The 72089-nt window shown below is 32.8% G+C and overlaps 6 protein-coding genes, 1 long non-coding RNA gene and 1 other non-coding gene across 15 annotated transcripts; 3 read left to right on the top strand and 5 right to left on the bottom strand.

Annotated features, from left to right (window-relative positions):
* Positions 1-8926: 8926 nt before the first annotated feature.
* Positions 8927-9033, top strand: LOC123196054. The gene has a single exon (XR_006497584.1). It is a non-coding gene; the product is annotated as a small nucleolar RNA R71 (small nucleolar RNA).
* Positions 9034-28361: 19328 nt separating this feature from the next.
* LOC123217271 (short-chain dehydrogenase RED1-like) lies at positions 28362-31084 on the top strand. Its single transcript, XM_044638186.1, has 3 exons — positions 28362-28789; positions 30154-30313; positions 30628-31084. Exons 1-3 carry the CDS (start codon positions 28447-28449, stop codon positions 30962-30964), a joined length of 840 nt encoding a protein of 279 aa, XP_044494121.1. The 5' UTR covers positions 28362-28446; the 3' UTR covers positions 30965-31084.
* Positions 31085-34579: 3495 nt separating this feature from the next.
* LOC123209332 (short-chain dehydrogenase RED1-like) lies at positions 34580-35696 on the top strand. Its single transcript, XM_044627324.1, has 3 exons — positions 34580-34811; positions 35083-35245; positions 35363-35696. The coding sequence occupies exons 1-3, from the start codon at positions 34607-34609 to the stop codon at positions 35694-35696; spliced, it is 702 nt and encodes a 233-aa protein (XP_044483259.1). The 5' UTR covers positions 34580-34606.
* Positions 35697-35743: 47 nt separating this feature from the next.
* On the bottom strand, positions 35744-40213 carry LOC123209327 (regulation of nuclear pre-mRNA domain-containing protein 1B-like). Its single transcript, XM_044627316.1, has 7 exons — positions 39607-40213; positions 38687-38934; positions 38089-38253; positions 37823-37979; positions 37547-37689; positions 37392-37427; positions 35744-36794 (listed from the first exon to the last, which is right to left on the bottom strand). The coding sequence occupies exons 1-7, from the start codon at positions 39680-39682 to the stop codon at positions 36039-36041; spliced, it is 1581 nt and encodes a 526-aa protein (XP_044483251.1). The 5' UTR covers positions 39683-40213; the 3' UTR covers positions 35744-36038.
* A 6282-nt stretch (positions 40214-46495) lies between these two features.
* Positions 46496-50148, bottom strand: LOC123211322 (vesicle transport protein GOT1-like). 2 transcript variants are annotated; one of them, XM_044629965.1, is made up of 7 exons: positions 49960-50148; positions 49745-49828; positions 48997-49088; positions 48804-48884; positions 48591-48688; positions 48428-48509; positions 46496-47001 (listed from the first exon to the last, which is right to left on the bottom strand). In XM_044629965.1, exons 2-7 carry the CDS (start codon positions 49794-49796, stop codon positions 46963-46965), a joined length of 444 nt encoding a protein of 147 aa, XP_044485900.1. In that variant the 5' UTR covers positions 49797-49828; positions 49960-50148; the 3' UTR covers positions 46496-46962. The 2 variants fall into 2 exon arrangements, with proteins under 2 accessions (XP_044485900.1, XP_044485909.1); XM_044629974.1 differs by having other exon boundaries at positions 49766-49828; positions 49960-50145.
* A 5360-nt stretch (positions 50149-55508) lies between these two features.
* Positions 55509-60307, bottom strand: LOC123222496 (apoptotic chromatin condensation inducer in the nucleus-like). Of its 7 annotated transcripts, XM_044645335.1 has the most exons (8): positions 60172-60258; positions 59824-59934; positions 59685-59729; positions 57465-58763; positions 56777-56974; positions 56533-56684; positions 55958-56403; positions 55509-55871 (listed from the first exon to the last, which is right to left on the bottom strand). In XM_044645335.1, exons 4-8 carry the CDS (start codon positions 58741-58743, stop codon positions 55544-55546), a joined length of 2403 nt encoding a protein of 800 aa, XP_044501270.1. In that variant the 5' UTR covers positions 58744-58763; positions 59685-59729; positions 59824-59934; positions 60172-60258; the 3' UTR covers positions 55509-55543. The 7 variants fall into 7 exon arrangements, with proteins under 7 accessions (XP_044501270.1, XP_044501244.1, XP_044501278.1 ...); XM_044645309.1 differs by lacking the exon at positions 59685-59729 and having other exon boundaries at positions 57465-58752; positions 59755-59934; positions 60172-60307; XM_044645343.1 differs by lacking the exon at positions 59824-59934 and having other exon boundaries at positions 60172-60272.
* A 4066-nt stretch (positions 60308-64373) lies between these two features.
* On the bottom strand, positions 64374-66349 carry LOC123212946 (cullin-associated NEDD8-dissociated protein 1-like). The gene is made up of 6 exons (XM_044632242.1): positions 66321-66349; positions 66050-66056; positions 65711-65851; positions 64883-64975; positions 64681-64802; positions 64374-64581 (listed from the first exon to the last, which is right to left on the bottom strand). The coding sequence occupies exons 1-6, from the start codon at positions 66347-66349 to the stop codon at positions 64389-64391; spliced, it is 585 nt and encodes a 194-aa protein (XP_044488177.1). The 3' UTR covers positions 64374-64388.
* A 515-nt stretch (positions 66350-66864) lies between these two features.
* On the bottom strand, positions 66865-67667 carry LOC123212005. The gene is made up of 3 exons (XR_006501493.1): positions 67577-67667; positions 67411-67493; positions 66865-66949 (listed from the first exon to the last, which is right to left on the bottom strand). It is a non-coding gene; the product is annotated as an uncharacterized LOC123212005 (long non-coding RNA).
* Between the last annotated feature and the right edge of the window lie 4422 nt (positions 67668-72089).

The following is a 72089-nucleotide window of genomic DNA, read 5'->3' as shown; positions in this document are numbered from 1 at the left end:
TATCAGCTTTCGTGCTCAGGAGTGAAGAATCCTTTGTTGATCTACCATGGCTTTCGTACAGATCTTGATATGGTCAATCACAACCTTTCTAGTAATCTTCTAACCATACTACGTTGGGTTAGTATTAAACTATACCAATCTTTGCACAAGATAATCTATTGACCTCAAATCTAAAGATCACATGTACCTCCGTTCACTAAGAGAAAATATTCTATAGCCACTGAAACAACCATCTATATAGAATTCTCTTGGTAGGTTAGTCCGGTGATCACGTCTATAATGTGCACCCATATGTTGCACCAAGTTGTCAGCAAACAAATTTGACACATGAAAATTGTAATCATCTTTCGATGAGATTGTTTAACAGTATGATAACTCTATCATTATTACCTATACCATTGGTCACGGTAATATCAAAGTTATAGACATTTTAAGAATAGTCATCCAATGTGCATATAAGGTTCTCACGATTAGGTGTCGAACACTAATCCCCTATCACAGTTCAACCATTATTAAAATATTTGTCTGAGCATATATTAATATGTTTTATAGACAAAAAATGTAACAATAAATTACAAATATGACCTTTATCAAAAACCTTGTATCATCGCGGAGATTGATTTTAGAACACTAACCCCAACACAAACATATCTTTATGCAAACACCTTTGGGCAGAATGCATAACATACAATTTAGACTCCTCATAAAATGGTTTAAAGAATTTCTTCCAATCGAAGCAAATCTACTACCTTCGGGTGAATAGACCACTTAGATAAGTCAATTCACAATCATATGTTTTTTGTGCATTCTCTTCACTAAATCACAATAAACACCTTTGGGTAGAATGACTTTATATTTACTTAGGGACATTTCTAAAACATGTGAAAACAAAAATTTATAAATTTAGTAGATTAACCACTTTCATGGCAATAATCCAACCAAAATTATAAAATTCTCTTACATTAGGATACACCTTTATGTTATCCTTGAATTGAAAAATAATTTATGGTGTGTTAACCTTATAGACAGGGGGCTTTAATGTCCTTAAAAAAAAATACTTTGCTTTGTGACATGAAATTTTATGAGAGAAAATAACTCTAATTATAGCTCTCGTCATGCCATTAAATTACATTGTAAAATGGTAACGTGACAAAACAAAGTTTATCACATCGTATTGTTACCATCATCTCTCTTATTGTTATTTACTTATTTATGACTTTCTCAAATTTTATAAAAAATTATAAATTAACAATATATACACACGACAAATCTAGATAAGACTATATTATTGCGAATAATTAAACAATATACATGTACTATATTCTATCACTATTACAATTCAATGATAAATTAAAAGAGTTTACAAATTCACAAATATAGCCGGTAACCCAAGGACAATTATGCAACACATAAGACAAAAAGACCTTCATGTACACGCAACAATAAATTATATAATTTCATTAAATTATATAACAAAAAATATTTATTAAAATAAAAACAAATCCTTTGAATTTAAATTTGATTAACTCAAAAGATAAATTAAATAAATTTGAAATTATTTTAGGGTTCTAAAAAAATTTAACATAATACAACTTAATTAAGTTTAACATAACACAGATTGAATAGGATTACATATATGATTACTTACAACACCAAATTAAAAAAGTTTATAGACAAACTTGTCTTCGGAACGGAATAATAGAGAAAATAATTTGGTCTAAGAATTTGTTCATTTTTAAATGACAACTTTGCCAAATTGAGATAAAAGAAAAGACCTAACCACTTTTATAAAATGTCAATTAGTCTTTCAATCATAGCTTAATTGGCCTCCGTGACCTACGTTAATAATTTGGTCTAGAATATAGAACTTAAAATATCAACCCAATTTATTTTGATCGATTTTTTATGAGTCACTAGATATATCATAACAGACCACTTCACATTAACTTAGTTTTAATTTGAAACAAAACACGCAACTACTGTAAACCCAATATGTGAAATTTTTTGACAAACTAAGCACTTCTGTAACTTCAATTAAATGTCTAACTTGAACCCCCCTTCAATCTCTATAACAAAACACTGACGTGGAGGCTTTGTGGGTTCTGTTAATTACACGAGAGAGCCACTCCAAATGCAAAACCACTATTCATTATAATCTAAATCATTAATATCTCCACTTGGCCAAGTCTTTGAATGTATATTTCAAATATGTTATTTATGTATGAATTCATCACTTTAATTAAACATGAATTTATGTCAAAAACATATAGGATTACATAATTTATAAGAGACCCTGATATTCACTGGTAAACCGCGGTTAAAAGCCTAGAAAGTGCAATAGTTTAAAGTAATTGCCGATTTTCAATTTTGGGTTTTCATCATATTTTAAAATTAAATAGTTATATATACATATATAAATAACGTATATAATTTTATATAAAAAGAATAACGTATTATTATATTATTAAATAGTTTAAAATTAAAAATAAATTAATATCTAATTATATAATAATATATTATTATTTATACGTATTATTTATATATATAAAATTTTACATTTTAAAATTTGTATCTTCTCCGATAAGATTCTGGGAAAAAAAAATCCCAAAAGTGATACCTATCTCACCAAAAGTGATGGTACTTATCCACCTCCCCATTTAAAATAGTTTTTTGTTTTTGTTGTAACATTAATTAATTAACATATTAAACACAAAAATTATTCAGCTGCTTTACCCAACAATTAAAAGTTGGTGACTCCTACCTCACCAGTAGCTTCTTTCAACTCCTATAAATTATCTCCTGCAGTACACAATTTCCGTATATAATTAAGGGTTTCTTTATTAATGTCGACCTCCATTGGAGCAAGTTATGCGGCAGTATATGTTATGAAGAAGAAACAAAAGGAGAAGTTGAACAGAATGGAACAAGAAAGAGCCGCGAAAAGTTCATCAGGTGATCAAGAAGCTAATTCTTCAAGTGGATCGAAGACAGCTAAAAGTAAGGTTCATCCAGGGAATTTTAATCCTGAAAAATCTGTTAAAAGATCTCAAGGAGAATTTAAGGGTTTGATTAAGTGATTAATGTGGAAATCTTAGTTATAAGATAATGTTTTATTCGGTTGTAATTTGGATGCATATACTTGAAAAATAATGTTTTTCTGCGGCTTGTTTTTTTCTTTGTTTTTATGTGAAGATTCTGTACAGTTCGATTAAGTCAGTAACTCTTCTGTAGTTTGGTTTGTTACAAGAAAATAAATGGTCTTTACAAAGAGTGATTGTGGTTGTAAATTCCTTGTAAAAATGATGTTTTATAGTTTTCTTGTTTGGATCCTTTTGTTGACTTTCTGCTTTTGTGTCTTTAAACAAGCGATTAATGGTATTGATCAACTGAATTATATATAAATCTTGGTCTCTAATTATGAAGAAAATAGACAAGAGTGTTCTTAATTAACTAACATATGTAAATATATAATAATTTTATAATTTAATTTGTTGGTGTTTTAAAAGTTGAGTTATATATCTATCAAGTACAAAGGTAAGTAATCTTACCTTGATGTGAAAAAGCTTGAAATATTTTTGTCCTTTTTAATAATAGCTTGCTGTTTTGTAAACATATTGAAGTGATGCCTTTTGGGTTAAATATAACTGCCTGAGTTTGTAAAGAATAAGGAAATGCCCAGGTGAGGAGACGACATTAATATTAGAACTGTTAGGAAGTCAACAAACGCGTACGATATGTTTCTTATTAACAAGAAGATTAAATGGTGCTACAGTTGGATGAATAAAAATAGAGGAAGAGTCTTTGTTCTCTTAATAGAGAGATCTCGTTTATTGTAAAATCGAACTGTCTTCGGATTATTATGACATGGATTGCCAGGCTAGATAGTTAGATAATATAAAAAGGTTGTAATCTGACATTCTCAAGTATTAATCAAAATTGTTGAGGTTTTTTTTGTTTTTTTATAACGATTTTGTTTTGTTTCTTTGATTACTTGCCTTCTCATTGTATCAGATCCATTGTGACTAGCATCAATGGTTAACTTTTCTTCAGTTTCTAGTTCTTTTGGAATGCCTGAACATGGTAATTCATCTAGCTATATGCATAGTCTGAGAACTTCATTGTTTGAAATTTTTCTTTTGTGTCAACCTTGCAAGCAATTAGTTTGAAGCTCCCTTAAGGTAGCTATGGATTTTGGAGAGCTCAAGTATTGTACACGACTAATGCTCATGATTTAGAGGATTATCCCATAGTTTGATCACTTGCCCCTCACCATTTGTGTTAGGTAAGAATAATTCTAAAAAGGTGAAACAATCAAACCCAGTCTATCATAGTTAGTAGCATGATGATAAATTGTTGATAAGATTATCTTCCCCTGTAATGTTCAACTCGCTAATCTTTGCTATTGAGGCATTAAGAGACACAACAAAGCTTCCCAACATGATTTGAGTCGGGGTGCATTTGATCACCTTCCCTTGAGAGGTTCAAAGAGCATTCATGTGGTCACATGTTTGGCTTGCATGTCCTATGACTTGTTCCAACCTGTAACTCAAGGTCAGTTATAACACTAGTGTCCTTCGACATTGAGCATATTCGTACACATTGGAGGCTTGCTCTATATGCCCGTAGGTGTTATCCACTAAATGTCATATGTTGGCTTTGGTTGAATCTTGTAGCCAAATAACGAGCTTGTTCAAAATTTAGCTTGATAAGCACTTCTAGCTAGAAGAAAAGCTTGTCCTATGAGTTAGGAAGTAATGAATGTTGTGGCATATTTGACCACCTTCTTTTGAGAGGCCCAAAGGGCATTCAAGTGGTCGTGCGGTAGTAGCCTTGGGGTTAAGCAGCCTTGGCTGCTTATCAATAGGTAAGGTCAAAGCATTTCTAGGTTTGTGTGACTTAGGGATTGCAAGTGTTTGAAATGACATGATGCTAAATGTTTCAAAGTGTTTTTTATTTTTTACTGGAGTGGGGGGGATTTGTTGGAAGTCAACAAGTTTTGGGCAAAAGTGCACTAAGGAGGATTTAGGATCCTCTATTTATTAATTTGTCCCTCTTGTTAGTACTAAAAGCAAGTAATCTTTAAGTGTAGTGTAGATATTTTTGTGACCATTTCTCCTTTGGAAAATTCCTTTTTGGCAAAGTGTATTGTTGGGCTAGAATTATGCATTCATGGAGCAACTTTAGGATCATTGCTTATAGTTGGGTAAGGAGTCGTGTCGCTAAGGAGTCGTGTCGCTAAGGAGTCGTGTCTATCTTAGGCAATGGTATGTTAACCTTATAGGTAGGTTGATTACAGTCTGCAAAATAAAGGCTTTGGGCTATTATTTGAGTCTTTGAATTAATTGTTGTCTAAGGCTTTTCCACTCCATTTGTCATAAGTCATTGTTAGAATTTGCAAAGATTATCGAGGGTGGTTACAACAGAGGTTTATATTAGAATAGTGTCTTAAAGCCAATTGTCATCGATGTAATTTTATGATCATTATTATTTTAATTAATAAAATATAGAATTTCATTTCTAATATTGTATGCAATTAAGATAATTGTCCTATTCTGTGATGAAAAGCTTAGTGCATGATAACTTATCGTGAGAATGCTATATGCACATTAGGTAGTCATTCTTAACACATCCACAATTCTTATATTATCGTGACCAAGGATATAAGTAATAGTGATAGTAATATTATACTTTTGAACGATCCCATCAAAAGACGGTGATAGATCTCATGTATCAAAATCGTTTGTTGATAGTTTGGTGTAACATATAGGTGTATGTTGTAAACATATCTACTGGACAGACCCACAATGAGGATTTCATGTGGATAGTTGCTCTAGTTTTTATGGAATATATCATCTTAGTGAATAAAAGTACATATGATTCTTAGACTTGAGGTCACTGAACTGTCATGTACAAGAATCAATATAAGACACCAACCCAATGTAGTCTTTATAAAGAATTTCCATAAAAATAGTGATTGTCCATATTGAGATATGTACAACGGTTATAGTGAATCAATAAAAGATTCGTTGCTCTCGAATGCAAGAGCTAATATCTCATATAGGGCCACTAACGGATGACAACGACTAATCAAATCTGTGACCATTATGGGATTGAGTTAGTATTGAGTTCGATATCATTCCTGTAACACCCCAACCCTAAAAGTTTTATCTTTCAAGGTAATGTTCTACTAAATCATTATCATGCATGTTTAAAATCTTAATATACATCCAAGTATTCAATAATCAACATGCTAGCAAATAGTCTAAAATAAATCAAGTCTCTTATTAATCATAATAAAAGCAAAATCTCATAATTATCCCCAAGCATTATAAACTAAAACCAAAATCATCCATGGGTACTAAATAGAATCAAAATCTTTCAAATCAAATAATAATCATGTCTATATCAAAATCATAACATTAGGACACCCTAATAAGTCCATCAATTGCATGTCGCTCCATCACTGACCAGTCATCACGCCGTCATCGCCTTTATATTTGTCACTTACAAAATAAAAATGGAAGGGAGTGCGTGAAAACACTTAGTAAGTAGGATTGATCTATCTTACACTTAATCAATCAAAATCTATCTCTTTCTTTTTCTAACCCAGGTTGTTTCTATTATAGTTTAAGGTTTTTAGACGTCAACTGAATAAAGAGAATCTGTGTACCCACTTGAGTGACAAATCCCTAAGGCTTTCTAGTAGTGGTTGTCATATCTCTTTACAAATCGACAGACTTGCAATCCTGGTATATCAATCTATGGATTCCAATAGTCAAACTTTTTATGTCTTCGTAAAACCTAGCCAATTAATAAACATATGGTGCTAGCAATTTCTTTATTTGTCTAAGATCATCAATCGATGAACTACACCATATTTACGGGTGTTCATAGGTTATAAGTACTCCCTTAGGTCAACCTATGATCTTATCCTCTATGTCTCGTAGGTATCAACTCATCTCAAATCTGTTAGGGTACTTGAATTCCTATCGATACCTAATCATTCAAAACTCGCTGGGACATCAATCGAGTCAAATCTATCTTTAACCAAGTTTCTTAATCAATTTCTAAGTGTCTATCTTAATCTCTATCTCTAGGACACATCTTGGCACTCAACGAACCTTAATTCTCAATCAAAAATCAATCAAACTAAATTAAAAGGCATTTCCCATCTTTTGTCACACATTCATGTATAATTTATTTTGCAATAGGGTCTTCTGAATATTGGTTGGTAAACATATCCTTTATGCACTCGTCTGTAACATCGAGCTTATAACATGATTTCACAATTGAAGGCAATTCAGTTAACTGGAAAACATTAAATTCTACCTTCTCGTTACCTATCTCAAAGGTGAGTTTTTCACTCTTGACATCTATGAATGTTTCGACCATACTTAGGAAAGGTCTTCCTAGAATTATCATGATTTGAAAGTCCTAATCTCTTTCAAACACTATAAAGTCCACTAGAACATAAAATTTGCCAACTTGAATTGGCACATTTTCAAGCAATCTTATGGGGTATCCAATCAACCTATCTACCAATTGCAATGCCATTGTAGTTGGTTTGAATTCTCTAATGTGTAATCTCTTGCAAATCAAACAAGGCATTAGACTTATATTGGCTTCTAGATCATATAAAACTTTATCAAATGATTCTTTACCAACTACACAAGGAATAGAAAAACTCCCTAGATCTTTTAGTTTTGGTGGCAACTTATTTTGCAAGATAACATTAAATTCTTCAAAAAGTGCTATAGTTTCAAATTCTTCCAACATCCTCTTGTTAGACTGAATGTCCTTAAGGAATTTTTTGTATGTTGGCTTATATGTAATAGCCTTCGTGAAGGGTCCATTCAACTAAATCCATTTGAAAACTTCTAAAAAATTACAAATTTTAATCTAACTTGACCTTCTGAAACCTTTATGTAAAAGGTTATGGAATGGTGTATTTCTTCAATGGGGCTGATTTTTCTAACTTTTTCTTTGATTTTAGCATCTCTTAAAAAATCTTTTTTCCTGTCCAGTGTCTTTCTCTTATAATATTGTTTATGCTCTAGAATTTAATATGCTTGTTTTAGAATTCATATTCTCTATATATTCTTTTTATTATTTCCCACTTTTGGTTGTTATTGTCATGCACTATTCTCTTGAATTATGCAGCTGACTTGGTAATTTCCTTATATCTCTTAAGCTCGATGCACTAGCTTGTTTACTCAATTGAACTTCTAACATTTGGTTATGAATAGCCAATTGATCGACTTTTATAGTTAATTGTCTAATTATCTCGTCTTGTGTATTAGCCTTCTATTTTTGTGCTAAAATAAAGTTTTCCATCGTTGACTTTAGGTTAGACTTTTATTCTTGAGGTGTTATATGTAGTAGCTTCTAGTTCGGGTTTCTTGGTTGGAATTTTAAAGGTGTTGGTCTAAAGTTATATATCAAATTAGAGGTTATAGCTTGCTTATTCTATGAAAAGGTTGGGTGATTTCTCCAACCAGGATTAGAAGTGTTAAAGTGTGGATTCCCTTTTACCCATGGGTTGTAATTCAAGAGACGTACTTGTTCAATGGTGAGATCTTGAGGGTATTGACTGATTTGGTAAATTCTAACTCTTGTACCTTTGTCCACACATCTCACAATTGTGTACACTTATTACCTTCATGTCTAATTTCTCTAATCTTTTTTTCAAAGCATCCAACTTTGTATTTACCATTGTAATTTCATCTACCTCATAAATCACATAGTGCTTCTTTGATGTTATTCCTTTACTAAACCACTAAAAGCTACTTGAGGTCATTCTTTCTATCAATTGTAAAGCTTCTTCTATATTCTTTCCCATTGGTGAACCACCGGCAGCAAAATCTAATTACTTTTGATTTGCCCTCACAATCTATTGTAAAAAGTCTACACAAGTAACCAATATGGTAAACCATAATGTGAACACTGTTTTTGCATACCCTTTAATCTCTCTCAAGCTTCATATCATGTCTCATCATCCCATTAAGCAAAGGTAATAATGTCATTCCTAAGCTTCGTTGTTTTGTCTAGTAGAAAGTACTTTATTAAAAAGGCTTAGGACAAAGTTTATCATGTTATGAAATTAATTATGTTAGAGCTCTCAAATCCAACCATGTTGTTGCTCTGTCTCGAAGTGATAACAGAAATGACCTCAACTTAATAACAATATCTGATACTCCATTCATCTTAAAGGCATCGCAAATCTATAAAATCTTGATAGATATGTATGTGGATCTTCAATTGCTAACCCTTTAAACTAATTTTATTGGATCATATAGATTATTAATGGTTTTAGCTCAAAGTTATTTATAGGTATAACAAGTTTGGTAATTGTAACATCCTTCTATAAAAGTACTATCCTCTTGAGGAAAAATGTTACTAATTAATATATGGAGCGTCTATTTACAAAACTTTAAAATAAACTCATTTTAGTGTTCAGAAATTGTTCTATGAAAATTGAAACTTTAGAAGCGAACAAAAGATGTATATATCAAGTATAAAAACTCATTTGAAAACATCTGAGATCATGAAGTAATCATGTATAGACCCCTAGATACAACTATACAATTATTTGAAAACTATATATGAAAAAGGCCATAAGTCAACATACACATGTAACATAAAACATAGATAGACTACTCTAGCCCAACTTTATCCTCTCTGACCCATCCCTGCCTTACAGCGCCCTCGATCACATGTACCTGCAATCATGAAAAGAAAGGAAGTGAGGGATAAGAAAACTTAGTAAAAGGGAAAGAAATAAGTAAATTCTCCCTTTCCATTCTTAATCACTCACGGATCTCAATCTTACGCAATAACCTCCCTAGGGAATCTAGGGAATAATCTGTCTCATCTTTTACTATTTGGGTCACATTTTGTCCCATCTTGTGTCCATTTAGTACTTTTTGGAAGTTGATTATAGGGATTCGACACTTTTTTAGGCTTAAGCTCTCTTTCTTTTTTTCACTACATTATCTTGAAATCTAAACTGTGCTCTACTACGAGCGAACCTTACTGTGGGTCTATGTCCTACTACGGATATGTGCTATTGTGAACGTGCCCTACTATAGGCAGTGTAGCATAAAGTGTCCCCTCATATTTCTTAGCATGCATGTATTATCTCTTACTGGTTTTGCTTCTATGTAAAACTGAAACTCATGCTTGGGCCTTTTCTTTCTCTTTAAGCACATGGGTACTATTGAGTATCCATAATCTACCAGACCATACTATCAGGATGACCCTTGAATTCTAAACCCCAAATTTTCTAATAATCCCACAAACCTATTAGTGCATATAGTTTGTTCCTTAATGAATTTGATAAGTTTGATGGTTAATCATCTTATTTTACCTATTTTCTCTCTCGAAGTTAATTAAACATGTAAATATTAAACGAATACCTACTCAAATGATATGCAATTAATATAAACCTATTGAGATTTGTGTCAATCAATGAATCAACAAGGACTTCAATTTATCTTTAAATTAAATTGTATAGAAAATATGTCTAGCCGCTCATAGTAATTACAAGAACACAAATAAAAGAAATAGAATAATCCATAACATATAAAAGAAGACAAGGTTTAGAAATCTTGGTAAGATGTTCAGTCTTGATCTCCTTAAAATCTTGATGTTGCTACAATTCTTAATCTTTAAACTTGTGTTTTTGTGTTAAATTTTTTATCCTCAATGTGTCCTAAGTTGTTGGGAAGGTGAAAAAGCCGAAAAGAATGAAAACATGTCTTGAGATATGTGAAACACTCCTTAAATACTTAGGGTTTGATTGTTATGCAAAAATCAAATTTCCAGGATTTCTTGGATTCTATCTTAATATAGTTGTATTATGTATTTGTATTAAATCTCTAGAATTTTTGCATAGGAATGTAATTTATTCATCCCAAATTTCCAATTTTGCTTCAATTTGATTTTGATTAACTTCAAACTTAACCAAAATACTTACAAACATAAATTAAAACACAAAATAAGAAAATATCATAAAATAAACCTATAATCAAACGAAACTTAATAAAACTACATAAAAATCTTCCTAAAAACCTAATATCTGCACTATAAATATGTGTAATTTATGCATACATCACTTCATCTTCAGCAACTAAAAAGAAAGCTTATCTGTAACAATCATGCATAGTAGAGCCTTTATTAATGATAGTTGATTGAGTTTCCAATTACCAATTTTACCACCTACACTATCTTCTTCCCAAACAACATCATAACCCATTAGTGTCTACTTGGAATCCACTTAACTAACACCACTAAAAGGATATTTCTTACACCTTGACAAATGGTTCTTCAATGTACTTGTACCTAGGATTCTTGGGAAACATGTGTACATGTGACATATAATAATTGTGTTTACATTTAATTTCTCCATCAGTTTCAAAACTCAGTGAAATACTTACACACAACAAATCTTTCTTTCATAACTTTCCATTTCATTGTTGAAGTGTTCATGTTGTCTTTCAACTTGTGATAAAGAAGACGAACTTCCCCTTTTTCTGATTAAGAGTTCATCATTTATGTCTACCATATACAAAAATAGAAATGAATGAATTAACAAATAATCAACCTATAAGATACGCTTGAATGACAATAAAAGATACCGTATAATGTCCATCGTTCACTCTATATTTTAAAATACTATGATACCCATCATATCTCATTAATTTTAGCTTCTTCAATACAAATATTTCATAGAATGTCAATTTTTTATATAAATGTGCAAATGAATCGATAATGTAATAAAATAAGAATAGTGTTATATGCATAAAGAATGTACATAACTTTATGCACAATCAATTAAATGTGACATCATGTATCAAGTAGTTTTAAATTATAGACTCAATTATATAATAACAAGTCATTGTTTGTATACACAGATTTATCATATATATGGGGTATTAATCATCTTAATTATTTCAAAATAAAATTAGAGTTCATGATGTAAAAAAGGAAATAAAAGAATCTAAATTAGTAGCAAAATCTAACAAATTCTTTGAATTTTTAATAAAAATGTTAAAATGTTCAATGTTTATGGTAGAAAAGAAAAGGATTTAAAATTTTTGCTTTTTTACGAGTCGCTTAAATATTCATAAGTTAGGTCCCACAAAGAAAAGAGTTGGTTCAAGTATATCAACAAATTGTGATATTATTAAATACACAAATTTGAATTTCTGAAATTGTATATCATAATTCATGACTCTTATATTAAAAATTTGGTTTTCAAAATCTTTTATTTCAATTATAGTCTAGTCCTTCTGCCTAATGCAAAATAAAGATTATGGAAAGAAACAAATAATGTATAACTAAATTCAAACTTACTATAATTTTTAGACATCCAAATCCAAGATATTCCATAGGCGCCTTTCTTTTGCAAGAACCCATCCAACAATACCTCAAAGACACAATCACAAATAATTTAGTAAACATTTTCTTCCCACTCAAATATAACTAATAAAAAACTAAACTAAATTTTACATAAAAACTGAGAATAGCATAATTTTGGTTTATAAGGTTGATGTAGTTTTTATTTTTTTAGTAACTAAGTTAAAAGAGAACAATAGCCTTTTTTAAGTGGACTTAATTTTTGGTATTGTCTTACAATTGTCTTGTGTTCCAGTTAGTTCTATATAACATGTTGCTGGCTGCCAACCACACACAGTTATGTATCCTTTTCAGCTTTGTCTATAATTTGTGCAAAATAGTAGCCAAGCTGGAAGCATGTTGAGTTATTCTAAAGCATGTCTTAGTGTATAAGAGTAAAATGTGTAAAACTCATCAACCAAAAAAAGCAAGCATGTCTATTGCATATGTATCCAAAAAACACAAGCCCCCCAATTTTATCAGATAGGTGGTTTGTTATGAAAAATTATGAATTAGCTTATAAATTGAATAATTATTATTAACAAAATGTTGTATAACTTATAGTATTACAGTGTAATCTGAAAATGAATCATAATCCTATAAAATAGAAAAAAATAATATACACTAAACAGAATCAAATCAAATTAGAATCAAATCATATTAGAATCAATTAGAATTGGATCAAACTAGAATCAGACTAAATGAAAAAAATATATTTTATTTTACACTTCCTCGCAAGTGGAAACTCATGGAGTTGTAATTGAAAACACAAGGAGAAAAAGCGCTCACAAGATAAGTCATTGGTAAATATATCTACAAGCTAAGAGATTGTAGGAACATATCAAAGTCGAACAACCCCACAAGCAACCAACTCAAGAATGAAATGCAAATCAATGTTGATATGCCAAGTGCAAGCATGTTTATATGCCAAATGCGAGCATGAAACATAGGATTGGCAATCATATGCAAAGCAAACTGATTGTCACAAAGCAAAAGTAAAGATGAGTGTAATGGAATGTCGAGCTCTCGTAAAAGATTACAAGACCACCAAACATCAGCAATCACATGTGCGAAGGCATGGTACTTAGGCTTTGCACTATAATAGGACATAATGACCTGTTTCTTAGAAGTCCAACAAATAAGGTTGCGCCAAAGAAAAATACAACTGCCAGTAACAGATCATCATGTGGAAACATAAGCAACAAAAACAACATCTAAATAGGCAAGAAGATAAAGGGTTGAGTCACGATGAAATGTGAAGTCATGAAACAAGATGCCCTTAATAAACTGAAAAATATGTTTGATTACACGTATGTCTGTGTAAATTACTGTAGATAGTCATTGAGTGACCTAATTAATAGTAAATGTGATATCAAGCCAAGTGAGAGTAAGACATTGAAGATCTTCAACCATGCTATGATAGAGTGTAGCATCTAGAAATAGGACATTATTAGCAGATGGTGATGTCTTAGAACTAACAAAAGAGGTAGTACAAAAAGTGCATAAGTCAAGTTGGAAGCGTCGAAGCAAATCTACCATGTAACAATGCTATGACAGATGCAAAGTGGTGGATTGTCGAACAACTTTCATACTAAGGAAGAAACTAAGTGTACTCAAGTCCCAACAAGCAAAGGCAGAGCATAGAGTAGTGACGTAATCTGTAACGATTGATGTATACCAAATAAACAGTGAGAGATCAAATCAATTATTCACAAACTCATAATCAAGTAAAAATTAGTACAACTGATAATACAATGCTCGAAATGCCTATTTAAGGCCATAAATAACCTTAATAAGATGACAAACATGAGATGGTTGGCTAGGATTGATAAAACTAATAGGTTACTCCATGAACACTTCTTCAGTAAGATATCCCTAAAGATAGACATTTTTTACACCAAGTTATACAGTGGCTAGTCATACATTGTTACGAGAGCAAGAATGGTATAAATAATAGTTAGCTTGACAACAAGTTTGATTGTATCTACAAAGTCCACACAAGTCTACTAGTGAAAACCCTTGGCAACTAAACGAGTCTTATACCACTTAACAAACCCATCAACATAACATTTGACCTTGTTGCTAAAGAGACGATGAAACAAGTACCTTAGCAACAAAAACTCAAATAAGCATAAAAGGAGAGGAAGCCATGATCTCATTGATGCTTTAAAACTTGGGCCTAATAGGTGGCATCTTAAATTTATCAGACATAAAGGTCTCAAAGAAGGAAACCATTATGGATAAATTAGAAGAACTAACAAACTCTAGTGGTGGTTAAGAACTATTGTTAGATTGTACAGGGTCAAATGGCATAACAAATGGACTAGATAATTGCAAGCCCATCACATTAGAGATTTCAACAGTTGCAGAAGGAACTGATAGCAAATGAAACCTTGAAGAAGGCTTCAATAAAGAAGGAGCTACAACATATCCAAGAAAAATAGTCTTATGAAACAACGCATGGTATGAGATGTAGACATAACTAGTGGGTACATGGAAACAACAATACCCATAATAGGCAACATTATACGCCAAGAATAAACAAAGAGTAGACCAAGGCGCCAATTTATGCAAAGCAGTCAGGGTGAGAAGTGGATAACAAGCATAACCAAAAATTTGCAAAAATCCATAATAAAAAAGATGTTAAAGAATAACTTCAAAGGAAGTCTTATTCTTAAGGCGCCAATTTATGAAAATGTCTCAACTCAAAAGGTGGGGGCAAGTTAGCCTAAAATAAAAAATAATGTCATTTTTCCATTATGTCACAGTATTTCCTTTCAACAACTCTATTTTGGGCAAGAATGTAAAAACAAGACATTTGATGCGTAATACTGTATGACTCAAGAAAAGAATGATATATTTTATTATCAAATTCACCACCACCATTAGATTAGATAATTTGAATAGAACATGAAAAATTTTTTCTATCATTAATTTAAATTTAGTAAAGACAGTAGTAATGTCAGATTTCCTAAACATAGGGTATAACCATATAAACAGACTGAAATCATTAACAATGAAAAAATAATATTTAAAAGAGACAATGGTAGGATAGGAGAGGTGCTCTTTGCGAAGGAAAAGATCATACAGTTCATCAAAAATAGTAGATAGACAAAAATGAAGGAAAGTGATGAAAGATTGGTACTCAAGACCAAAACCATCAACAACGTACTCCACAAAATCAGCATTTGGAATAGGAAACCCAGCTAGAGCAAGTGAGTCAAAGATGGACTTGGTATCAATAAGATAATCAGCCATTGTTTGATTAGAAGCTTTCTGGAGATGACGTAACTTGTCATGGATGAATTGAAGATGAACCCCAGAAATTAGATTTAGTTGTCGATCAAACAGAACCCATGTTTTGGCAATAATAACACAAGGCAATAGTATCGCTTGAACAATTATGGGTGACACCATAGACTTAATCCAAGTCAAAACTAATACATCAGCTCACAACTAGTGAGAATGAGTTAAACTAGAAGTCTTATTGTGAAGGAAAGGTGGTGGAGTTTGTGCATCACCAATAACTAAATTTTCCAAATCGTGAATGGCAAGAATATCAAGAAATTAAGATTTCCACTCGTGGTACATATCGCACACCATGAGTGAAGAAAAGAAACTGCCAATGTTCATTCTTGTAGGGATTGGGGGCAGCAAAGAAGGAGAGCCCGTAGCACCTAAACTAGCAGTGGCAAGTGGAAATTAATCGTTCTGATACCATGAAGAATTATGAATTGAGTTATAAATTGAATTAATATCATTGACATAATGTTATACAATTTATAGTATTATAATACAATCTGAAAAAGAACCATAATCCTACAAAATAGAAAAAATAATATATACTAAATCAAAATCATATTAAATTAGAATTAGATCAAATCAAATTAATTAAAATTGGATAAAATCAGAATCAAACCTAACAAGTTAGTCAAATAAGCAGAAGGTCTCAATTTTAGTTGCATAATTAAAAGTAGTGTTATGAACACAATATTGTGCACAAATAGTAACATATCACCATATGGTATGATAATTTTAAATTAGAGATAAAACAACATACAATTACGTGATAACATGCAATTATTCATATATAAAATTATGTAAATTATTTATACACATAATTTTGTCGTATAATTAAATAATTAAATACTATGCGCAACTTGAGTCACCATAAATTACCAACCTATCGTATCTCCAACAAGTAAGGCCCTCTCTTTCGTCAAAAACAAATCATAAAATTCACCCATTATATATAATGGTTACATATTAAGGTCGACCAAATTTAAGTTTCAGTTGTTTCACATAAGTAATATTGATCATTATAACTCAACTCATGATTCAATTTTCTAACAATTTTTTATATTGGAAAACATAATTTAAAATTTTATTTAATAAAAAAATTATTTTATTAATAATATTAATGAGTTGACTTGCTAAAATTCTATAGACCAGCTTGTTCAAGACTTGACATAACATAAGCTGTTATATAGTGTCAGTCTTGTTGTAAACTTTAGTATTTTTGGAAACTGGCCCAATATACAAGGTTGGCTATTATATAGACCTAATTTTGGTTCAATATGACTTGTATGTATGGTGAACTGAGTCGAAGTCACCCCGACGTAATTCTAAGCTATCTCTCAAACTAGATTTGATCAAAAAAATAAAAAAATAATTAGAGAAAATTATTTACCTTTTTTTTTTGGGGCATTTGCGAAATTATATTTTCTCACCTAGGATATATAAAAGTATAAATAAATAAATGACATATAGATCCAGTTCCAAATCTATTATAATATTAAAGACATAATCGCCAACCCCCCATGATAAAAGCAAGGGAAATTATTAAAAATAGGCAAAATTAAGGGGGTCTAAGCGAAATTGACCAAAAAATTCAGGTTTAAGCAAAAATGTCCTGGTTTTGTGAAATGACGAAACTGCCCCCATATATAAACACAGCAAATTTCATCACTTCCCACAGTCATTTTACTGTGCAAATTCAAAGAAAATTCAAACTTTCCCCTTTCCCACGGCCGTCCCACGGTTGAACCTCATTTCCGTCGATTTTCTTTCTTTTCGACAACCGCAAATGGCAAAGAAGGTTAGTATATCTCCCGTAATCTTGTTTGAATCAAGTTATTGCTCATATTATTGAGATTTGATTGAGATTTTTCAGTTTGAAATTTTAGGGTTTACGGTTTGAACAATGCTTAAAATGTTTTGATTCTTGGTTGTTTTCGTTGAATTGATTAAGGGGTTTTGTGTTATACAACGTGTAGATTTGATTTATGTGAAAATCGGAGGCCGAAACAACCAAAATTTGATCGAAATGGCTATTGAAAGGATAGACAGTCCGATCGTGGGAACAGTGTTTCCCACGGTCAACAGACATTGACAGTGGGTTAGGGGGGTAAAGTGGTTTTTTTTAAATATTGGGGTGTCGGGGAAAGTCCTTAGCCAATGTCGGGTTTTTCTGAAATTTCCCACGTGATCGTGGGTTTGGCAAAATTACGAAACTGCCCTTCTATATAAACAAAGCAAAATTTCATTTCTTCCCACGGTAATATTTGCGATTTTCACTGTGCAATTCAAAGAAAATTCCAAAGCTTCCCACTCTCCCACGGTGAACCTCATTTCCGTCGATTTTCTTACTTTCCGACAACCGCAAATGGCAAAGAAGGTTAGTATATCTCCCGTAATCTTGTTTGGATCAAGTTATTGCTCATATTATTAAGATTTGATTGAGATTTTTCGATTTCAAATTTTAGGGTTTACGGTTTGAACAATGCTTAAAATGTTTTGATTCTTGGTTGTTTTCGTTGAATTGATTGAGGGGTTTTGTGTTATACAACGTGTAGATTTGATTTATATCAAAATCGGAGGCCAAAACGACCAAAATTTGGCCGAAATGGCTGCCGAAAGGATCGGCAGTCCGACCGTGGGAACAGTGTTTCCCACGGTCAAACGATTTATCCCACGGTCAGTAGCATTGACCATGGGTTAGAGGGGTAAAATGGCTTTTTTAAAATATTGGGGAGCCGGAGGAGATTCGTTAGAACACAGCGGGTTTTTTTGAAATTTGTCATATAACAGTGGACATTTTCAATTAAGGAATTTTCATGAGGGGGTAAATTGAGAATTTTCTTATCTAGGGTTTCTGATCATGTAGTTTCAAATATTATATCCGTTTTTTCTGTTTTAGGGTTTTTCCATATGTAATTTTCAAATTTGAGATTCGATTTTTCGAATTTTGGTGCTTTTTGACACATTTTACGATGTAATGACGTAATTTCAACTTAATATTTCGATTTTTTCGTTTATAGAATATATTGACTCGTGTTTTTGAATTTCAATTACGTTTTTCCGTATTTTGTCTTTTTATGATATATCGATTCGTTTTTTTCAAATTTTCAAATGATTTTTCGGTTAGTGACATTTATAGGTATTTCAACTAATAGAGTTCGAATTTCAAATTCGTTTTTTCGATTTTCCCCGTGTTAGGATAAATCGAGTCTTCTTTTCAAATTATCCAACGATTTTTTGATTATTCATATTCTATGGTACTTTATCGTATAGATTTCGAATTTTATTTTCGTTTTTTCAAATTTCCCCATTTCAACTTCTAAAATTCGACCTTCAGTTCCGTTTTTTCTAATTTTACTATTTCAGAATATATCAACTCGTATTGATTCATTTCTGATCAATTTTTTGATTATTAACATTAAAAGGTATTTCAATGTATAGAATTCAAATTTCAGTTTCGTTTTTTCGAATTTCACCATTTCAGGATATATCAACTCGAATTTTCAAGATTTCTGAATGATTTTTTGATTATCGTCACTTTAAAGTATTTCAAAGTATAGAATTTGAATTTCAATTCTATTTTAATGAATTTTACCATTTCAGGATATATCGATTCGTATTTTCAAGATTTTCGAACGATTTTTTTATTATTGTCATTTTAAGGTATTTCAAAGTATAGAATTCGAATTTCAGTTTTGTTTTTTTAATTTTGTCCTTTCAGGATATCTTGATTCATATTATGTTATTTTCGATCGATTTTTCAATTGTTAACATTCCAAGGTATTTGAACGTATAGAACTTGAATTTCAGTTCTTATTTGTTAAGTTTTGTCATTTCCTTTTGCATTATTTGGTATTTTTCATCTTTTTATGTTTTTTTTCCACTAATACATTTGTTTACATATTTATTTTTATGAATGTCTAACAAATTTTTAAAATTGTTACAGGATATTTCTCGCAAAAGAAAACGGGTTGACAGCGAGCTGCGAATCCCCAACGAGTCCAGACACTTCCAGGCAAATGCGATATGTCGTGCACAGCGTGCCGTATTATCTCAGATTTCTTCTACATTGACCCCGGGACAGCTGCGACTATTTGAGAGGACATGTTTCGGGTCTCTCCATCGTTTACCCGAAACCAAATTCTCTGGGATATTAGTTCATGCATTTCTACTACGACAGCTACATCCATCTTTTGCCAAAGACGAGTTTTGGTTTAGGGTTAGCGGGGTTGATATGAGATTTAGCCCGTTTGAGTTTGCATTGGTGACAGGGCTTTCGTTTAGCCGACAGACTGATGTTTCTTCATATATTCCTCGCTCCTTCGGACATAGGATCAGGGATACGTACTTTCGCGGTTGTCCGAAGGTGTAGTATCACGACATAAAGCATGTTTTATTGTTGAGGCCATGGGGGGATGATGATATTGATGCTGTCAAGATGGCCTTGTTGTATATTTTTCACATAGTTTTGTTGGGGAATGATCGACGAAAGAAGGTGTCTACGGATTACTTACAGTTAGTTGATCATTTGGACGGGTTTAATTCCTACCCCTAGGGCATTGCTGTGTGGAAAATGACATATGAGTTTATGTCACAGGCGAATGAGAGAGTCTATTCCAGACGGATGCTTAAAATCTGTAAATATGACCTTTACGGATTTCCTTTCGCATTTCAGGTAATTTTTATATTATTATTTATATATATTAATTAACAAAAATATAAATTGATTTATTTATATCGTAAATGATTATATTGCAGTATTGGATATATGAGACTCTGGACACGTTATACGATTAGATTGACCTTGTTGATCCTTATGCGTCCCCACGGATGTTAAGGTGGCGTACGCGAGACGTCCCTAGTTGAACTCATATAGGTCGTATTTTCACTAGTAGTCCGGTATGTACTCGTTAATTAATAAGTTGATTAATTCATATGATGTTGCTATTATTTTGACTTATATATCTTCATCATTAGGAGGATGTCACATTTCCCCTTCGTCCATCATCGATTGAGGAGGGTGCACCATGGTATTCTGAGATTCGTGAGTACACTGGTTTACCCGATGCTGATTCCTCCTCATCTTCTTCGATTCCTCCACCAACCAGAGATGGGGCTTCTCTAGACTCTGGACCTTCAAATGTACCCGTCGACACTTCTGAGACACAGGAGGAGCCTATTCAGCCTCTTATTATGGAGCAGCCTATTCAGCCTCTTATTATGGAGCAGCCTTTATGTTCTCCTATAGTTCAGAGCCCACGGACGACACACCATCTTGGAGTGAAGGACCGTACTACCCATCATGCCACCGAGCAGTGTCCCCCATCCGTAGCACCCAATATTTCTACATTAGATGCTACATTAGCACACTAGGGTGCTACAATTTTATATGAGTTATCGAGTTTTTGCGACGATGTCTCTTCCCAGATGACTCGATTACACGACGATGTCTCTTTCCAGCTAACTCGATTACGCAATGATATGACTGGATTACAGGATTGTATGACTCGTTTGGAGGACATCGTCACGCGTACATATCCAACCCCTGTCGCTCAGGTTATAAAACCACTTCTAATTTATTACTTATTAAAAATGTCTATACTGTTATTATTCTGACAACTATTATTACATTCGTATAGGAGAGGGACGATGATATCCGACCGACATGCCCCATTGATACTGCAATACCATCCCATCAGTCACACGAGGTCCATATGACATTTCAAATTTATATTTAATGTCGTTATTATATTATATTATTGTTATATATGAAATGTCACTGATTAAGTTATTATTACTATTATCTTAGGGTAGTCACCATGAGGAGGCACCGGTTAGCCCTTCTGTTGCATCAGATCCTCCACTTGAGGTATGCTAATTATTAACGATATTATATTTTATATGAAATATCACTTACCATTTTGCCCTTTTCATGCATATAGGGAACCGGCATTGATATATTATCGATAGAGGGTTTTCCCCGAACACCTTCCCCGGAAGTTAAGGTTAACTTTCTTAAAACAATGTCATTGATCGATTTGTCTTTTCAATTATATTGTTCATTTAATGATGTTTTGACTCTTTTTCAGGACGAGCGATTATGGTTACTTGCTGATATCCCGAGCTCAACCAAAAAGATAGTGGATATTGGTTCACAGGAGGAGGATTTCCAGGAGGACGACTTCCAGGGGGACATTTCTGAGGCCATCCATATTGAGGTATATATTTATATACTTAGTATATAAATATTCGTATATATTGGTCACTGAGATGTTCAAAATTACAATTTTCTAGTCCACCGAGGGAGCACGCGTGTTGGACTTGATTGCGATTTAGGATTCTCTAGCTAAACCTCCTCCCGCATACATGAAAAAGGTAAAATAAATCGATTAATGCTAATTGTTACATAGGATGAATGATGAATTAATTATTTTTTGGGATCATGCAGATGATTCGTACAACACGTGGTCGGATCATCCGGAAGGGTCCGCTGGTTTACACCCCGTATACAAATCCACTCAAAGGGAGGGTGAAACGGTAACTTAGGACCATTTCATCCTCTACCTCAGAGCATGAGGAATCTTTCCTCACATGGTATACCAGAGCTGCGGCTTCCGACTTACATAATGTCTACTTCATCGGGACAAAGTTAAAGGACAGTTTTTGGCGGCTTGTGGTAGAGTTGCGTCAGTGGCTGATCGACGATGTAAGTTGTCTATACTATATCATTTGGGAAAAAGTTTGTTATATTTATCAATAACTAACACATGTGAACTTGTTTAAACCATTTTAGCATGTGGATTCTTTTTAGCTTTATTACGTCGGCACCAGGACGAGCACCGTGCGACTGTTTCCCAACGTTGGATGACTACCCATACATTCTTCAGAGGCCATATTGAGATGGCTTGAAAGAGTTGGTAGACCACACCGATTAACGAGTTTGAGTTTTCGGGGCTCTTCACGAGGATGGTTAAGGCAGCGTACACCACGAGATTGTTGTATAAACCATGGGGGATGATCAATCAGGTATAGTATATATATATTTCTATTACACTGAATTGGTTGATGACAACGATAATTAACTAAAATTTGTCTCTGTTTATAGGTTTACATCCCTATAAACTTCAACAATGCACATTAGGTCGCCAGAGTTATAGATCTCTGTGAGTGGTCGATTACGGTATACGATTCAGAGGTATCATATTCAGATAATATAGGGACTCTTGAGCAGCGCATGCGACCGTATTTGACATTCATTTCCGTGTTATTAGATGCAACAAGTTTTTGGTTAGCTTCTAGGAGGACTTTACGACGTGATTCCCTTACTTTGCATCAAGTGACGGATGTCCCTCAGCAGGGATTGGGCTTCGGTGACTATGGCGTGTTTATGTTACGATTTTTTGAGTGTTTGGCATTGTCACGGAGATATGGATTTCCCCGAGAGTCGTCTACCTCTATGCATCGATGTTTAGCGACGGAGTTATATTTTCACTGTATCGAGTAGCTTACGGATGTATAGTTAGTTGACTCATTATTTATTTATCGTTCTTCCTATGTTTAGATGTATATATTTATTGTATAAGTATATGTGTATGATATACTTTATTTGTTGTTATATATGGATATGTATCGTATTTGATTTTATTTTTTAAATAATCTTGTCACGGAAATACAATGAAAACATAGGATTACTCAAACAATTACACATTTGAAACAATTAGATGAAATAAAGAAATACTGAAACAACTTATTGTTTACACTAAAGTTATTACATCAAATGACAATACAATTACACATTTGAAACAATAATTAAAATACATCGGTTACATAAAACTAAAGTACAACAATGAAGAATCATATAAGAAACAAAACTAAGAATAAGCATGTCAAGATCTTGTTTCTTTGCCCTTTTTAGATGAATGTTACGGGGCTGAGCTCGGGACTGGTGCTGGGGATTGACATTGGGTTCATGTATGCCTCGGTTGATGGCAACGACTGCAAATCCTCGGTGTAACATTTTCTCCTTATAATGGACGTCGATTTCTGTTGGATGGATGACCTGGATGACGACTATCGAGGACAGGCGGCAATATAACTCTTTCTTCTGGCGAGTGCAACTAATCACATTGATTTCCAAGAGGATTGATCGGTTCCTAATATATTGCATGGTAGACGTTGGTGTGGAAGAATGGATGAACCCATGCATTAACATTCGTCTGCCTCATATATCGTGCAACAGCAATGGCATGTTTGCACGGAATAAGCGAAAGCTGAAACTTTCTACACGTACATGACATTTCACCAAAGTTCACAATACCCATGAATCCACCAAATCCGACAACCTGATATCGAGTAGGTGTAATCGGTCGAACCTCTAGGCTTACAGACTTTGATAGATGATTACTGATCTTCTCCTCCACCTAAGGGGTGATAAAGTTAGGACATTCGTCTGTAATTTGAAAAAATATTAACAACACATTTGGTAATATTCAAAACTAAGGGAAAAAAGAACACGAGAAAAAAACATTTAATCAATAATGAGTAGATACTTACTTGTATGGTTTCTTCTCTCGTAAAACCATCGCTGCATGGTACCACGAATGAACTCCAGGAGCATTGTGATAGGTAGGCCTCGTGCATGTCTAATAAAGGCATTAAATGACTCAGCAATGTTAGTGGTCATGATGTTGTAACGATACCCCAAAAAGTACGCTCTACTCCAACGCTCAAATCCGATATCACGTAGATAGGCTCCAGCTTGAGGGTTCATTGAGTCAAGAGATTACATCATCGCCCCAAATTCTGATTCTGTGTATGATTTTGTGGCTTTCCAATATGCCCTCGCAACCTATTAGATGTCAAAAATTATGATAACTGATTATAATTAAAATGTATGAAAAGGATAAACTGTTACAATTTTAATTACTTGTTTAAAACATTATACCTTTGAGTCTCGTTTATACTTTGCTCATATGTTACACAGAAGATGATGACAACAACATCCATAGTGGACATCTGAAAAGACTTCAGCCATTGCCGAGTATATAGCATGATGTCGATATGAGATTATTGCCAAATCAGATAGGTCATGGATACATTCTTTAATCCGCTGGAGAAACCAAGACCACGTTTCATGATCTTCTTTTTTATCGACACCAAAACCAATAGGATATATCTGGTTATTACCATCAAGAGCCACCGCAACGAATAAATGCCCCAGATATCGACCTTTAAGGAATGCAGTGTCAATGCAAATAACCGGTCGGAGATAATCTCTGAATGCACTAATGGAACATCCTAATGCCATGAAAAAATTCTTAAATCGATGGTCATCATCCGTTTCAATAACAGTAACGGTGCCCGGATTAGTACGTTGTAGATTGTAGCAATAATCTGACAAAAGCATAAATGATTTCTCCGGTGAACCCCTCAATGAATTTATAGCCCAATTTCTTGCCCGCCAAGCCTGTGAGTATGAAATATCAATTTTATGTCGGTCGACGATGTCTACAATTATTTCCTTAGGCCAATAAATTTGATCAACCATCACAAACTTTGATCTCATTAATTGACCTAAAGCTCGAGCCCCAGTTTATCTGTGATGTGGCATGATTTGATCAACTGAACATGTGTGGGTAGGATTCATAGAGTTGATCCCCCACACTTCACCGACTGTGGACTTGGTTGCATGTATATACCACTCACAATTTTCAGCCTTGCACTTTATTTCCTACCGTTTCTTGTCAGACTTTTTTACACCAAATTGAAATCCTTTAAGTAAGAGAATTGCTTCACGGCATCTTTCAATTGGACTTTATTATGAAAAATATCACCTACCTTTACACCATTCTCCTCTCAGATCGATCTAGAACCACCTGATGATACTGATGGTTATGGAGGAAAATCAGGAAGCCACCTAAATGGATCAGTGGGGACGTTGTCAAAAAATGGCCCAGAATAATTTTCACCACCTAAAATAGGATCTTCAAGCTGTAAACTATCCATACCCTCGGTAACTAATGTCATATAATCAGGCTCTACATCTTCTGAAGGAATATCGAGCATATCATTTCCATCAAAGTCACCCCAATCGGGAACTATATCTTTTTCTCCATGAGCCTATGAGTTTGCAATGTACAACGAGTCATTATTGAAATCAATCAACTTTTCCAAATCGTATTCTTTTTTTACCCCATTACTTTCTTCTTCATCTTCATCTTCATCTTCATCTTCTTCCTTCTACCCTTCAATTGGGGTACATGTAACAAAAATCGGAATACATTTCTGTAAGTATTGGGACATATCAATAAGACCCTGGACATCTTCATCGTTTTGGATCTGTATGGGACAGTCGAGCTCAATTTTTCTTGGCTTCATTGATAGTTGAAGGAAGTTTGTCATTGGATCAATACTGCAAGACTCCGTCAAAAGCTCAATAAATCCCTTGAATGTTGTTCCATAAGGGATTTTAATCAATTGTTTGGCTCCTCCAACATATTTCATTGTGTTGTTGCCACCTTGAATCCATTCTCCCTAGTAACGAATCGATGCATAACCATCCATTTTAATTATCAATCCTGCAATTACAAGTTTTTGAAGATAATTATTCATTTATAATAAAAAAATCTATAATAACTATGTAAAACAGTCGTACAATTATTAATATAAAAAAAAAACTCTTCATATTTTTCTAATATTTTATTTATCCCCCTATAATTATTTAACAATTTATACAACACTTTCGTATGTTATCTTATAACAAAATGCATCTATCTGTTTTTAACGTTCCATTTAAAATGTTTTTATAATATCTATACTTTGAAATAGATATTCAAATTCTATAATTTGAAATACTTTAAAATGTCAATAATCGAAAATTTCTTCAGAAATCTGAAAAATATAAGTCGATATATCCTAAAACGGTGAAATTCAGAAAAACAGAACTGAAATTCGAATTCTAATTTTTTAAATACCCTAGAATGACAATAATCGAAAAATTCTTCGAAAATCTGAAAAATACGAGTCAATATATCTTAAAACGGTAAAATTCAAAAAAAGGGAACTAAAATTCGAATTCTAAAAGTTGAAAACCCTAGAATGGCAAGAATCAAAAAATTCTTCGAAAATTTGAAAAATACTAGTCGATATATCCTGAAAAGGTAAAATTCGAAAAAACGAAACTGAAATTCGAATTCTTAGAGTTTAAATACCCTAGAATGGCAACAATTTAAAATTTCTTCAGAAATCTGAAAAATACTAGTCGATATATCCTAAAACGTTGAAATTTGAAAAAACGAAACTGAAATTCGAATTCTAAAAGTTGAAAACCCTAGAATGGCAACAATCAAAAAATTCTTCAGAAATATGGATAATACGAGTCGATATATCCTAAAACGGTGAAACTCGAAAAAACCTAAAATTTCAATTATAATGCGCCTACAATGTTTAATATCAAAATGCCCCCCTAATTTTAATAACATTTCATTTGACCCTTCAATTATCTCTTTCTTTATTTAACATCCTTGTATGTTGTCTTGTATCAAAGCAATACCTATCTATTCTTAACATGTTATATAAATCCTTTATATATTGTAAAATATCCAAAAACCCCCCATATTTATCTAAAATTACATTTAACCCCCATATTTGTCAAACATTTATTTAACCCCTATATTACGACATAAAAACTAGACTTAACAAATAAAATTAAGTTTTAGGCTAAGATTGGTATAAATACCTTTTTTTGATGAATAGTCTTTTTTCGAGTCGAATTCAGAAATATGAACTTCTTCCGTCTGAACGAATCCCTACTAATTGATCTTGAATAAAAATGAAAGTGAGAGTGATATGAGAAGTGTGTGTAATAAAAGTGAGTGAGAAGGGTTTATATAGATGAGGGGAAGGGTAATTTTGACATTTTAGAAAAAGTTATGAAATAAAGAAATATCAAAATGCCTTTGCAATGTAAAATATCCAAAAACCCCCATATTTATCAAAAATTTCATTTAACCCCCATATTTGTGAAACATTGCATTTAACCCTTATATTACGACATAAAAACTAGACTTAACAAATAAAATTAAGTTTTAGGCTAAGATTGGTATAAATACCTTTTTTTGATGAAAAGTCTTTTTTCGAGTCGAATTTAGAAATACGAACTTCTTCCATCCGAACGAATCTCCACTAATTGATCTTGAATAAAAATAAAAGTGAAAGTGAGTGTTTGAGTGATATGAGAAGTGTGTGTAATAAAAGTAAGCGAGGAGGGTTTATATAGATGAGGGGAAGGGTAATTTTGACATTTTAGAAAAAGTTATGAAATAAAGAAATATCAAAATGCCTTTGCAATGTAAAATATCCAAAAGCCTCCATATTTATCTAAAATTTATTTAACCCCCCATATTTGTGAAACATTGATTTAATCCTTATATTACGACATAAAAACTAAACTTAACAATTTTAATAAAAAAAATTTTAACCCCTCATAGTGAGTGAGGAGGGTTTATATAAATAAGGGGAAGGGTAATTTTGGTATTTTGAAAAAAGTTATGGGCATTTTTGCTTGAAATAGTGAATTTGGGCATTTTTGTTTGAAAATAGTGATTTTGGGCATTTTTACTTAGTGGGAGGGTATTTTGGTAATTTTTGATAATTTCCCTAAAGGCAATATCTTGTTGGAAAGTTGAAATGTCAACTCTCGTCTGCTTAAATCTACGCCAAACCCTGTAACTTCTCTCACACGCCATTTCAATGGAGCCTCAAGAGCAGCAGCTGCCAGTGGTGTTAATCATCGGCTGTTCTCAGGGCGGGATAGGCCACGCGCTGGCACGTGAGTTTGCTGCAAAAGGGTGCATGGTGGTGGCCACCAGCAGATCCAAAACGGCCATGGCTGACCTCGAACATGACCCCAGGTTCTTCCTTCAAGAACTTGATGTTGTTTCTGATGAAAGTGTGAAGAATGTTGTGTCAAATGTTGTTGAAAAATGTGGAAAGATTGATGTTTTGGTTAATAATGCTGGAGTTCAATGTGTTGGCCCTCTTGCTGAGCTTCCTTTATCAGCTATGGAGCACACTTTCAATACCAATGTTTATGGTAATTTTAATTTAATTTATTTGGATATGGGGTTGTAATGATTGTAACTTTATGAGAGTTTTCATTGCCTTTTTTGGGTTTTTTCTTTTATCCGGTGGTGATTATATGTCTAAACTGCCGCTAAAAAGATTTTCACTTGAATAGCTATTAAGGTAATTAAAAGATTAAAGAGTGATTTTGAATTTGGTGCTCATTATAATATATATTTTTTTTATTATGTTTCTGATTATAATTTGGATTTTGAAAATGACGACTACCCGGATGAGTTGTGTGCTTCGATTTGTTGTTTGTATGTTTAGATTATTACTGAGTAGATACAGCATTGAATGGCTATGATGAGTTATTGGAGGATTAAGCAGTGACTTGGCAGAATTGTGAATCCCTTTGAGGTGTTGTGTGAGATATTATATCCATTACTCTTCTAGCCACCAAGGTCATAGGTTCTACTAGTGCATAAGTTTAGAAATAGTTGATCTGGTGAGAGAGATTGGATGGTTTTCATGTACCAAAATGAAGAAAAAATTACGTAGTTGGAGTGGTTGCTTTAAGTTGTGATAAGAGTGTAAGGAGTGGAACTGACTATGGAGAGTCATTGCATATAATACCATGGAGTGATTATGAAGAAATAAAGAAGTTATGATAAATGCAACTATAATGAGAAAAATGTGGAAGTAATTGAAAATGGAAATTAACATTATTTTATCAGCAGACTCTGTCAATGAAAAAACAGAACTTTTACACCTTTTTCTTTTATGTATTTCATTTTTGTCATACTTGAACTAATTTTTTCCATGCCTTATTTGTACTACCACTACCAATTATTTGGTACACTTGAGCTTCTAGAGCCTTTTTTCACCAGTTGTTTTTTGGAAATCCTGTGTCTTTCATTTCATGTCCAGTTGAAAACCAATTGCAAAAGCAGCATGGGGGTTTAAAAAAAAAGGTTTTGAGTGGGTTTCAACCACCTTTCCACCAAGTTTGTCATTTTGAACTTGTAGAAACTAGTTCTCTGAGATTTGCATGACGATAAAAAAAATTTCTTAACAAAAAATGCTTGCTGCAATCTCCGCATCTGGTGAATTACATATAGAAACTCCTATTTTTCTGAACTTGGCTAGATAATCAACTGAGAATGGTTTTATTGGAGTTAACAAAATTCTTCCAATGGTTTTGAGGCAATTCCTACTATTCAAACTTGAACTGGGTAGGATAAATAATTGAAAATAGTTTTACTCAGTTGTAAAAAAGCAGCTGATGTTAGAGGGTCATGTTATCTATGTACCTAGAACTTGGGCATTTTTGAAGTTCCATTTGTAGGTTAATACATCGATTTCTTGAAGCTGCATTATTTTACTGTTCTGTAGGTCCCATGAGGATGGTTCAAGCAGTTGTTCCTCACATGGCATCCAGGAAGAAGGGAAAGATTGTAAATGTCGGAAGTGTTAGTGCATACCTTCCTGCACCATGGGCTGGCGTCTACACATCAACTAAATGTGCTCTTCATTCACTGACTGATACTTTGAGGTTTGTATTTCGCAGATTCCTATTCTGATTACACTATTCTTGTAGCACTATATCACAAATGCCATGAAAATCATCAGAAAATTATAGCATAACCTTTCTTTTCTTATGCATAGATGTTTCCACATGCTATCTGGCCATTGTTGAAAGAATACTACTCTTAGAAGAGGCTGTATAAACCTATTGATGCAGCAGTCATCTTGAGCATTTAGATTGTGTCATTTTATGATATACGTATATCCCATGTAAATATGATCATTCCATGACCAAAGGCTTTTCTCATGAAATTATCTTCACAAGTCTGGTGTCTATTGCAGATTGGAACTAAGACATTTTGGAATTGATGTCATCAACATCGTCCCTGGGGCTATAACATCCAATATAGGAAAGACTGCTCTTTCCAACTACAACCGGATGCCTGAATGGAAGCTGTACAAGCCATTTGAAGAATATATCCGAGAGAGAGCTTATTTTTCGCAGACATCAAAGTCAACCCCTGCAGAAGTGTTTGCAAAGAACACTGTAGCGGCAGTGATGAAGAACAACCCCCCTGCTTGGTTCTCCTCCGGTCAACTCTCCACCATAATGGCGATTCTATACCATATGCCCATTTTTGTTAAAGATTTTATTGTCAGAAAAGCAGTGAAATGCTGAGTTCTGCATTGTCTGGACTAATCAACAAACACTGTCATCTGAAATATCTGGGTATTACTGTATTGATCAAACACTCAGCACCAATAAGGTTATTGATAATTAAAATATAATTGCTACATATCATTTATGCGTCCGGTCATTAAGGTTTTAGTTTTAACTATTTACGATCATGATGGTTATTGATAAAGGACACCAGCTGAAAATTCGAGCAGCTGAAATTTTGATCAGGTTGATAAGCCGGAATGCCCGACAACAAAAACACAAATGAAAGCTGAATTACGTGATGAAAATTTAAGGGTGTACATAAAATAGTTCAAACCATAAAATTGAATTGAGTCATTCTAAATTTACGATTTGATTTAATTTTCTTTGGGTTAAAAAATTATTTAATTTGGGTTGAAAAATTAAAAGAAAAATAATTTAATTTGACTAATGGTTTGAAACATTGGTTTGGTTTGGATTAATAACTATAATAACATTTATAATAATCGATAATATTGGAATATTCAGTAGTATCTTTATCATAATATTTGCATTAAATGCCATTAAAAATAATGGAATCCAAAAATCTTTGTCCAATCAAGGCTTGAACAATTTGCACCATCTTTCTCCATTTTTTTATCAGGTGGGTATAATTTTTCCCTTTGCCGGCAGTGCATTTGTATTGAGAAGTACGTAAAGAGTTGTGTGAAACAATGAGATATGATGCCAGTTTTATTCTTTTCTATGTAAAGGACATGGATTTGTAATTTTGTATTAGTTTTGTTAGGTGTTTGATGGAAGTTGGCTTAGAAAGAAGACATAGAGAATGTATGATCCTTATGAGAAACAAAATATCTCAAACCTTAGGTCATATTTTGTTTAGTAGGAGTTGCAAGAGAGATCTATTACTCTCAGAACATAACAACATATGCAACCTTTCCAAAATCAGGTTTAAAATAATTAGATTGACATTGTATGTGCTGTAAAGATCTGTCAAAAATGTTTGAGCAAGTTGATCTCGATTTGTATATCACAATGAGATAGAGATTGAAGTGGATGATGGTTAACTGGAGATGGGTGGCTAATTTTTTTTATAAGTGTTATATGATCAAATTTCCCATTAGAATTTTGTTCAGCAAGTAGAGAGCAGCTATTCCAAGATTAACAAAACTAGTGGAGTTTTATTATCTTCAAATGGGAGATCAAGTTCAAGAAAAGACTCTTCCGTTACTAGCAAAATATTGAATTACCCAATACAATAATTGTAGGTTCAATAATTATATTTCAGGATTTACTTATCGAACCAAGTTAGGCAGCAAAAATTTTAAAAAAAAAATTGTTCCAGGATTATGGAGCAAATTGGGGGATAATAAAAATTTTGATAGTGGAAGGCTTTGAGGTGGATTGATTTTATAGGTTCAAAGGGGTAAATGAATTATGCATTTGACCATGATATAACCCGAAAACTAGGAAATGATTAGTTTTACTGACCCTATATTGTTGTGATTTGATTCGTTAACAGTGAGTACTACAGCAGCAAACCAAATCTGCCAATAGTCTTCTAAAACTGACCAAGCGTTTGATAATTGACATGTCTGATGCAATGAAAGAGTTGCTATAGATGTTGTGTTGACTGTGCAGAAGAACCAAGAAACTTTGCAATGGGTTCATGTTGCATGTGCCCGTGTGTAAAGCTGCAATTTTTTTTTTAAATTTCCACTGAGCTTAAGTTTCTTCACTGAAATCTGATAAGTCTGTAAAGCTGCAATTTATTAGAAACTGATCCAAACTAAGCATTTACCTCGCACACTGTTGATATATTGATGGTTTCTTTTTCCAATCAATGTTGATGCATTCCTCTGGTGTTGCATTATTAAACTGAAGTTGTACACATTCAAACCGACTTAACAAGATTTTCAAGCTGCATGGTTAAGAAAGTGAAACGACTGAATGCGTAGTAAAATTAAAATGTCCACTAAGCAAACTCATGATTACCCTGTATACCTGGTACATTAAAGAGGAACAATTCAAACTGAACTTAGATTTGCCAGTCTTGGTATAATTTGTCAATAGAATTGTGTACAAACATTATTTTCATTCACCCTTGTATTGTAATTCTTATAATCTTGCCTGTTTCTAGTGGTATCAATGAGTTCTAGAATCCCCGCTGTAATATTGTACCATTTAATCCTAGCTAAAGTAACTATCAACCAAGAGCTATTTAAGAGATGCCAATGACTAGTTTAGGATTGAGCTCAGTAAGATCCCTTCAAAGTTGCTCGACTGCAACTCGCTTGATAGAAGTCAAGTTCGAGTTTGACTCAAGTACCCGGTTGAACCAAGTTTTGATCTCTACTTGGTACTGTAACCAAACCAGAAAAGATAATAAAATAGCGTATGAAAGTTAAGAAATTTCAATTTAGCAGGCATAAAAATGATGATTCATGTCTATATTCAAGCTTCCTTGTTAGCTTGTCCTATGCTTTCATTTTGTAAACTAGTGATTGCATCCATACAACGATGTTATGGTAGTAATTGAAATCAACTTGTTTGATGATTGTTAGTAATGATGTTTTCATTAAACGCTAGACAAGAAAGTATGGCAATATATTATAGTTATACAGGCACGTTACTTTATAGAAAAATGTGGCCACTTTACTTTATTTGTTATAAGAATAAATGCATAATCTAAAATATTATTTATTATTTTATCAGTTATCTTTAATGGATAATCACAAGCATAAGAGATTGATGAATTTTGATTAACTAAGTGACGAATACCTTGAAGAAGTGAATAGATTTATAAATTTTGTATTTAGAAACAAATCAATTGATGAAAAAGTTTTATACCCTTGCAAAATGTGTGTTTTATTACTGTAGAGATCGGGTAGAAATATATGAGTATCTTGTGGTCGATGATATTATGTCATGGTATGATACTTGTTTTTGTCATGGTGAATAAATGCTTATGCAAAGTTCTCACATAAATGTCCAAATAGAACAAAAATGCAGTGAAACAAATAGGAGAAATTGTTCAACACAAATGAAGCCACATATTGAAGGGACTAAGAGTATCGCTCACTTAATGGATGAAATAGCAAGTTGGAATATAATTATTAAGTTATGATTGATCTATCTATTATATGACTGGTAAATTGATAAAAATGCATCTTTTGAATTATGGTTACAAGGCTAAAAACGGAGAAGAGTCATCTCAAGCAAAAGTATTTATAGCAATACATAAGAGATGTAAGGACGAAAGATTGATTAATTATAAGTCTACTCAAAGAATTGTAAGTTCACTTTTTTTTGTTTTTGGGTTAATTTGAGAAAACTTTGTTGCATTTATATTGTAATATTCACTTAATAATAATATAATGTTTCTTGTTACTTATATAAATGAATACTAAGTTTTTCAAGAATGAGATAAAATTATTAAGTTAGAGGATTATTTAATTTTTATTTTTTCCTATAAGACATACAAACTTAGTTTAAATAATATATTGCTCATTTTTATTGAGTTCAGGAGATGATCCAAGAAAAGTTGAACCGACTTTCAAATTCCATTGAACAAACTAATGGAAACAGTGCTTGGAAATGTGATATATACTCACAAGTGAGGGGACCAGAGTCATATGGTCAAGTAGGTCAAAAAGAACCATGAGAGATCTGGAGAATGATTCCAGGTTCTTTCTGCATGAACTTGATGTTGTTTCAGATGACAGTAAGAAAAATTGTGTGGCGAATGTAATTGAAAAGTTTGGAAGAATTGATATTTTGGTTAACAATGCAGAAGTCCAATGTGTTGGCCCTCTTGCTGAGCTTCCTTGGTCAGCTATGGAGCAAACTTTCAACACCAACGTTTATGATAAGGACCCAATACTAGTATTTAATTAGTTTATCCAGTTCTGAACAGTGTATCAAATTTTATGATCTAATTCAATGGAAGTAAGATTGATTTGCATATTTTTTCGTGTTTTTATTACTATTCTCATTAACAGCATTTTACCATCGAATTTAAAGCTTTGGTTGAAAAAGATAGTTTTGAGGAGAAAATTGAACCACCTTTCTAGTCCTGCATTAAACTGCTTACTGTATTGGGTATTTCCTATCTGATATTCAATCCTATTAACAAATAGGTGCCCCGAGGATGATTCAAGCCGTTGTTCCCCACATGGCTGCCAGGAAAAAGGGAAAGATTGTAAATACAGGAAGTATTAGTGTTGCAATGCCTACACCTTGGGCTGCTGTTTACGGTGCAAGTAAAGCTACCATTCTTTCACTTACTGATACCTTGAGGTATGCTTATCTCTGCCACACTTACTGCTGCTCATTGCACAGCCGGGCCATTTCAGCTGGTCATATACCTCTTTAAGGATCGAATTGTACTGATGATATTATTGATGTCTAAAGCAGACTTGAACTTCGTCATTTTGGGATTCATGTCACTGTCGTTGCTCCTGGGGCAATTAAGTCAAACATAGCCAACTCTGCCGTTGCCAACTGCAGCACAGCTGAATGGAATCTATACGAGCCATTTGAAGACATAATCAAGGAGAGAGCTTATCTTTCACAAACACCAAAATCAACCCCAGCTGATGTGTTTGCAAGGGACACTCTGGCTGTTTTGTTAAAGAACAATCCCCCAGCTTGGTTCACCACTGGACAATTCTCCACCATCATGGCAATCATTTACCATATGCCCAATTGGTTTAAAGATTTCGTTGCAAGGAGGATAATGAAAGGTTAAAAGAGTTCGGCATTGGGTCTATCTGTGGTTACTTTTTAATGCAAGAGTTTGATAATGCTTTTTTTTTTTCTGAAATCCAAATTCATGTGTGAAGTACATCTGTTTTTACAAATCAGAAATAACAAAAAATCAATAATATTACACTACTTCGGTATCCCCAACTAAGCATTTTCAGCTGCTCTTTGAACAGATACTTGTAGGACTACTATCCAACATCTATGTATTTTGATATCTGAAAAGCCAATTTGCACAAACAAAATTTCTAACTTTCCATAAACAGATTCTACCAGTAAACAAAATCAAAGAGATTCTACTGATCTAACTTGCCAAAAATTAATATCATTAGGAATGGGGAGGATGACCATAATATACCAGTCCCGGCGGCTGTAGTGGCCTGAAACTAGGAGGTGCTGGGGGCTGCTGTGTCAACATAGGTATCTGCTGATTCATAGGTGCTGGTTGCTGCGCTAATGGAATTGGTTGTTGAACCAAAGGAACCATTGGACTGACCATATGAGGTGGAGGAGGTCCTGCTGGCATGGATGAAATGCTACTGTAGCCGAATGGGGTCATGATTCCACCTGATGGCTGCATATATTGTTGGGGTGGTGGGTTAGAAAGCATGTGATATTGAGCTTGCGAGGTTGAGGCCTGGCTTGGCAGAGTTGGTTGGGGTACCAAAATGGTCTGATATGATTGGTTGGGAGGAACGGTAAGTGACTGAGCTGGCAAAAACTTGTTGGGATCCGAAATCGCCATAGGCTTCTCAGACTTTGCAATCGCATCAGTCACTGAATTGACAGGTATGGATGTGAATGAGTTTGATGATGTAGAAGCCTTTACTAAACCAGCATTCTTTGCTTCTTCAGCTGCAAATGTAGAGAGAACAGAGTGCATGATCATTTGTGACGAGCTAGAAGCTGTAAGCTTGTCTGCAACTTCAGCTGCAATAGCTGCAGCTGTCCTCTTTGGTGTTTGTCCAGCTTTTGTGTTAGTATCAACTGATGGGGTAGTCATAGTAGATAGTTTTGATACATGATCTTCATCATTGAGTCGCTTCCGCATGTTGCAGGCCTCCTCTGCCTGACCCTGAGCTACCTAGAGTGATAAATTAAAACAAACATTTAGAATATCCTTTTTTGAACCATAGTAAATAGATCTGCAGCAGCCTAGTATTCAACTCATAAGATAAAGGTTTCAAAAATAACATAGCAATATTTTGTTGGCAATCATATGTTTCAAAAAAAAATCATAACAAATTGACTATTGTGACTGGAACCAAATTTGCCTACAGGAAGACACAGATCATTGAACTTCCAGCTTCAGTCAATAGATGACTTAAGATGTGCGTGATTAATGTTCAACCTTAACCCTACTGTTTATAAAACTGTGTGGATAATATAAATTTTCCATTTCAAACATCTACATATTCCCACAAACTTCCACAACTTAATTAAACCTTGGGAGAGACAGATTTTATGGCAAATTAGATTTACAGAAGGCAAACGTTTCATTAGTAACCATGGGAGTACTCATTGACAAGCTGCTTACATCCAAAAGTTGAAACTAAATAGTAGTGACTGGAACAACATAAATCAGTGTAGGCTATATAGCCAAATGTACACCAATCACATACTTTTATTAGGAGATTATTGAAACAAAAATACGTTTAAAGGTATGAAGTAGCACCAGTACCTGCATCTGAGTTCGAACATTCTCCAGTTCAGATTCCTGGAAAAAAAAAATTCAGAAACTAAGAACATGGAATAGCAAAAACTCCTATTGTGATGAATATTACATGCACAAACATCTTTACAATATTCTCTTCAAATGACTGGATGAATTGGTACCTCTTCATGGAGAGCTTCTTTTAACTGAGATACAAGTGCTACTCTATTGGCTTCAACTGATTTAAGTTTCTCAATACATTGTTTCAAAAGATGTTCTTCCTTCTCTAGTTCAGAGGCCAAGGATTTTCGCTTTGGATCTTCCGCTGAAGACAAAGAAAGTAAGTTTCAGACAAACAATTAGCTTTAGATGTCAGGAAAAGAAGTAAAGCTGCAGATGCTAAATATTTTTCTAAAACTACAGCATATATATTTGAGCTCATATAATTATTGGCTTACCAATGGTACAGACAACATCAACCTCTTTCTCCATCTTCCTCACGCGATGAACCCCTGACTTGCACTTAGCCATCTCCTCCTCTTCACTGGGACGTTCACTGAGCACCAAGTGATATGCTGACACTATTTTTTCAGCTGCACCTCCAATAGATAATTTCTGATGTCCAGAGAAATAAGAAAAGGTAATAATGTGATCACATCTAGAAAAACAATAGAAAAAAACAGAGAGAGAGAGAGAGACAGGAAGAAAATGGCACTGTTCTAACCGTTCTAATGGATCGGGAATCTCTTTTCACAATTCTGACTGAGCGTGAACGTTTTTTGCCGCTAAACTCCAAGGGTGGTGGAGGCACATCTCCAGCAGCAAGCATCACATCTTTGAGGCTTCGTCCACGGGACCCAAAGACTCTCCTTTCTTCCCATATATTGACCTACAAGTTTAATAAAACTAATTAACAGATTGCCAACAAAAGTAACATGTTCAACCTTTTTCAAGATATTGCTTAAACTTTTTAGATGTTCACCAACATCTAATTTTAGAATACTACTAGACTCTACAGCCCTGGTAATCAAGAAACTTTTGGGATAATGTCTCAAATAATTAAACAGAAAGGCACTTGAATCCCTGACCTCTAAGTTTATAACAAAGACCTTAACAGCTCAACTTGACTCTTGGGGTTGACACTCTTGATTACTCATACATTAACAGTTAATAAACATTGGCCAGCAAATTATAACGAATACAGATATATTTTAGCTAATTGATAACAAAGTGCAACAATTAAATCCAAAATTAAGGTAATTGACAGATCCATTGGTTTAAAAAGGAGCTATATCATCAGTGCTCAATATTAAGAAACTTACCAATCTAGAGACAACCTTCTTTCCATGATCATCCCCTTTCTCAACAACGTCTTTGAGAGCTGAGGGAAGGACTTTCCAAAACTCAGTAACAAATTCATTTCCTTTACGCTTACTGTTCTGTAGGATGTCATTTGCAAGATACAAAAGGGGAACTTTCTGAACCATTGACGAACTGTGAAATTGTTTATCCCATGTTGTAACCACCAGCTCTGCTTTGCTCTGGTGAAATATACACCAGTGTGACAATGCTATGTACATAAGTTAAGGTAACAAATGACATGGAGATACAACCAATATCGGCATGCAACCGCAATTTTGTTTATCTTCTCAGTATTCTGGTGTAGATTCAAATCCCCAACAACATTTAAATTAGTTTATTACTCATTGACATCATATAATGAGCAATATTTTATACAATCTAAATTCAAGACCTCACAATCCAAACATTGAACTTGAACAAGAAAAAGCCAATCTCATTCAATTCAGAAAAAAAAAAAAAAAAACGCACACCTCCGAAATTTATTGCTATAGTGAAGACCTCCAAGGACTGCACATATGTACACATCAATAATCAAAAACTCAATCTTAATTATCCAACAAATTCTCGTTTCTGCTCCACAATTACACTCCAGATCAATTGATTATCTTTTTTTCTGCAACTTGACCCCAATAAGCCAAAGAATTAAGAATTTGCTGCAATTAGTATTGACCACCACATTTAGCAAAAATCATGAACAATGCAATTACAATAGGTCCTTAGCGTATTCATATAAAGCATCAAATTTTCAAAACTTTGTTGCGTTAACTCATAGAACACAACAAACAAACAAGTTCTACATTCAACTGCATATGTTCATTAATAAAGCAATAAGCAATATAATAAACTAATTGTTCTCAAAATTAACAAACAAAAAGGATACTTTCAATACACTGTTGGGTGCCGTTGAGCTTGGAGAGCTTGTCTGCAAGTATCTGTTCACTGAAAACGCTATTCATCCCACAAATAAAGCCTACTTGGAAACCTTAATTTAAACTCCAAAACAGATTGCAATTTAGAAAATTAAACACCCGATTGAACCAACCCAGAAGCCGAAATTCCAAAAGCCCTAACGAAACTGATCAAACTTTGGATCTTTACACTCTAAAATTGATAAAGAACAAATCCTAATGACGAATGACGAAACCAGCATTGGGTAGGTCCCAAATTGACCAAATGTTAAGAGAATCACTCGACTGCATGTGATAAAAAAAAAAAAACCCTAAAATGTCCAAAACTGTGAAATAATTAGAATAAAACGACACGTTTTGGTGAATTGGGAGATATTCTGATAAATTAAGAACCCTAGAAATGGGTTTCAAGAAAAGAAAGAGAGGTTTGAGCTTAAGCTTCGAACTTCGAAGTTAGTTCAAAGAGTGAAAGAATTTTGTGAATTTTGGCGCAAATTAAGAGAGAAAGACAACGTTTGTCTGGAGGGCGCCAGTAGAACAGTGCGCACAACCAAAACAAAGGACTAAGATTTTTTTTTTTTTAATAAGAAAAAGGAAAAATGGGCGACGAAAATATTTATGTATATTTTGTACAAAATTCGTAAAGACTTTTATTTGTTTAAAATATAGTAAAATACATTCCAATTAATTTTTTTCCTTCAAGAAAAGAGAGATTTCTTTGCCTATCCATTTTAACATTAAAATCAACATTTTTAAACAATAGAACTTTTATGATCAAAATAAATTTACATATAAATAGGAAGACAAAAAAAATCGAGAAATTAAAGTAAATGGCCATTTTACCACTCTTTAAGCAAAAATGTTCATTTTTCTTATTTTTAAACAAAAATATCTATTTTTCTTATTTCTAAGTAAAAATGTTATCAATATTTTTTAAAATACTAAAACTACCCTTTATCATTTATATATAAACTCTTCACTTATATATATTTTCATATAATTCAAACACTCACTCTCACTTATTTTTATTTAATATTTGATATTACAAATTCATTCGAAAGAAAAAATTCGTATTTTTTGGATTCACATAAAAAAAAATCAATTCGTGAGAAAAAAGTATTTATACGAATTTTAACTTAAAATTTAATTTTATTTGTTAAATCTAATTTGTATGTTATGTAAATAGGATATTTTGATATTTGATAATAATTTAGGCGTTAAAAAATATTTGAAAATATGAGGGCATTTTCATATTAAACAAAGAATGAATGTTTTAAATAAAATATTAGGAATAGATAGATACATTTCGATGCAAGATAACGTATGAGGGTGTTAAATGAAATATTAGATAATTATAAAAGGTTAAATGAAATGTTAGAAAATTATGAAGGGCATTTTGATATTAAACATTGTAAGACAACTTTGAATGAAATGTGAAGAGTAGATAAATGCATTTCCATACAAGACAACGTATAAGGGTGTTAAATAAAATATTAGATAATTATAATAGGTTAAATGAAATGTTAGAAAAATATGGATGGTATTTTGATATTAAATATGGTAAGACAATTTTGAATAAAATGTTAGGAGTAGATAGATGTGTTTCAATACAAGACAACATATGAGGGTGTTAAACGAGATATTATATAATTATAAGGGGTAAAATGAAATGTTAGGAATAAATATATGTATTTTGATACAAGACAATATATGAAAGTGTTGAATAAAATATTAAATAATTACAGAGGGTTAAATAAAATATTAGAAAAAAATGGGAGGAATTTTGATATTAAACATTGTAAGAAGGTTTTAAATGAAATATTAAGAATAGATAGATATATTTCGGTACAAAACAACATATGAGGGTATTAATGAAATGTCAGATAATTATAGAGGTTAAATGAAATGTTAGAAAAATATAAGAGGCATTTTAATGGTAAACATTGTAAGCAAGTTTTAAATGAAATATTAGGAATAGATAGATGCATTTCAATACAAGAGAACATATGAAGGTATTAAATGAAATGTTAGATAATTATAGGGGGTTTAATAAAATTTAAAAAAAATATATGAGGGTATTTTAATATTAAACATTGTAAGAAGGTTTTAAATAAAATATTAGTAATAGATAGATGTATTTTGATACAAGACAATATGTAGTATGTTAAATAAAAAGTTAGATAATTATAGGGGGTTAAATAAAATATTAGAAAAATATAGAATGCATTTTAATATTAAACATTATAAGATGGTTTTAAATGAAATGTTAAGAATAGATAGAGACATTTTGGAAAATTAGATATGACATATATATATTGATGAATGGTTATTGTGGATTTTTTTATTATAAATGTTTAATTTTTCTCCAAAATTTTTTATTGTAAGATTGATAATTAAAATGACTTGTTATGTTTCTATTCATTTCTAAAAAGAATGGATCCAACGTGATGAAAACACAATGAAATATATTGGAGGTTGTAAACAATTGGTCAAAATTCCCTCTAAAATAACATTTGAGGGATTTATCCAACACTTGTGAATATTGCAATATTGATTCAATTAAAAACTACATTCAGTTATGTATAAAACCAAAAAGAATTGAGCTCAACTACCCTATAAAGATAAAAAATGATGAAAATGTCCAAGGCCTTATTGACATGTCTCAATGTCTTAAGGAACGTCTCATGCTTTTGTTATATGTACCCCAATCAAAGGGCAAGAAGAAGAAAAAGAAGAAATTGGTGAAGTGAAAAGAGAATCTAAGTAAGAAGACTTGATTGATTTCAATAATGATGCATTAGATATTACGGATGAATGGACTCGTGGAGACAAAAATATGGTTCTCGACTGGGGTGACTTTGATGAAAACAAGATGACTGATATTTCTCTTGATAAGACAGAGTCCGAGGATATGTCACTTGTTACCTGTGATATAAATAGTTTACAATTTAAAGATCCTATTATGGGTGGCAGAAATTATTCAAGACTATTTTTTGATAATTTTTCATTGATCAGTTTAAGTGGTTTTCCGATTTTCCTTCACAACTTTTAACATCATCAAGTGGCGTAGGATCAATCCAAGAGGGGAATGCTATAAACTTGGTGACATTTTTCATAACAAAAAACACTTAAAAGATTTTGTGAACCAATTTGCCCTAAAAAAAGAATTTTAATACATAGTGCTTAAGTCTGACACGAGGCAATGGAAGATTAAGGGTTATGATGAAAAATGCCAATGGTATTTAACGAGAAACAGAGTCAAATTAAGTCAAGTTTTATAAAATTTGTAAAATGAATCCAACCCACACATGTTCAGTTGATCAAATAATGTCACATCATAGATAAGTTAGGGCTCAAGCTTTAGGTCAATTAATGAGATCAAAGTTTGTGTTGATTGATCAAATTTATCAACCTAAAGAGATCATTATCGATATTGCTGACAAGTATAAAATTGATATTTCATAATCGTAGGTCAGGTGGGTAAGAAATTGAGTTTTAAATTCATTAAGGGGCTAACCAGAAGAATCATTTATGTTCTTACCTAATTATTACTATAATTTAGAGTGTATTAATCTGGGAACCATGATAGCTATAGAATCTCACATCAACCTCATTTACTCTAAACCAAAATTTATCTCTGTCTAAGCCCCGATATAACTGTCATAGTAAAAATAAGTGCACCAACACTCTACTAAACTTGATTTCTAATAATCGAAGGAGATGCCTAAAACACATCCTCTCGAACAATCGCAATTGTTATGGTGTCAGTATAGACCTAATCTTCAATATGGCGGTGCGCTAGACACGAAATATAACCTCTACTCAAAAGTGTCACCCCATTTAGGATTCTTAATTCACCATCATCACATTTTCTTTTATGAGAAATATCGTGTAAAAAAAATTTTAAGTTTATAAGAATTTTATTAAACAAAATAGATATAAAAACATAAATGGAAATGACAAATATAGAAAAAACAGACCTAAAATTTGAAATTTACATGTTGAAATACTCTAAAAAGACAAAAATTGAATAATCGAATGAAAATTTAAAAATTACATGTGAAATTATCCTATATTTGAATTAAATAACAAATAACAGAGAACAAAATTGAAATTCGAAAACTATAGATTAAAATACCCTATAATGTCAAAAACCAAAAAATCACTCAGAATTTTGAAAATTACAAGTCGAATTATCTTAGAATAATAAAAATTAAAAAAACAGACATGAATTTTAAAAACTAAGCATTGAAATACCCTGGAATGATAAAAACTAAAAAATCAATTTGAAATTTAAAAAGTATATGTCGAAATATCCTAAAATAATAATAATAAAAAAAGGGGACTAAAATTTGAAAACTACATATCCAGAAATTTTAAAATGACAAATATTGAAAAATATAATTGAATTTCAAAAACTAAACGTTGAAATACCCTAAAATAATAAAAACTGAAAAATCGAGCTAAAATTCAAACAGTACATGTCAAAATACCCTAAAATAATAACAATAAAAAAACTGGATTGAAGTTTGAAAACTACACGTCCAAAAACCTTAAAATGACAAATATCGAAAAACAAAATTAAAATTCAAAAACTATACCCTAGAATGTCAAAAATAGAAAAATTGTTTATAAATTCGAAAATTACAAGTTGAAAAACCCTAAAATGACAAAAATAAAAAACAATCTTGAATTTTGAAAACTAAACGTTGAAATATCCTAGAATAACAGATTCTGAAAAATCGATCTGAAATTCGAAAAGTACATGTGGAAATACCTTATAATGACAACAATAAAAAAATTAGACTAAAATTTGAAAACTATACATCCAAAAATTTATAATGACAAATATCGAAAAACGAAACTAAAATTTGAAAACTGCACATTGAAATACCTTAAAATGTCAAAAACCAAAAAATTGCTTAGAAATTCAAAAAGTACGAATCAAAATATCTTAAAATGAAAAAAAAATAAAAAACATATTTGAATTTTGAAAACTAAATGTTGAAATAGCTTAGAAATAAAAAAAACCAAAATATCAATATGAAATTCAGAAATTGCATAAGAAAACGGACCTAAAAAGTACAAAAATAAAGCAACGAACCTAAAATTGGAAAACTACACATTGAATAACCCTAAAACAGGAAAAAAGACATTAAATTTGGAAACTATACATTAAAATAGCTTAATATGACAAAAATAAAAAAATTAATCTAAAATTCAATAATTACACCGTAAAATGAATCTTACAAAACCCAAAAATCAATAAACACACCTCAAATTTAAAAATTATATATCGAAGAATCCTAAAATTCAAAAAATAGATATGAAATTCAAAAACTACACGTCAAAAAACTCTATGAGTGAAAAAATATTCATTTGCCCCTTTATATATGTTTTACTCTCAAACAGGTCTTGTAGAGTTAATTTACCCCATTATTAATTTTCTAATCTCTCACAGGTCATATACTTTCAAAAAATTAAAATTTCCCCCAACCCCTGTATTCCTCCATCTTTCATGGATCACCCCCCAGGTTACTATACAATTACCTTCTCCCGCATGAGGGTTTCCCCCGCTCTCCCATGGGTCCTAACTATTTTAAAAATTAAATTTCCCCCTCATCCCACATGGCGTCATTCCAACTCGAGGGAGATTTATTCACCCCAGAGAATCTCGGGGTCCCTTAGGCAGATCTTCGACAAAACTAATACATTTTCTAACCAAAAATCATCATTCCAGCCTTCAATTTCAACACAAATCAAATATACACATCCTATATCACAATACCCTCAAAAAAATCAACCGAAATAACCAAGAATCAAGACATTTTATGCATTGCTCAAAATTGAAACCCTAAACATTCAACGCTCAAAATCTTCATCAAATCACAATAATTCTAATAATAAATTGATTCAAACAAAAGTAAGATGACGTACTAACCTTCTTTGCCATTTTGGCCATCGAAAAACACAAAAAAAGTCAACAAAAATATGAAGAAGATAAACAAACGTTGTGCCATGAGAGACCCATAAAATTCTTTGAATTTCAACAATGATTAAGGGGAAATTACGGTAGAAATAAGTAAAATTTTTGGTTTTATATAAGGGCATTTTGGTCATTGCAACCAAATAAGGCATTTTTATTTAATTTTTAATTTTTGAGGCAATTTCGCTTAAACCCCTATTTTTTTGGCCAATTCATTTAATTTCCCAAAAAAAATCTTATCTCAAACATAGGAAATTTGAAACCTACATCTAGTTTAATCCATATAATAAACTTATTTTAAAAAATAAATTTATATCAACAAACAATAAATACAATCTTTAGTATAAATAATAACATGTTATTATATAATTATATAATTCTAGATTAAAAATAAAATATCATTCAATCATATAATAATACGATATTGTTTATACTCAAATTTTTACTCATTGTGTGTACATAGAATTGCTACTCCTTTAATAATAGTCAAGTTAAATAAAATTTCAATAATCCCTAAGAAATTACAAAATATATATATATATATAATATCAAAATGAACAATACTACACCTTCACATTTTCAAATACACAAATTGATGCACATGTATGCCATTACATGATGCAACTCATTTGTATACTTAAAAATATATATATGCATAATTTTATTGAATTCAAATTTGCGTATGACAACAGAATTATATGCTGATTCCACATGTCCAACTTCTGATGTGTACAAAATACACTCTTATTATTAGATACTCGCATTCTTAGCATGGCATACTCTTGTTGTGAAATGAGAATCATGTGTAATGCACTCCTAAAACAACATACTCTCCTTGTGTAGTGAAAATCATGTGTTATCAGGTCACACGTATCAAGTGAAAATCCATTTCAAGGTAAATACTATAAATCAAGCAGAAACTTCACACATAAATGCCATTACAAATCAATCGGCCATTTGAAAAAACTTCAGAAACCGAAAAAAGGTAACTAAAAACATGTGCATTCTTCAAGTCTATCAAGGAAAAAGGATCATTTACAGGATTTATTTTTTCCTTCCAAGGGAGTGGCAGAACGGATTGATGAACATCGATAGAGTATTAGAAAGCTTGTATTCAACTTCAGCTATGGAGCCAAAATGAAAACATCGATAGAGTATTAGAGAAAATGATGAAAATCATTTTCATTCTCTTTCTTCAAGTAAGAGAATTTGGTTAACTTCTCAAAGAGAATCGTTTTCAAGTCACCATGTGAATTAAACCAAAGAATTTTGTCTACCATCCAAAAGTAATTTGCAAGTGGACCTGTCACTACATTGTACTTCCTTGCTTTCCATAGAGAGTTTATACAGGCACCCGTTTTCCCCGATACTTGTCGAATAACTGCACATGAAAAGAAACAAGCTCTTTACATTTAAATATCAGGAATGTACTTGCATATCAGTAAGTGATCATACAAAGACATCATGTTGACATTTCTACACATAATCATATTTTGTTTTTCAACTTTTAGTATCCAAACATTCACTTCTAAAGAGTTTCCAAGCGCCCACAAAGTTTCATGAAGATGACTTGAGCTTAAACGAAGCAATATATAAGGGATTGCTAAACCACATTTCTAATGCAAAAAATCCATTTCTGAAACACAATTGCCATATAAACAGCAGAGGCATTCAAACACATAAAGTCAACAAACGAAATCAATCAAACTAACTCATCTAGAGTTCAGGAAGGGGACACAGTCACTCCATAACTTGCTGAACAGAGTCTACATATTCTGATAAAAAATGACTGTTAATTCTAGCATCTATACAATCCTGTATCACAAAGAATTGAGATATGTGCCTATTCTTTAGTATCATCTATACACTGAGAAATCCACCAAGATATGAAAGTCTTAAGAGTTCTACCACCAAAGTTAGACCATGTGCAGAGAAACACAGTGCATCACTAATTACTATCAACTTTTTTCCTGTACAAACATTTGGATAGTATTTTGCAACCTTGGTTATGGAGCTTCCCCAGCCCCACACTAACAAGCTTAATAATTGTCTTATTTTCTGTTATTCTACTATGAAAAGAAAAACAGAAAATCAGAGTTCTGCATATAAATGTACAAATACAAGTACAAACATGTCAGTTTATTAAGATATGATATTCCATGTCTGTGTCAAGACACCAAAACATATGAAATGCTCCAACTTATCATGAAATAAACAAATATCATAACACTTTGATTATCTTGAGTTCTGCATATATGGCACAGACGGTACCAAAAGAAAAACACAAAAGACAAAGTATTCACCTCTCAAATAAGAAAATGAAACAGAAATTTTGAAACCCGAAAAAGTATTTCCTTAATTACTACAGAAGTAGGATTTCCTTGTCTGCTATTAACAGCATAGAATCACTAGAATAAAAAATAATAATAAATGCAAAAATATACTTTGCCCCACTCATATTCCCAAATAAGGAAACCAACATTGATGACTCAAATATATTGAATGAATTATAAGATATATCAACATGACAAGAATATCTAAAAGCCAAGCTATAAAAAAAAAATTCTTTTGCATATCACTCTTCGGAGTATTCAGAGTTTCCATACTCCAAATAAAATAATATACAGTTCAACAAAAAATAATATTCAAACAAAGTAGGTTTAGCATTTCAGAAAGAATTGATGATCCAATATGTAACTCAATTCAAAGCAAAAAAGTATTCTATATATTCACAAGTCTACTTGTAATCTCTTAAAAGAAAATCTCACAGTTGATAGTCAATAATTTGAGTTCAAGAATAAACATACCGATCTAACAAATGGTAGTTGGAATACCCAACCAAGAATAGGTATCCTCTGAATGAAAACAGCAAGTGTTGGCCAGAAACCACTGTACAAAAAAATACCATTAGCAACTCAAATCATGTACAATAAATGAATAAAAATAAAAGCATGAAGGATTCTGCCAAACCTGAAGAGCACAATGAACCCATATGTCTCAAGAATCATTCCAATAATTGGCCAACCAATAACAACAAAGAAGAAGCCAAGACCAAAAGAGATGGTTCCCTTTACAATCAACAAGAGCACATGCAATTAAAAGAATGAAAAAGATGGATAATATACATCAACAACACACTCCACATCTAGTGAAACAAAATGGGCGAGAGTAAGAAAAAAGAACCTTAAAGTTTTGACGTTTCATGAAAAATTGCATAGTGGACTTCAAACCAATGGATAGAGACACTCCTGAGATGAAGAGGATCTAAAGGCCAATATGGAAAGCCAGTTTTAATAAAACATCTTTCAGTAAATAAGCCCTAACATAATAAGAAAAATGAAAACACAAACAAGACGGCAAATCTAACAAGACTTACATTTCCCATGGCCAGTAATCCCTTATCGAAGAAGAAGATGATCCCCAAGAATGTGAAAAATATTCCAAATCCAGTCAACCCCAGCCCAATCTCTATTCCATTTCCAATAATAATTATTAGCTGAAAATTCTTTCAAGCAAAAAAGAGGACACCAATTTTGCATATAAATGCTTCTTTTTGACTCTCTTACTCAGAAACATCAAACATACAATTCCATATAGTCAAATATTTCTTTTCACAAGCCACACAAGCACACGAAATGAATTTTCAAGCTCTAAATTCCACAAAATTCTACATGCTCAAATCAAAGATTATCTAGACCATAGAAAATGCTACTTAATCATCCAATATTCGTGTCTTAAGCTAGTAAATGAAATATATGTGATGATAACTTCCCCATAACCATGGACCATTTGAAATTCATAAAATTTCTATAAAAGCTAACCATCAATTAGAAGAAAGCAAGTAAAAGTAGACGAATAAAACAAAAATTACTCAAAAACAATTAAGAAAATTCCCTCTACTGTTATCCAACATATATTATAGATTTTGCTAAAAAATTATTCAACAAAGCTCTATAAAATCAGCAACTAATTAAAATCCATCTCAAGTGATAGCTAAAGCCCTAACTATCATCTTTAAACTGATTACATCATTCAAATCAAATATTCATATACAAATTTCTTAGGCTTTCATAATCAAAACTACAATTTACGATCAAAAGCACAATAAAAATCAAGAATAACACCTGAATATGATTGTAACTCACTTTTACGGTCATTCATTTCAAACGAAACCATTGTGTCGACGTTTTAGAGACTCGTCGATTTCACTGCATAGACCAATTAAAATGTACAACAAATCAATTCGTTAAGAAACAAGAAGAAAAACAAAAACAAACAAATAAAGTAAAACGACCTTGACAATTCCCTTTCACATAACTAAAGATCTGAAAAATTATACCTCGGAGAATCTGATAGAATGAACGAACACGATTCGATCTACAAGGACCTCAATCCAATGAGCTGAAGGCTAAGAAGTCAATATACGAACAACCCAGAATCGGCTACTAGAAGTTCTGTTTGTTTTTCGAGAAAGAACAGAGGAAACAAAATATATCACTGACAGTGAGAATGAAATGAAAATTAAGAGAAATAAAAAACGATAATTATAAATAAAACCATGACGTTCCACGCGGCCGATTTCTATTGATTGATCTACGTGTATTGTTCAGTGCGGGTGAAGTCTCTGCCACCAGGCTAAGTTACGTGCTCGGAAAATGAAACGCTGCGTTTTAAGATTGATCCGTCTGACAAAGGTGATATAATATTAATTTTTTGGAACGCACGTATTTTTTAAATTTACAATATTTAGATATAAATAATAATATATTATAATATAATTAGATATTATTTTAATTTTTAATTATTTAATTATATAATGATATACGATTATTTATATATAAAAATTATGTATATAATAGTGTTAATAATTATTTATTATTAATAATGATATAATAAATAATATTAAATAAAATTCATATATTAAATATTTTTTAAAAATATATATTAACAATAAGATTTTTTTTTCTAAAAATAATTTAATTAATTTATATTATAACAAATTCAAATATATTATTAACATGAGAGTGTTTTAGAAAATAAACAAAGCAAATATGTTAGTTGAACTAAACACAATGCTAAATATATCCAATAATCTACTAAAAATATTTACATAAAATAATATATTAATATTATTTTATTATTTCTAATCAAGTGCAGAAATTATTTATCTATACCAATTTTACCTAATAGAGAAATTCCCAACTTACTAAAATAATATATTAGTCTTAGACTTAGTCACATGGATAGTATTATGTATATAATTTTATGCACATATAATAATATGTCATAATGTGATTAGATAGTTAAAAATTAAAAATAAAATAACACTAAATTATACGATGATATATCATTATTTATGTACATAGTATTATTGTACTCTCATATATGATTCTCAACAGTAATTAGTAGTCAATAAATATGCATCATTTCAACCTGTAATTCGCATAGTCAATCTCAAGCAGAATGACTTTCCTTAAAAACCCACAAAATATGAAAACAATGACTAATCTCGTCACGATTATAACAATCATCTAAGCATTAAATAAGTGTCTCTTATTATTAAGGAACCATTCTCCTCAAAATTAGTTTTCATGATTGAAATACAATTGCTTTTTCACCTTATTGAGACCACTATGACATCTATCATACCATCAACCACTATAATATGTTAAATTTGTATAATTCTTACTTTTACAACTATAGATACAACACAACGAGAAAAAAAGAGATGATATAAGATATAACTATAAATATTTAGCAATACATTATACAATCAATCTTAATATACAATTCTTGTATTCTTTTTTGTTTACACTTCAATCTGACATCTTTGAATTAATAATAATACTATAGACATAGATTATTATTATTTTGATCACTTTGCTTCTTGCACTAGATCGAGATACAACACTTTGCTTCTTGCTCTTCCATGATACCAAATTTCCTCCAACAAAGACACAAGAACCAATGGTGGATCTTCTATCTACCTTGGAACTTGCCCAATTTGTATCTGAGAAACACTCAATATTAGTGTGACTATGATTTCCATACAATATACCACATTTAGGAGCACCCTTCAAGTAGCACAAAATTTACTCTAAGGTTGCCCAATGATCGATTGTTGGAGATGACATGAATTGACTTACAACATTAACAGAATATACAATGTCAAGACGAGTCACTGTAAGATAATTCAACTTTCCCACCAATCTTCTATACTTCTCGGGTTCTTCAAACAGTTTACTATTTTTTGTAAGTTGTAGATTAAGAACCATCAGAGTGCTACATGGTTTGGCTCTTAATTTTCCTGTCTCTGTTAATAAGTTGAGCACATATTTCCTTTTGAGATAGGAAGATGTCTTTCTTGTTTATTATTACTTCAATACCCAAGAAATATTTCAACCCCCCCAAAGCTTAGATTTTGTTTGAAACTGCGTGTGAAGAAAAGATTTAAGAGAGGAAATTCCCACAGTATCGCTTCCAGTAATGATAATATCATCAACATACACAATTAGAATAATGCTACAGTTTTAGACTGTCTATAGAAAACTGAATGATCACATTTATTTTTTTATCATGTTGAACTTTTGAACTGTCTGACTAAATTTTCCAATCCAAGCACGAGGACTTTGTTTCAAACCATACAAAGATTTGCGAAGCCAACAATCTTTTCCATACTCCCCTTGAGCAACAAAACCAGGGGGTTGCTTCATATAAACTTCCTCTTGAAGGTCACCATGCAAGAAGACATTCTTGATATTCAGTTGGTGTAAAGGCCAATTATAGGTAATTGCCATAGAAATAAATAAACGAACAAAGGTCAGCTTGGAAACAGGAAAAAAAGTATTAAAATAATCCACCCCATAAATTCCTCTTGAAGGTCACCATGCAAGAAGACATTCTTGATATCCAGTTGGTGTAAAGGCCAATTATAGGTAACTGCCATAGAAATAAATAAATGAACAAAGGTCAGCTTGGAAACAGGAAAGAAAGTATTAGAATAATCCACCCCATAAGTCTGTGTATATCCTTTAGCAACCAACTGAGCCTTAAGGTGAGCCACTGATCCATCCGGATTAACCTTAACTGTGAACACCCATTTACATCTAATGACTTTCTTTCATGTAGGTAGATTGATCAAGTCCCAAGTACCATTATCAGCTAAGACATTCATTTCCTCTATCATAGCCTCACGCTAACCAAGATGAGATAGAGCTTCATGAGTGGTATGAGGAATAGAAATAGAATCAAGCGATATAATAAAGGAACAAGAAATAAGGGATAAGTGACCATAAGAAACAAAAGAAGAGATAGGATAAGTACACTGTCTTTTACCTTTTCGAAGAGCAATTAGTAGATCAATATTATTAGGAACTGGATCAAATGACGAAGAGAATGGTTTAAGACATGTATCCGGAGGTTGTTGTCATCTAGAGTACACTTACGTAATGGGTGGTTTGATAGGAATCGACTCTTCAGGTAAAGGAATTTCTAGAGAACTAACAGATATAAAAGCATCCTCTAGAGGGCGGGATGAGGTAACGGTGTACACCAACAAATCATCATCCTCTCTCTGAATGTTGTAAGTAACAGAAGTAGAGAAGAAATGAATGTTTTCCAAAAATGTAACATCAGATGACACCAAATATTTGTTTAGGGTGGGGCAAAAGCACTTATATCCTTTTTGAAGATGAGAGTAACCAAGAAAAACATATTTTAAAGACTTGGGATCTAATTTTGTGACAGCAAGACGAATATTTCAAACAAAACACGTACTACCAAATATTTTTGGTTCAATAAGAAATAAAGATTTATTTGGAAAAAGAACAGTATAAGGAATCTGACCTTAGAAAACTGATGATGGCATGCGGTTAATTGAAAAACAAGATGTGGAAATTGCATTAGCCCAAAATTGTTTGAGAACATGCATTTGCAACAAGAGTGCTCGAACTGTTTCAAGTAGGTGTCTATTTTTCCTTTTAGCTACTCCATTTTGAGATGGTGTGGTAGCACAAGAGAATTGATGAAGAATGTCATTTTGGATCAAATATGACTGAAAAGATTTAGAGAAATATTTTTTAGCATTATCACTATGTAAGATATGAATAGAAACATTGAATTGTGTTTTTATTTTAGCATAAAAGGCACAAAAATGAGAAAACATTTTAGAACGATTTTTCATTAAGTCAAGTCAAGTCATACGAGAATAATCATAAACAAAAGTAATAAAATATTTAAATCCAATTTTGGACACAATAGGACAAGGACCCTAAACATCTGAATGAACTAACTCAAAAAGAGAGTTAGCTCGTTTATTGACTCTAGAACCTGAAAACAAATGATGATGTTTGACAAATTGACATGACTCACATCTAACGAAGATACATGACGAAATTGTGGACATAGAGTCTTCAACATAAGTAAAGTAGGATGTCTCAACCGACAGTGAGCTTCGAATAGAGTTAAGGAACTAGAACAAGTAATGGACTTTGACATTTCCATATCCAGGATATAGAGACCCCTAGATTCATGTCCTCTACCAATAATTTGCTTCGTCGTAAGATCCTAAAATAAACAATGATCAGGAAAGAATGAGACACAACAGTTAAGAGCATGAGTGAGTTTACTCACATAAATTAAATTAAAGGAAAATTGTGGTAAACTCAAAATAGATGACAATGAAATTGACGAAGTTGGATTAACAGTTCCAAAACCAAAAACATATGACATCAATCCATCTACTAAAGTAACATTAGAAGGGGATGCAAACGACTACTATTAAAATAATTAAAATTAAATCACTAATATTAAAATAATTAAAATCATATCTCATTTTTCTCCATTGGTTTGAAAAAATAACATTTCCCCCTTTGATTAAGTTTAAAAAAATTCATTTTTTCTCTCATAAGATATCAAACCTGAAATTCGATCACTTTCTCCACCGAATGGTAAACTAACGACAAAGGAATAAGACGGAGTCATCTAGAGGATGACCTCTATATGACCATCGTCACCCAGATTTGGACGATGGACGACAAAGCATCATCCATTTTGGATGACGAGTATCATTCAGAGAATGAACGATGTTTCGTCATCCAATATGGACAACGCTTGTCGTCTAACAATGCGTTGTACCAATTGCCATGGCTGAAGGGGATTAAGAAAAAAACTTAGTGTTTGGAAGGAGTCATTTTTTAAAGTTTAGGTATAAGGGTTAAATGTTAATGTTTAAAATCTGAAAGAAAAAATAAAATAAAATAATATATTTTTTAATATTATTATTAAATAACGGTTTTATCTTTATATTTAACAAAAAAAGTTAAATAAATAATAGTTTAAGGATGAGTGGGTGTTTGAGTTTTTTATTTATCACAAATGTGTTGTTGAGATTGAACTAAAACTTAAGTGAAAAATTGTCCTTTACCTTTATAATTATTTTGTTTGATAAAATTTATTTTTAAATTGTATGGTTGTGATTACATATATTCATGCGTGAACATAAAATTTCAAACAAATATTCAACCGTGTATTTATAATTTCCAATAGAAAATTCATATGGTTTTTCCTTTGAGAAAAATAAGGGCTTAGCATGCAATTTGCAAAATCAAAATGGGATTAAAATTTACTAATTTGTATTATAAAGAAACAACAAAAGTTGTAAAGGTAAGTTGAGAAAATTATATGATTTGCTCCCGCAGTGTCTAAGATTCAATTCAAGTTTTATCATGTACACCGAAATACTTCATATTCAGAGTTCCTTTATAAGCACACTGAAACTTCAGGATTCTAGCACCTACACAATCACAAATTTTCCGCTTGTTGATAATATGATTCCACGCTAAATCGAGGCCTAATTGTGCTTTGGCATTTGGTTGAAGAAACAGCAAATTACGCACAAGATTAGCCAAGTTTTCAGTACCAGTTCAAGAAAAAACTAGTTGTAGTAGAATATACAATGAAGACCAAACTCGATCTGAAATAGAAGATCTCATCCAATAGTAAAAAGAAAAATAGTCTAACAATATAATAACCAGTCTATAAAAGTTGGAATTCCAGTTCAACAGAAAAACAAGACACAAGACACCTGTCAAGCTCTCAGTTTTGTTGGGGGAGGAAGAGGGTTCTAACACTAAAAGAAGCATATGCCTCAAGCAGGCAGAGTCTTTGGAAAAACCAAACCGAAATCCATTGACGAACCAGATCCCTAAGCTTGGCTGGAACAGTTCCTTCCTATAGTTAACACCTGCAGACCTGAAAAGACGATATTATATGATACTTTCTTACCATTATCTAACATACGGGAACAGTCTGCAATAAATTTATAGCTTGATCCCTACTGCTTGGTGTTATTTCTCCGTGATTGAAGTTTCCCCACAACCTGTCCCTCTGATAAAGGCAGGTAGTAGATGCAAGGAGTTGCTTTGGTTTTCCGAAATAGGTCATCCAGAGTCATGATTGGTGGGTCAACTTTTTCTGGGGTTGGGGGAGGGAGTGGAAGAGTGAACCGCTCTCTTGCTGGGGCTGAGTTAGATACCGGTGGTGGTGGTGCAAGCTGCTGTCTGGGAGCAGGTTGATGGGTTGAAGGCTGGGGCTGTAAGGCAGGTGGAGCTGGAGGAGGCACACTGACAGGTGTAGCTGACAACTGAGGAGGAGCCTCTGCTCGCATTTTCACTTCCTGGGGATCCACAAACTCAGCCACCAATGGGCGTCCACCATTATTTGGAGGCCATTGTATGTTATACAAAGCTTTACGTGTCTCCATGGCTTCATCAACTGACGAATACTGCATCATCAAAGTAGTTTGCCAAGAAATCGACAAGATTCATTAAATCCATCAAACAAAGAGAGAAAAAATGTACATAAAAAAAAGAGAATTCATATCTTGTAATGTGAAAAGAAATAAAAGCCTTACAGTGACGTAGCAATGAGTCTTAATATGGTCCATCCAGAAACAGGTGAAAGATCCAGTCTTGCCTAGAAGCTCATGCACAGCTTTTAGGGTAAAAGGACGCACAAAATGATCAACCCTGAGGGAATTAGTTGGAGATTTTGGAGATGGTGGAACTGTTAACAAAAAAGTTGAAATTAAAACTGTTAAGATATTAAATCAATAAGATAAAACTTCTTATGATTGAATTAAGAGAACAATAACTCACCAACACGTTCCTTGGCTGTGTCATCACTGACAACCGAATCAGATCTAGAGAGGTTCCGTTTTGAAGCACTAGATTGAAATGTGTCCCTTGGTGTGGTGGTAGGTATAAGATTAGAACTCTGGTCTGTAAGCTTCAGGCTTTCAGAGTTCCACTTACGTTGCCTCTTCAAAGGCTCATTGCTTCCCACTGCTTCTTGATCTGAGAAGAAGTTATTCAGACAGACAATAGGTAAGAGATTTGAATTTTAATGTACGAGAAACATGTGGAAGCAAATAAACATAAATTTATTTTCATTAGAAAGGATAGAGAAACTCAATCCGCAGAATGTAGACAGCAAAGAAAAGACTGAGTATTGTTGTCTACACATTGAAATATGTTAAATGTATCCTAGAGGTATTTCACTGAAGAAAGGTACTTTTACCCAATCATCTTCAGTTGCAACTACTGCTTCTGTCTAATCCAGAAACTATTAGTTGAGGAAGATTCTCTGGGCATGTAAATCTTAAGAAAAGACAAAAAACCATTTTCACAACTTTTTTCATTTTAAGCCTGATGCAGATCTCTGTCAAGGTAAATTGGCAACAAAGATTGCAAAGCAATGTAGTGGGGAAAAAAGATAACTACAGACAGGTAGAATTTGCAACAAACAGCTTAATAGAACAATATAAACCCAGTGGGCAAGACATACCATTAATTTTTCTTTTCTCAGCAACCACAGCTGGACAACTCTTACCCTCAACTTGAACAACCTTTTTGCCATCAGATAAACCATCTCCAATAACATCTACAGGACTATCCACTTTCACAGCAGGCACTTCATCTTTCTCACTTCTGTCCCTCAGTTCATCAGAACTATCCTTTGAATCTATTTGTTTATTACTCTCCAGGACATCCTCCTCTATAGAGTCCTCACCAGAGCTTCGGTCCAAATTTAACTTTTCTGAATAACCCACATTTGCACTGTCATTTTTCTTGCCCATATCTGCAATTGTAGCATTCTTGTAATCCGTCTCCTCAATAGATGTCTTCCTCTCAAGTGGCTCTTCAACATCCATTGGATGTGATTCACCACCAACTGGGACAATATTGGTAGATGATGGTTCCACCATCTCCGGCCTAATAACATCTTGTTCTAATTTGACATTATCAGCAATTATATTATCCTTTAGTTCAATCTTTTCATTAATTGACACAGAATCAGTAGAAATAGAATCAGATTTTATTTGAGACCCTAAATTAGCGCTGACCTCAGATACCTGATTAACCGGAGCAGAGGTGTCAAGCATGTCATCCTTGCGCAGAGGCTTTACACTCTCATCCTCCAGCTGGGGCTTTGAAATCTCCAGCCGAACACTTGAATACAAATTCTCCTTCAGTGCTCCAGAGTTATGCAACTCTTGCCCACTCAAAGCTAATTCAGTAACCACATTCTCAGTAACTGTTTTGCTAGTTTCCACAATAGTTTTATGGATAACCAGCTCCTCCTCCACTCTAGCAGGGTTGGTATCACCTGTAATGTCCCTTTCTAGGATTTTCTCTTGCTCTAAGGCAGCATCATTTTCGTTAATATTACCAGCAATTTCTATGCTTTCAATCTCTCCTTGATCCAAGGCAGCAGCACTAGTGTTCATGTCAAGATGAACCGCAACATTATCCACCTTTTCCTTCTCTTGACTACCAACAATCACAACATCTTTGGCAATTCCAGTATCATTTGGCAATTTTTTTGCATCTTTTACCCCAACTACAGGTTCGCTAACACTATCAGCATCATTATTCGCTTCCACTTCTTCTTCCTTTGCAGCCTGTTCCCGTTCAATACGAATGGCATTACCCAGCATTCGTATCAACTCCTCCTTCTTACCACTTGATTTCAACTTCCGCCTCTTTAGCTCTTCTTTAAGTTCTGTAACCTTCCACTGGTCAATTGGTTTGTTGTCAAGAACTGGATATGACGACGAAGACATCTTTCCCAACTAAAAATCACCTACACAATCACACATTAGATTCCACAAGCAGTCAGCCACTGAAAGAATATATTTCAAAATAAACAAGCCAGATTAACACATTAGATTCTAGAAGCAGTCGGCCACTTAAAGAAAATATTTCAAAATGAAAGCATACAACAGAGAACAAAAGAAAAGAAAAGAAAAATATAAAGATGTAGTACAGAAACTTATACCAAAGGCATCATCATAACAGCTGGAAAATTCAAACGAAATTCTTAAAAACCTCACAGAAAACCTTAAAATATATCCAAAAATGTTTCACCACTGAAATAAAACCTCTCACATGAATGTATCAAAATTGAATGAGCAAATATCTGAAGAAATCAACTATCTTGTAACTGAATATACACGAAACCAGAAATGACATTTTCTTTTCAGAATCTGAAATCCCACTCAGCAAACTTAAGTTTGAGAGTAGTGACTTCAACAAACACGAAAATTTTAGAAAATAGTGGCTTTTCACCAGGTAGGTGGCTCTGAGGACCAAAAACCCATCCAAACATGTCTCAACTCTTAAAACTAAACCCATAATCTGGTTACTACTATAAGCATTTAACTAATGTCCTGACAGTCAATAAAATTATACCATTTCTTTAAATTAACTTCAGAACAAGTCTCGCTATAGCATAGTTACTCAAACCGACAAAACCCCAAAATTCAACAATGCTGGGAAGGCAAAGCAAACCCCTAACTTAACAACGAAAAAACACAACCAGAAAATTACAATCTTTGTTTACTAAGTCCACTAGATTAACTTCAAAAGAGTCCTCACTAGAACAACACCCTAAAAATTAACAGTGATGGCCAAACGGAAAACCCTATTTTCACAATGCAATAAAACAAATCCACAAAAATTACAAACCAATCAAATAAACGACGAAAAGAGAATGAAAACTCACAGAGATAAGAGATTACTTCGCGGCCTGAAATGATGAAAAAATAGCCTAATTTCACAAACACAAAACCAACCATTAGAAAACACAAATCAAAACAGCACATCAGCAACAAACCCTAATCTACCCTAACCCAGATAAAAACCTTCCTAAATGAAATAACTATTCACAGCTTCCCCAGCAAAAACGATACTCAAAGTCCCCAGAATTCTGCTTCAGAGTGGCGTCGTGTCGGGAATTAAAATTCTTATTTTTCCTGAAAACAAAGCAGAGTCTTCAAAACAGAGAAAACAAGAGAACCAAGCAGATAATAATCAACGAAAATGAAAAATAGTGTCTTGATTTGGGATTATAAATTTAGGGCTTATATTTTTGGTCTGGCTTTTGTTCTGAGCTTCGTGTTGTGTCAAATGAAAAATAAGGGATGAGAAAACAAAAAAAAATTGAAAATATTATGATTTTATTGCTTCACAGATTTCCAAAATGCCCTTACCGTTACTTGATAAAGAAACGTTTCTTTATCTGTGCTTGGTGGTTTCGGTTCTCGGAGAAGGGAAACTGTTGCATTGTGGAAGTTCTAGACCTTGGAGGCTAAAAATATAGAGCCCTATTATTTGAATGGCTCCTTTGGTTATTTTTCAGAAATTTGGGTGTCACATTGTGGATAAAATTGCAGTCCTCAAATGGGCTGGGCCCGAAGCATGCTGGAAAAGACTGTAGCAAATTGTGTCAAACCTGTGGGTCTTCCAAACAGCCCGCTGGCCAGGCTAACTCGTCCTATTACTGTTCATCAAATTTAAATTTTTTCTTTTGCAGACAGAGCCTGCAGTAGCCCAACGGTTATTGGCCTGGCGCAGATCCACTGAATACAGATTTACACAGATTTGTGTCTGATGAATCTGTGGGTCAATCAATTTGCACAAATCGTTCAATACACAGATCTATACATAGATTTTTACCAATGAATCATTAACCAACATCTAATTGATTGACAAATTATCTTTGTTTAGAAATCTGGAGGGAACGTTGGTACGAGAGATTGGTTGTAGAATGGCCAACAGAGAAAGAAAAAAAAAAGAATGAAACTCTAAAAAAAAAATATAATTTTCTTAAAATTATAAGTAAGAAAAATTATTAGATCTTTAAAATAGAAAAAAAAATATAATAAAATTTTAATATTTTTAATATATTTAATTAAATGATATTTTTATTTTTAAAAAAATTTTAATATAATAATAAATTTTTAAATTTTTAAAACTTCATATATGATACGAGAATACACAAAACCTTGGTGGAAAGAAGTCTTTAGGACATTTTGTTTTATAATAACCAATTTAAAAATTGACTGAAAAATACATAATCTACATTTACTGATAAGAAGAATAGTTGTTTCATCACCGCCAATGTTTAAAAACGATAAATTTCTTCAGTCCACCCAATTATTTCGTCAACTTTAATTAAAAAGGATATTTAGATAATTTTTCTATTTAATTTTAAATCATAATTAAAGTTTATAATTACATAATTTTTTATTTTTATTTACAATTTATAATTTTTTATTTTTTTATCTCCAAAGATATCAAAGGTGAGAGAATAATAAACAGAGAGAAGAGTTGATAGAAGCAAGGTGGTGAAAGCAGAGTCGGTCGATGAAATCAATGACGATAAGAATATAGTTCAGAAAAGGGAAAAAAATTATTTTCTACCCAAGTTTTAGTTTAATCTCAAAAATATATCTATAACAGATAAAAAGTTTAAACACTCATTTATCTCTAAACAGTCGCTAAATTTTTTGTTAAATATAAAGGTAAAACTGTTATTTTACTATTTATATTAAAGTTATATAATTTTATCGTATTTTCTCTCTCTAATTTTAAAAATTAACATTTTACCCTCATACTTGAACTTTGAAAGTGACTTTCACCCCCCAAATCCTTAATTTTTTTTCACTCTCCTTCCAACCATCGACGACGATGTGACTGGAGAGAGAGTGACGAGCATTGTCTAGATATGGACGACGCTCGTTGACCTTCACTGGACGACGAAACGTATCTAGATCTGGACGGCGAAGCATATCTAGATCTGGACGATGAAACGTATCCAAATCTCAATGACAAAGCACATCTAGATCTTAATGATGAAATACATCCAAATCTGGAAGATGCTCGTCATCCAGATCTGGACAAATGTCGTTCTCTTTGGACGATGATCGTCGTTCAGAGGTCGACCTCTGGACAAAAACTTTTCTGTCATCGATTGCCCGTCGTGGGAGAAAGTTGTTGGATTTCAAGGGAGAAAAATGAATTTTTTAAAACTTAATTTAGGGAAAAAAATATTAGTTTTTCAAATTAAAAGGAAAAAAATGAGATAAAATTTTAATTATTTTAATATTATTAATAAAATGATGAATTTATCCTTTAACCATAACATAAAATATGTGGGTGTGTCCTAATAAATTAAATTTTGGATAGATATTTAGAGTTTTCATCAGACGTAGATATATTTTTTAGAGTAAACTAAAATTTGGGTAAGAAATTATCCTTTTCCCTCTAGGAAAGTAACAAAAGTGAGAGTAAAGTCGATGAAACCAATGTCGAGCTCAATGAAAGCAACAAATAAGCCATCGAGCCGTCTCGACTCTCTCGCACTCTATAATTGCAAACATCATCTAATCCCTATTTCAAACCTGCTTCTTCTTCGTTTCTTCTTCTTCTTTTCAAACTAGATAAATGGGTTTCTAAAGAAGGAAGTATTAAATATTGCCACCACATAAAGTCTTTTGCATTTGGCACCTGAAATTAGTCTCGGAAAGGAAAGGGATACGTATATTCATTCTTTAATTTCATACAAAATTCTCAGCTTGCTTGCTTAACTATGTTCTTCCTCTTTATTTTTTCCAAGCTAATACGAGTGAGTATAATATATTCACTGGGAGATAGATTTAAAATGAATCCTGTTTGCTTTATGATTCGACCACGTGGATAGTGATGATTGTAGAAAGAAACAATTTTAATATTTTATCATTATAATATTATTTTAAAGGTATTATCATCTTTTTAATATATTTATCCTAAAATTTAAAAAAATTTGTTAACATAACCTTATAGAATGCGGTAATTCGACCTAAGGTAGATGACTTATAGTTTTAATATAATCTAATAGAAAAATACTCATTCATAGGGTTGGATTCGAGCCGAGCCGAGCCCGAACATAGGAGAGCTCGGTTTCAGCTCGGTTACTGTTCACTCAAGCCGAGCTGTGGCTCGAGATCGACGAGCTTTAAGAAAATACAGCTCGTATTCGAGCTCGTTGGCTTGCAATCTGTTCGCGAGTCGATTGAACGAGCTGATATCGAGCCGATATAACGAGCCGAGCCATCGAGCTTATAACGAGCTGACGAGCCGAGCTTTATAACGAGCTTGCGAGCTGAGCTTACAAAGCATCAATCTGAAACTCAAAGATTCAGAGGGCAAGTAAGGACCACAATATTTATACTCTCATGTCAACCCGGAACTTAATAGATTCAATGTAATATCCAAATTAATAAAATATTGTCAATACAAAATAATTTCAAGATTAAATATAATCAACTCCTACCTACAACATGTGACATAATTTCAGTCATTAATTTATACTGAGGATAAAACTAGGTTCTTTGCCCATAACATAGATGCAAGCACATGTTCTCACCCACCTAAAGATAATACCAACAAAGAAACCAAAATATAGTTCAAGAAATGATTATAAGATTCATTCGTTTCCTTATCTGAAGTTAAATCCTCACCATACTTTCCATGAGGCATCAGTGATAATCATTTGATAACCAAACTATATGACAGTATCTTTAAACCTATATTATTTATGAATCTAAGATCATTCTAAAATCTTTCTAAACTGGTTGTAAACAATGAATGAGTCTGAAAATCTAAATAAAATGAAATATTTTTTTGCTCTTGTAGTTTGACTTTTTTCTTTCTGATTGGATTCGTATTTCAAGTAGTAAGTTATTTGTTAAGTAATAAAATTTAGAAATAGATTGTCCAATTATTATCTAACAAAAACCCCATAAAATTTAAGTTAAAAACGTCATATCTTAAAATCATTCACAAAATGAATCCCACATTTCCAAGTGATAGTAATAAGAAATGCTGAACAAATGTCAATCCACTATTCAAACTCATTAAGCGAAGAGAGAAAATTAATTCAAGTTACCAAATTTGTCTAAACATAATTCGCAACACTCAGGTGTCTAGAAGAAAGAAGATAATATTCTTAACAGACACTTTATACCTCCAAGGTGATTACAGATTCATAGTATAGCCAAGCTGCATTTAAGGGTAATGTTACGACAAACATTTTAGGAGAAATAAAAATTATTACCAAATCAATAGCAAAGATCTTCATTTTATCTTTTTACTAAAGCAAAATCAGTAGCAAAAATGGTAGGAACAGCAGAAAGTAACAGGTAAACATTTAATAAAAAAAGAAAATGTCCATGACATGTTTCTCAACATTAAGATCAATATTATTTTACAGTAGATCATTGAGATTTGCATAGAGATGGTTTAGCACTTGAAAGAAGAGATTCCAACAAAACATCAAAACTTGTATTTGCAGAATAGACTAAGGCTGCAAAAAAGCTTTGCATAGCCGCCTGCAATATCAAACAAACAAAGATTAAAGACATTGACCAATTCAAGACAATTAAGATTAAAAAATCCATAGTAGCACAGTAAGTACCACAAATGCTTGACCCTGCAGCAAAGGGCTTTTAATTAATGCCAGAGCCTGCGGAAGAACTTTATTCCTAATAGCTAAACCAACATTTGGGATTGACCTCTTGTCAGCCATTAAAGTACAGCAGAGCTCCAAGGCAAGAGCAGTCATATGTAAGTCTGAATCACTGCAATACAGACAAATCAAGAAATATGGCTAAGAAACTTACAACAAAGCATTTAACCATGTCAAATTTTCAAAAGAATCCCAACTAAGAGGTAAAAACCTTATCAATGTTGAAAGTTCAACAATAATAACTTCATAAGAAGATCCACCAATTTTGTCACCATAAGCTACAATTAGTGAATTCAGTGTCCCCAATGTTGCTTGCCTCAGTGCTCGATTAGCCTATTTCCCAAGTTAAGAGAGAAGTCAGTATTTTTCTAGACATATCTACAATTCAACAGCAAATAAACAAATTTCCACACCTTTCGCAGGAATGCTGTCAACTCTGTGAGTACATGTTCCAAAACACATGAGAGATCTATGTGCAGTTGTGAAACAGCAATGACAGCAAGTGCCTGAATTCAAATCTAGGTTGTAAGTAACCAACTCCTTACAGAATACTAGAGGCATCCAACAACAGATCCTATTATCAAATTTAATATCCAAAAATTCTAAATTGGATGAAATTGGTTTTATGCATAAAAAAATTAATATAATGCAATCTAACAAATGCACAATATACCCTATATATCCAACAAAGAAACTACAAGTATTCAGCTATTCAAGATGCTACTTTTGATTCAATAATGAAAAATAACAGACTTTACAACAGAGTAACCAATAAAGAGAATAGAATAACCCCTCCAGGGCACATAATTGACCTTATGATACATTTCATTTCATTGACATAACAGTTTTATAACAGAGAGGAAATCGTACTGTTTTCCTTTTATGTGGGTGTTTTAAGAGAAGATAAGATAACCAATCACTTTAATAAAATGCATCCCTTCAATTTCAGCAGGAGTGCGAGGGAACATTCAGTGAAAGCATGTAGAAACATGAATTCACCACTCGCATCATCCTACATGACACATAATGGCAATGCAATGTAATTTGAATTATTATCAGATTATAAATTCATGAACCATCTACAAGACTAGTTAATCCAGTTACAAATGGCATGTTAACTTTTGGTTGATGAAAGCTTTAACAAGTCATACCATACCAACATAATCAAGCACCAGCACAACCAAATTACAAGAGTTCCAACAACATGATCACATTAACAATTTATATTTCAACAGACCAACCTTTACAGCTGTAAGCCTAGTTATCTCATTTCCCATCCGGTCAACAAGAACAGGCAGGCATGAAGGTAATTCTGCTGCAAGGTTATCACCAAATGTTGAAATGACAAGTCCTATGCAAGTAATAGCACACTCCTTAACCTCCTATAAAAATGGAAAGCATGAGATAATATAAGTAAATTCTAGCCAAAAATATAAATCAACAATTATACCTTAACCAAATAAATGGAAAGAAATAACTAAAAGAACATGAAATTCTGTGGACCTAACCTTGATCTTGGTTTGTCAAGCATGACATAATGACATTATAAATAGGATGAACGTAAGGTGTGAAATCAAAACCAAAGCCCTGCAGCACAGAAGTCAAATAATTGTACAGCATCCTAACAAATCTTGAAGTGCATGAGAATATACACCCATCTCATTAAGTTAATTAAATGTTAGACATGCTATTGATACCTAGAAATAAATCAGCCAACACTAAATCTCTCAAGAGCATACCACTCCTCTTGTTCTAGGAAAATAAGCACATCTGTCTACTCTTATTGCAAAATCAAAAGCTCATTAATGAAGCCTGGCCAACTTAGCACAAGTGTGCACTGAAGTAAACTACCTTAAAGCACCATTTGCCTTAGACAACATGACTTTGAAAACCTTAGATAAATGAGCTTCGGATATAGGAGGTGAATGCCAGAATAAGAAAAATAAAAAAAGTCCCAAAATACAAACCAAGAAGTAAATAAAATAGAACTAGCATTTGTACCTTGATGTAGGGGTGGAAAGCAGAAGGTGAATGTGAAGACAAAACCAATCGTGTGAAAACAAAAGCTTCAATTTTCAAATTTGAAGTAGATGATTTGTCCTGGAATAAATATATAAATATTGAGAGAGAGAGATGGAGAGAAAAATAGAAGTGTCAGCACCAGAAGAAACTCTAAACTAAGTCATAATTCAGTTTCAACACAAATCAATATTACTCACATTTAATGCCTTTTCAATTCCTGGAATCAGTGATCCAATGTGATCTGTAAGGCAGTCTGGCAAGACAACCACAAGTTCCCTCAAAACAGAAAATTCTCCAACCTGGAGAGAAATGACGACATATAGATTACATTGCACACATTACAGATAAAACCCAAGATATCTACAACATTTACCTTTGTTTTGATAGATTTCTCTTGTAGTTGTCTATTTATTGATTTAACAATCTTTGGAACTTCTTGCTTCAATAACCATCTTGGGCTGCACAAGGTTAGCATTCACAGTGATACATCAATAGTTTCAATACAACAGATAATTATAATTCAATGTTCAGAATGAAGACCAACAAAGAAATTGCCTTCTGCAGACTTTAAAGTATAGCTGGAAGGTGTCAATATACATCAATTAATCAATTTTTTTTGCAAAAACCAATGGTGGCTATGAAGCATATTGTTATAATGGGCAATCCACAAATGAACCATAAAACCTCTAAAACATCGTTAGACAGGAATATATTTTATGGATCCAATCACATTCAATGATCTCCACTTAGTACATTTTACAAAGGAATATAAAAAATTGTAGCAGGTGATACAATTTTTGTAGAATTGAACTTAAGAAGCTTAAAATCATATTCAGGAATCAAAATTCTTGGGAGAACCATGCACAGAAAACACATCAATTAAAATAACACTGGCACTTTAATAATAAACGGTACTCACCTCAATTCATCTGTGTCAATTTGCCCTTTTGTAACATCACCAGTTTGACGCAGCAACTCAATAAATGTATTGAATACATCCATCTGCAGAAAAACAATGTGAGATAAAATCCAGGAGTAACCAAATGGCAGATTGAAATCAATGTAGAAGACCCCTTAAAACATACCAAAGCAGCACAGGAAAAATTTTCCAGTAATGGCCTAAACAACAATAAGCCAATTCCCCCAGCAGATTGACCAAGAGGAAGTGGTCCACCTGAAATTTCGAATTGTAAAATGGAATATAAATGAATCAGCCAAAGTCACCATTTATAGGAATAAGAGATACTGATTTTCCAGATTTCATTAACTTACCTTTATCACCCAATTGATAATCCTCCCATCTCAGCTCCTCATGGCTTTTATCTTTGTAGACAGGCATGGCACATATCGACTCTAACTTTCCAACAGGTTGTGTACTACTACCAGTATCTGCTTCAGTTGTAGGTGTGTAAGCAGCCACTCTACTTCCACCACATTGAACCCCAATATTGGATTGCCCAAATGGAGTGCTTCCGAATGTTGGTGTCGTGGCTTGGGATCCTGTGCAATAACATACAACAGTCATAAATTTTTTTTTGCTTACTTTCAATAGTTGATGACAACACAAGCAATAATAAAGACAGAGAACATTGTAGGGTTAATGAGCTTCCCATTGATACAAATGCTTAACAGAAGATAAACAATAGTACTTATTTACTTGTACCAAGGGAATCTATCATACATTATGTTTCTCTGTCATCTCAATGAAGTTCACACTTAATTACTTGTACCAAGGGAATCTATCATACACAGGGGTATAAACACCTAGTCTTGCTATACTATTAGACAAGGGAACTCTTAGCTAAGGATTAAATAACCCTTCTCTAGTAATAATCATAACTTCTTTCAATTATAAAGTCAACATAGTAGAATGACCTCCTTAAATGATAGTTTCCTAGGATGGTTAAATGACCTCTTCTACTGAGAAAAAAAAGAGAGTTGTCTGGTGCAGATAAGCAAACTACCAGAAAACATTGATACAACAAAATCCAATGAAGTAAACAAGGTGTGGATTTAATCTCTTACAAAGCTTGCCAAGGTGTGGATTTTAGGGGTTTACCATTAAGAGCTGCTTGAACAACCCTTCTAATGAGGCAAGTCATAGCCACTGATCCAATAATTTTCTCCCTGATAATTTTGCTGATGAGGCAACCCAGTCATAATTTATCTGGTAGGATAATCTCAGCACTCTCGTTTTCAACTTCAATCTTCAAGAAATTAAAATTAATGAAAGCTATTAATCATACCACCAACAGTTAAATGAAAAATCAATTTAAAGATCATACAGTTGTGATAAGTTATTGACTACCTCATCTTGTTTCTTCATATTATAACGTGTTCTCATCCAATCAGCTCCACACATAAGCATGTTGACTGTTTTTGGTGATAGAGTTGACCTGTGCATATCTATCACTCTACTACCTGCACTAAATGCGCTCTCTGAAGCCACTGTTGTTATAGGAATTGCTAAGATATCGACTGCCATTTGTGAAAGCACTTTATACTTATATTGATTGTCTCTCCACTAATGAAGCACATTAAAGTCGTCTGAGTTGACATCATCAGGTATCTCAACATAACGTTCATCTAGATACATTTCTAACTCAGACTTCTTGGTTTCTTTTGAGTATGTTTTCTCCTTATGGTCCTTCAACCGCATCCAACTATATCCAGGACGATAATGTCTAGTCTCTGAATATCAAGAGCTTGATGATTTACCTACAAATTAAATGTTAGAACTTATGATATGTTATAAAGTTTCATTTAATAACAATGATCTAATGTACCTGATATACTTGATGGTGCTTGTTGGGTCTTCGGCTGATGTTGTGGATGTGCAAATACAGTTGATGAATTTCCGGATGACAACATCTCAACGTATTCTTCATATAATTTTTCTAATGCCCTTTTGACATTTTCTATCTCCACAAGGGCATTTTCTTCACCATATAAAGTAGGAAATGCCAAAGTAATCATAAGAAACTTTATCCTGAAATCAGCACAAACAAACTAATTAGTTAGAAACATGTTATTTAATAACCGTATATATTATAATAAACCCAATCAATTGTAAATTAATTACCTGGGATCCATGATATTAGCAATTGCCATAAGAAAATTCACCTCAGCCCAATATTTGTCAAATTTTTCTGACATTGCTTGCACCATCATTGATATAGAAAAATCTTCATCAAATTCTCGCTCTTTAAAGACCTCTTTTATTCTAAACACTTTTTGAAAATACCTATTTGCAGTTGTATACTGCAACCCAGAAATTAATTTTGTTATATCATCAAATATTTCCAAGAAGTCACAGCGACCTCCAATCTCTCCCACTCTTCCCTTGTTGGACAATAAATATAACTTGACTCAACAAGCATAAACCGAAGGAAGACCTCTCTGAACTGCAGTGCTGTCACTAGCATTTTGTACGTGCTATTCCATCGTGTAGCACAATCCAAAACTAGCTTCCTCTCTTTAATTCCACACTGCATAGCAATTTTGGCAAAATTTTTTTGCCTTGCCTCACTAGCTTTTATAAACTTTACACTTTCCCGAATATTGTCTATGATGGGTTTAATCACCGCCACCCCATCCTGAACTAACAAATTTACAATATGAGCAGTGCACCTAACATGGAAAAGTTTTCCATCACACAACAAAGTTCTCTGCATTTGAAAATCTTCCTTTAATCTTTTAACACAACTATCATTTGCAGAAGCACTGTCTACTGTGACAGTTTCCACCTACAAACAAAATTAATGAATATTAATGAATATTAATGAAAGCACCAGCAATAAAATTATATGTGCTTTGATAAACAATTTACAAATTTGATTTTACCTTATGTTCAATCCCCCAACCCTTTAGACAATCAAATATTGCTGCTGCAATGTCTATTCCTCTCCTAGGTGGAGGTAGGTGCATAAAATTTATAATTTGTTTACTTAAGGACCACGACTGGTCCACCCAATGCGCTGTGAGTACCATGTATTCAATACTTTGATGATCTGACTTCCAAAGATCAGTAGTAATACTGATCCTTCTAGTCTCCTAAAAAACCTTTTTCAATCTCTCACACTCTGCTTGATAAACCCTAAAGCAATAAACTTTTACTTGTTTTCTTCCAACTTTTTCATAGAGAGGTTGTAGAACGTGACAAAAATTAATGAAGTTAGGGTGCTCGACAAAATTAAACGGCAATTCAGATATCATAACCATGTGGGCTAAGGCCTCTCGAACCTGAAACACCAACACCATAATCATTGCATTAGTTAATACAATTAATTTCATAACAATTTTATAGTAATAATATACGTTAATAATTAAACTCAAACTAACCTTGGGATGCTCATAACTAGTCTTTGTTTTCACCACAGTTGGAGTAGACACCCCTAAGGTTGAACGCTCAAAACCCAAAATTGTTTGTCCCCCCACGACCAAGTCTTTCCCCATTGCTTTCTTCCTTTCCACACATTGACCCATATGTCGTGTCAAATGGGAAGTAGCCTTGGTCTTTTGCAATTTCAGTTTTTTTTGGCAATACTTGCAAACCGCATATGTAGCATCGCCAATAGTAACAAACTTATCTTCGGGATAACACTCCCAAACAGCTGATGTTTTCCTCCTCTTAGTAGATGAAATAACAGGAGGTGGTGCTTCCATTTGGCTTTCAGGACGTTCAGTTGCTTCAGCTTCTTCACTTGAAGCTGAGACGTCAAAATCTCCTATTGCAGCCAAATCAATATCAACATCATCAATAGGTGCTTCAATTTGCACTGATTTTCTCTTAACAGATGCACATATAAAATGAGCCATTGTGCTTGCAGTCGATGCTTGAGATGAAGCTCGACTTGCTCCGGAGGGTTCTACTCTTCTTGATGTCATATTCTACATCACAATCACATGCCAATGGTTAGATACAATTTAAATAAAAATTTAAAAACACAACCCAGTTAGATACATGAACATAATTTCAGTAACAACACAAGCTAAAAGGAATAATCATAATTCCAGTTTAAGTAGTTAACACTTTAATTCTTCCTAGGATATAGAACATAGAAAACAAAGATATATTACTAGTTTAAATGAGACAAAGGATTAGAACAGTTCAGTATTAAATTAGGTCTCACAGAAATTAAATTGATCAATCCTATAGTTTCACGGATCATATCACTACATAGTATTGAGACATAACATAAGGTTAACCAAATTAAGAGAGATACAACGTGCAAGTAGCCTTTTTTTTTTTTTAAAGCAGTATCCAGAATCATACTTCATCAAATTAGTCAAATGTGGTCCCAAACAACAAGTAATCAAACAACAAAAAAAACTGGAAGCAAACACAATCAATTTAACATGCATAAAAGAAAACAAACAAAAGTGATACAACTTCAAAAAAAATTACAGCCTGCATTTAACCTCCACAGACAGTGAAATGATTAGATTTCTCTTCAAACATAAAGACTGTAGAATATAGACCTAAACAAAGTACACTAACTTACAGTGGATCCTTAATGATGCATGACATAGCATAGCAACCACAACAAATTTGAACATAACATGTAGCAAACAAGATTGCAATGATATCATAAGACC

This window comes from Mangifera indica, chromosome 1 (assembly GCF_011075055.1).
Source record: "Mangifera indica cultivar Alphonso chromosome 1, CATAS_Mindica_2.1, whole genome shotgun sequence".
Classification (NCBI taxonomy): Eukaryota; Viridiplantae; Streptophyta; class Magnoliopsida; order Sapindales; family Anacardiaceae; genus Mangifera; species Mangifera indica.
Note: the sequence above shows the minus strand (reverse complement) of the source record. Positions and strands in the feature narration are given on the sequence as shown.

Excerpts from the sequence above, each read along its gene's own strand:
- LOC123217271 (XM_044638186.1), top strand. The coding sequence starts at position 28,447 with ATGGAGCCTCAAGAGCAGCAGCTGCCAGTGGTGTTAATCATCGGCTGT. Across the intron at positions 28,790-30,153 it reads TTTCAATACCAATGTTTATG|GTCCCATGAGGATGGTTCAA; the intron begins GTAATTTTAATT and ends ACTGTTCTGTAG. Across the intron at positions 30,314-30,627 it reads TCACTGACTGATACTTTGAG|ATTGGAACTAAGACATTTTG; the intron begins GTTTGTATTTCG and ends TGTCTATTGCAG.
- LOC123209332 (XM_044627324.1), top strand. The coding sequence starts at position 34,607 with ATGAGAGATCTGGAGAATGATTCCAGGTTCTTTCTGCATGAACTTGAT. Across the intron at positions 34,812-35,082 it reads AACTTTCAACACCAACGTTT|TAGGTGCCCCGAGGATGATT; the intron begins ATGATAAGGACC and ends CCTATTAACAAA. Across the intron at positions 35,246-35,362 it reads TCACTTACTGATACCTTGAG|ACTTGAACTTCGTCATTTTG; the intron begins GTATGCTTATCT and ends TGTCTAAAGCAG.
- LOC123209327 (XM_044627316.1), bottom strand. The coding sequence starts at position 39,682 with ATGAATAGCGTTTTCAGTGAACAGATACTTGCAGACAAGCTCTCCAAG. Across the intron at positions 37,690-37,822 it reads TGATGTTGTCTGTACCATTG|CGGAAGATCCAAAGCGAAAA; the intron begins GTAAGCCAATAA and ends CTTTGTCTTCAG. Across the intron at positions 36,795-37,391 it reads ATGTTCGAACTCAGATGCAG|GTAGCTCAGGGTCAGGCAGA; the intron begins GTACTGGTGCTA and ends TTATCACTCTAG.
- LOC123211322 (XM_044629965.1), bottom strand. The coding sequence starts at position 49,796 with ATGGTTTCGTTTGAAATGAATGACCGTAAAAGTGAGTTACAATCATAT. Across the intron at positions 49,089-49,744 it reads TGAGTTACAATCATATTCAG|AGATTGGGCTGGGGTTGACT; the intron begins GTGTTATTCTTG and ends GAAATGGAATAG. Across the intron at positions 48,510-48,590 it reads GGGTTCATTGTGCTCTTCAG|TGGTTTCTGGCCAACACTTG; the intron begins GTTTGGCAGAAT and ends TTTTTTGTACAG.
- LOC123222496 (XM_044645309.1), bottom strand. The coding sequence starts at position 59,784 with ATGTGCTGTTTTGATTTGTGTTTTCTAATG. Across the intron at positions 58,753-59,754 it reads TTGATTTGTGTTTTCTAATG|TTGGGAAAGATGTCTTCGTC; the intron begins GTTGGTTTTGTG and ends GGTGATTTTTAG. Across the intron at positions 56,685-56,776 it reads CACAGCCAAGGAACGTGTTG|TTCCACCATCTCCAAAATCT; the intron begins GTGAGTTATTGT and ends TTTTGTTAACAG.
- LOC123212946 (XM_044632242.1), bottom strand. The coding sequence starts at position 66,349 with ATGTTGTCTAAGGCAAATGGTGCTTTAAG. Across the intron at positions 64,976-65,710 it reads CTAGGCTTACAGCTGTAAAG|GCACTTGCTGTCATTGCTGT; the intron begins GTTGGTCTGTTG and ends ATTTGAATTCAG. Across the intron at positions 64,582-64,680 it reads GAACTTTCAACATTGATAAG|TGATTCAGACTTACATATGA; the intron begins GTTTTTACCTCT and ends TCTGTATTGCAG.